General features: G+C 33.1%; 1 protein-coding gene and 1 long non-coding RNA gene across 5 annotated transcripts; one reads left to right on the top strand and one right to left on the bottom strand.

Annotated features, from left to right (window-relative positions):
- Positions 1 to 2,490: 2,490 nt before the first annotated feature.
- Positions 2,491 to 26,185, bottom strand: LOC141534614 (uncharacterized). Of its 4 annotated transcripts, none has more exons than XM_074254054.1 (6): positions 26,073 to 26,183; positions 25,442 to 25,637; positions 24,781 to 25,073; positions 23,031 to 23,465; positions 7,550 to 7,748; positions 2,491 to 2,802 (listed from the first exon to the last, which is right to left on the bottom strand). In XM_074254054.1, exons 2-6 carry the CDS (start codon positions 25,635 to 25,637, stop codon positions 2,654 to 2,656), a joined length of 1,272 nt encoding a protein of 423 aa, XP_074110155.1. In that variant the 5' UTR covers positions 26,073 to 26,183; the 3' UTR covers positions 2,491 to 2,653. The 4 variants fall into 4 exon arrangements, with proteins under 4 accessions (XP_074110155.1, XP_074110154.1, XP_074110153.1 ...); XM_074254053.1 differs by having other exon boundaries at positions 26,052 to 26,162; XM_074254052.1 differs by lacking the exon at positions 26,073 to 26,183 and adding an exon at positions 25,760 to 25,912.
- A 13,089-nt stretch (positions 26,186 to 39,274) lies between these two features.
- Positions 39,275 to 40,575, top strand: LOC141534144 (uncharacterized). The gene is made up of 3 exons (XR_012480378.1): positions 39,275 to 39,413; positions 39,614 to 39,897; positions 40,449 to 40,575. It is a non-coding gene; the product is annotated as an uncharacterized LOC141534144 (long non-coding RNA).
- Positions 40,576 to 72,089: the final 31,514 nt, after the last annotated feature.

Consider the following 72,089-nt stretch of genomic DNA (forward strand, 5'->3'; position numbering starts at 1 on the left):
AATTATGTAATTTAATGACTAAAATATTTTAATATTTTCAGAGTTGTCATTTAGTGAAGAGGAAAAGGAACTTTTACATCTGCTGGAGGATCAGCATATAAGTGATTATCAAAAAAACAGTAAAGAAAAAAAAGGTTTGCATTTTCTAGGAAATTCAATATTTATAGAGGTATCAAACGACAAAATTTTATTAATATATGGAGTATTTTGGTATTTTTCTCTACTCTATTAAAAACAACTTTCAGAATTTTTTTACCCAACCAAAAAAAAGTTACGAGTTATTTAAAAAAAACAGCATTTTTTTTTAATAACCATAACTTTTTTGAAAATTAACTTATTGGGATGTTTTTTTTTAATTTTTATTTTTAAATGTACTTTTTAGGAAAAAAATAAAAATGAAAATTCGAATTAATATTCAACGTTTGTTTTTGAAAATTTTGAAAAAAAAACGAAAATTTCTGGATGATTGACATTTTTGATTTTCAATTTTTTTTTTTTAAAAAAAACATTAGTATTTCAGCGAAATTCCTGAAATTTTCAGGTTGGTGATTTTTTTCTTTATATTTTTTTTTAAATGAAAAAAAATTTTTTTTTAAATGTTTGTTTTTCGTTATACCACTCTGAAAATTTTTCAGCAGATTTTGAAAACTTAAAAATCCGAGAAAAAAAAAATAAAAACAAAAATTAAAAGTGACAATCATCGATGAGATTTAATTATTTTTCGTTAAAGTTAGATCAAAAATTTTAAAAACTATTTAATTATTTTTTCGTATTTTTTTTCCTAAATTACATGCAAAAACACAAAAATGAAGTTGTTATTCGATCTATTTTTGAGCAACGCATTAACTTTCAAAAATTTTGGGGCAATTAATTTAAAAAAAAATTTGTTTAAATTTTTTTTTGGTTGGGTGAAAGATTTTGAAAAAATTCTGAAAATTATTTTTAATAGAGTAGAGAGATACCAAAATTTCAGAAAAATCGAAAAGGGTTGGATTGAAAAGTGGTCGATTTGGCATGGAATGCCGCATATATATATATATATATATATATATATATATATATATATATATATATATATATATATATATATATATATATATATATATATATATATATATATATATATATATATATATATATATATATATATATATAATATATATAATTATACATATATTAAAATGGGGAGATATTCATGACAATGAAACCCGAAAGGTCGGTTGCTTGCAAGTGTTTCTAGCTACCTGCTCTCAAATGCCACGTAGCACCCGAGTGTTCTTTGGTCATTGTTAAATAACTCCAAAAGAATTTGTCGGATTCACTTCAAATTTTCACACAATATTTTTAAAATATTATACTTTAAGAAAATGCAAAAAAAATCGATTTTTTGAAAATTCTGACTACCCCTAACCCCTTAATTCTGTTAACCTGAGACTGTAAACTTTTTTTTTTACTAATTAATTCAACACTTAACTCACGAAATGCACTAATATATAAATATAAACGCCCTCGCGGTATTGAATCCACACGTGATCCACGGTGGATTAACGGAAGATCCTCTGGAAATCCACATTGGAACCACCGTGGATCCACGGTAGATTTTTGCCATTTTGACACCGTGATTTAACGGTGGCTATACGGTGGTTCGATGATGGTATGACGGTGGTTCCACCGTGGTTAGGAAATGTCTTTTTAGTGGATCGAGTGTGGATCCACTATGGTTCAAGGATGTTTTTGTCGTGGTTTTAGAATGGTTCCATTGTGGTTATTGAATTATTTCACTGTAGTTTAACAGTGGGTTGACAGTGGTTCAATTGCGGTTACTTAGTGGTTTTACTGTGGTTCAACTGTGAGTCAACGGTGATTTGATAATGGTTCCATTGTGGTTGGATGGTTGTTCGGCTGTGGTTCTATTGTGGCTACACAGTGATTCGAATATTACTGTGGTTACACAGTAAAATCGAAGATTCTCAAAAAAAATAGGAAGTCACTGATTTTATCCCGATTTTTTAAAATTGAGTTTTCGTTGATGTTTTGAAATACTAGGAAAATAATCTGACTTTTGAAACGGCGATATATGTGTGTGTACTTATCTTATCTTCTCATAATTTTCGAACGGGTTGACTGATTGAGATTCAATTAGTAGCATCTAAAAAGACTTATCTGAACTTAGATTTTGGGGTCGTTCGAAACGATTTGGCTCAGTATATTTTGAGGAATCTCAAAAATAATATTTCCGAAAATTCGTTTTTTTTATATTTATAAAACTACTTGAATAATCAATTCTAAAATGGAATCAACTCTTTCTAAAATGAATTGCGTTTTATCGTGCTTCAAAGATTTTAATAATGACATTTCTTTCTACCTCCGATTTTTGAAGCTTTAATAGTGCAAAATGAAACAACATCAATCTACAGTAAACCGGTGAACTAATATTTTGATTTTGAAGCGCTAAAAATATTGTAACTATATAGGAATATTTTTGAGTGATTCGGGTTCGAAAATAGCAGAAAGTTCGAGACATCGCTTGCAAGGTCAACTTTTTTTCTGTTTAACATGAAATATTTATTTATTAAGTTTTGAAAATCCAAGCATATTCAGCATAACTGATAGAGTAAAAGTAAAGGTAATAAAATTTTTTAAATAAATAAATTCAGTTCTGTCGAGGACGTGCACATTTCGGGCCTCTCTTCTTTTCCTTCAACTTATTACTGATCCAATTTTTAATGTTTTTATTAATATCATCTGTTGAACCTGGCCTAACCGGAATGAAATGCTTTTTTTGTAAATGCCTGCATATACCTGCAAATTATTAAAAGAAAATTATTATCAGGTCCACTACGTAATTGTGCTTCTGAGAATGTTTGTATGTGTGGGTCTGTGAACTTTTCATGACTGTTTGACAAATTGGCTAATTGATAAGTAGTTTGTGACATATTTTTCAAAAGGTTCATTAAGCTTCGATTACACCGGCACACAAAAAAAAAAAAGTTGTCTGTACTTGGGACGCACCACATATATTCCCATGTAATTTGACCCGCTGAACCCGAATTTGAGGTCCGTTTGGCCCCTACACCCTAGGATTTTGAGAAAACTGTAAAAAACCGAAAAAAAACGGGAAAATTGGGGGTTTTGGTGATTGAAAAATTTTTTTAGATTCTAACTATGCATGATTTTCATGTATTTCGATCTGCTTTATACTTATCTGAAGTGTACTCAGACCAGCAGCCATTAAAAGTCTAAGTAAATCCCGAAAAACCCATGAAAATTGCGAAAAAAACAAAAATTCCCAATATTGTGATAAAAAAATGTATTGAGCTAAATATATGATGATTTTCATGTAGGTTTATCGACGACATATAAATCTCCAACTTTTATAACTCAGACGTCTCGAAAACATCAAACAAATGTGCAAAAACCCCGAAAATTGGAAAAAAATCAAATGTAATATAATAAAAATCGAGTTATTATTCAAAATAAATAAAAAAATCATATCATTCGATCTGTGGTGCATAAAAAAAAAAGTATTTCGTCCTAAGACTTAAAAAATTAATTTTTTCGGAAAATATCATCAAAACCCTTTGGATTTGAATTTTAATTCGTTCTCCGCTTATATCTCACCCTTTTATCTTCAAACGTCCTGCATAAAGGGTTTCTCTTTCGTTTCCTCTCTTCTTCGGGTAAATCTCTCTTCAGAGTCCAACAATGATCTGCCATCATATTTACATCCCACGTTCCTTGATATCGTTTTTCCATCACACTAATGTCTTGATGGAATCTCTCACCTTGCTCTTCACTAAAATCACCAAGATTTTCAGGAAAGTGTGAAAGATGAGAATGTAAATAGTGCAATTTTGTATTCATTAAGCAACCTAAAGTATTATAGTTGTATAACAACTCGTCAACTAAAGTTGCGTAGTTATCACTTTTCGTATTCCCTAAAAATTGCTGTGATACTTCCTTAAAACTTCCCCAAGCTGCTCTCTCAATCTCGTTCATCTCATATTCAAGATTAGCATCCTGGAATAGAGTCCGAATTTGGGGTCCATCAAAAATTCCTTCTTTTAATTTAGCGTCACTTATAGCTGGAAATTTTTCGCCCAAGTACTTAAAACAGTTTCCATCTTTATCCAGAGCTTTGACAAATTGCTTCATAAGGCCAAGCTTGATATGAAGTGGGGGCAGCAAATACTTGGAAGGATCAATTAGAGATTGTCGCGTAACATTGTGAGAACCAGGATTCAAATTTGTTCTTGTTGGCCATTCTTTTTGAATGTAATGATTCTTTCGGTCTCGGCTATCCCACAAACATAAGAAGCAGGGGTACTTTGTGAACCCTGATTGTTGGCCTAGCAATATTGTTGCAATTTTCAGATCACCACAAACCTTCCATTGATGTTCTGAATAGTTTATTTTATCTAATACAACCTGTAAATTGTCATAAGTCTCCTTTAGTTTAGTCGAATGAGCTACTGGAATCGGTGCCAATAAGTTTCCATTATGAAGAAGCACAGCTTTAAGACTTCGCCTAGAGGAGTCAAATAAAAAGCCTCCATTCTTCGTCTTTGTAAGTGTTTGGCTTCAACTCATCGATCAGTCCTTTTACATCTGAACAGTACACAAATTAATTTTCGCTGTCTTTTGTAAAATACTTCCGGAACTCTTTTTCCCTATCACGATAAAAATAAGCTGTTGTATTTTTAGCTAATAAATTTTTTTCCTTAAAGCTGAGGCTAAATGTTCAGCTTTTACCTTAGATAGTCCTAAGTCTCGTACAAGGTCATTCAATTCAAGTTGATCGAAGACTTCAGGGTCTTTACTTCTAGGAACACCACTCGGGATGTATTCTTCATCCTCAGAATGGATCTCTTCGGGTTCAGGATCGATTTCTTCAAAGTTATCTTCAACTTCCATCTCTTCATGTTCATTCACTGGTTCAGGAGCTGCAGGTTCTTCGACATTCAAAACTTTTTCTGCTGGCACAACTGATGTTACGTTGGCATATTGAATTTTATGTTTGGTTGTCGAAGAAAAACCTGAAACTTCCGTCGTGCAAAAATAGCAGTTTTTTTGACTCGTTGGTGCAGACCAAATCACAGGTTTTGAAAATTTCAAGCACTGTTTACTTTTCGTCTGCTCCCAACGAGTAAGCATCGTGTGACACCGATTGCCAAGTGAATGTGGTACCCAAGTTGCTTCCCAGTTCGTAATCTGGATACCGAAGCAGGTTTCGTAGACATTTTTCAATTTGTTTGAAAAAGATCTACGACTTTTCGTTACTTCAAATTCTCCACATATGTAACAGAAGCAATTGGAGTTTTTGTTACATATGTGAGAGACACTTCTTGTCATATTAAACGCTTCAGAAGCCAAGTCACCCACTAATGAAGAGCTGCAGTCACTTGATGACGACGCCTGCGAGCCTGCTTTCTCACTCTGACCAGACGCCGATACTGGGATTCCGGGTCCCTGCATCGTAAAACACTTATTACTTGTGCCTGCCATGACGGCATTCAAGCCGTTAACCCAGGGACTATGCCAGACGGTCCTGTTGCCCGCCGTCACCACGTGGAGGTGCCCTGGTTACAGGCACAAGCATTTAAGCAAGAAATCGATTCTGAGCCCAAAAAGTTCCTAGAAGTGAAAACCCTGAAACATCAGCTTAAAAAAAAAAATTTATTAACTAAAAATACAACAGCTTATTTTTATCGTGATAGGGAAAAAAATCTGATAACATTTTTAAAACGGCGAAAATTCATTAGTGGACTGTTCAGATGTAAGAAGTTTGATTGATGAGTTAAAGCCGAACACTTTCAGGACGAGGAGTGAAAGTTTTTCATTGCTTTGTCTAAGCGAAGTCTCAAAGCACCGACTCCAGTAGCTCATTTGACCAAAAATCATTGAAAAGTTTGTGGTGATCTGAAAATTGCTACACTAGTTAAGCCAACAATCTGGTTCACAATATATCCCTTCTTGTATGTTTGTAGGATAGTCACGATCGGAAAATTCCCTACAGTAGAAAAGAACGGCCAACAAGAAAGAATTTGAATCATGGTTCTCACAACGTTATGCGAGAATCTCTCATTAATCCTTACAAGTACTTGCTGCCACCACTTTATATCAAGCTTGACCTTATGAAGCATTTTGTCAAAGCTCTCGATAAAAATGGCAACTGTGTTAAGTACTTGGACGAAAAATTTCCAGCTATAAGTGACAATAAATTGAAAGAAGGAATTTTTATGTACCCCAAATTCGGACTCAATTCCAGGATGCTAATCTTGAGTATGAGATGCACAAGATTGAGAGAGCAGCTTGGGGAAGTTTTAAGGAAGTATCTCGAAATTTTTAGGGAATGTGAATACAAAATTGCACTATTTACAATCTCATCTTTCACACTTTCCTGAAAATCTTGGTAATTTCAGTGAAGAAAGAGAAGAAACATTCCATCAAAACATGAGTGGATGTCAATATGATGGTAGATCATTGTTGGACTCTGAAGAGAGATTTACCCGAAGAAGAGAGGAACGAAAGAGAAACCCTTTATGCAGGACGTTTGAAGATAAAAGGGTGAGATATAAGCGGAGAACGAATTAAAATTCAAATCCAAAGGGTTTTGATGATATTTTCCGAAAAAATTAATTTTTTTAAGTCTTAGGACGAAATACTTTTTTTTTATGCACCACAGATCGAATGATATGATTTTTTTATTTATTTTGAATAATAACTCGATTTTTATTATATTACATTTGATTTTTTCCAATTTTCGGGGTTTTTGCACATTTGTTTGATGTTTTCGAGACGTCTGAGTTATAAAAGTTGGAGATTTATATGTCGTCGATAAACCTACATGAAAATCATCATATATTTAGCTCAATACATTTTTTTTTATCACAATATTGGGAATTTTTTGTTTTTTTCGCAATTTTCATGGGTTTTTCGGGATTTACTTAGACTTTTAATGGCTGCTGGTCTGAGTACACTTCAGATAAGTATAAAGCAGATCGAAATACATGAAAATCATGCATAGTTAGAATCTAAAAAATTTTTCAATCACCAAAACCCCCAATTTTCCCGTTTTTTTTCGGTTTTTTACAGTTTTCTCAAAATCCTAGGGTGTAGGGGCCAAACGGACCTCAAATTCGGGTTCAGCGGGTCAAATTACATGGGAATATATGTGGCGCGTCCCAAGTACAGACAACTTTTTTTTTTTTGTGTGCCGGTGTTATCAGAAAATTTAAATCGATTGAATCCACTAAATTTTGAGAAATCCGAAGGATTGGTACAAATAAAATCATTCACAATAGAATATTAACAATAGAACAGAACATACTCAGAAAATGATCATCTCGTACTCATAAAAAACGACATCGGTTACCGAAAAGCAAATCAAAACCAATTAATTCGGTTAAGCAGTATAATTGGAAAAAAGTAATACCAAAAAGTTTTTTAACTAATCAGGATTTCTGTATAAACACAGCCAAACACACAGACACACACAAGTAGGTATCATTTTAAATCAATCAAAAATATTTTTAGATACAATATTTACCTTTAATTTTGCTAATGTCACGTGTAGTCACTTTAGAAAATTCTCCTTTGGCTTTTAGCTCAGAGATGTACAATTTTTTCATCTGATCATTAGTCCACATGACGTTCATAACCCGGCCAGCTCTCATTTTCATTGTGGAGGCCATGAGTACGTTAGTATACTGTTCTGCGTCAAAACTCACGCCACCAATCGTTGTTATCTATATAGAAAATTCAAACTATTAGATATATTCATTCTGAGAAGAAAAAGTCCTATAATTATAATAACAACAACAGTTACTTAAGTCATTGAGTTTACAAATATGAGCGGCAATTTAATATGTACGTTTGTGTGATACAACGTGAGTAGTTTTATTTCATTGCTATATGCACTAAGAACCAGTTTTTCAATCTGAGATAAAAACAAAATTAGTATTGTGAATACATCGATATATATAAAAATATAGATATATTTTATCATTAGATTTAGATTTATCTCAGATTGAAAAACTGGCCGTAAATAAATAAATTCAAAGATAATTAATAGAACTACAAAAAAATTAATTGAACTGTGGAATTTATTGTAGAATAAAATTTTTTTGTAATAATAATGATGATAATAATAATATTAACGACAATAATAATATTAATAATTATGAATAATATTTAATAATATTACTGATATATAACAATATTAATAATAATAATCTGAAATAAAAACAGTTTCACTGTAAAAAAAATTGCGCCAAGTCCACGTTCATAAGACTCTTATCTTAATAACTTTTGCCCTATATAAAAAAATAAGATTAATTTCAATACCTATCGTTTTTTAAAAAAGATTTAAAATACAATAGAACACCTATTAAACGATATAGTTTTTAAAAAATTAAAAAAATTTTGTTGAAAATTTAAAAATTAAAAAAATTTATTGAGCATACTTGCTGTGCGTTTTTAATACACTAAATTTTATTAATTCCACAAAAGGTAAAAATTCTATGAGTACGCACAAAAAATTTTTTTAAATTTTTAAATTTTCAACAAAATTTTTTTAATTTTTTAAAAACTATATTGTTCATTAGGTGTTCTATTGTATTTTAAATCTTTTTGTGAAGAACGATAGGTATTGAAATTAATCTTATTTTTTTTATAAAGGGCAAACGTCATTAAGATGAATCTTATGAACGTGGACTTAGCGCAATTTCTTGCAGTAAAACTGTTTTGGTTGGGTATTTATCACGGGTAGAATTACAGAAAGAATTGGTGGGAAAGCAGAGTAGGGTTAAGAGCATGGAACTATAAACAGAGGATAGAAAAGGGAGGAGGAAGGCTGTTGGCATAGAGATGAAGAACAGAATAAGGGCAGGTGTGGGATTATGAAGAGAAGAGAATGAGAGGAAGGAATTTTTTGAGCAGAGAAGCTGGAGTCTAGAAGAAGAAGTAGAGGAGATGGTAAAAAGGATTGATAAGGGGGACGGATTTAGAGAAACTTGAGAAGAAAAAGCAGGAAAGGCAAAGATGGGAGAATATATGGGAATCTAAAAGTAATAAGGAATATAAGACCGTGAAAGAGATTTAAGGGGAAGAGGGGATTGTCAGGTTACGTGAAAGGTGGCCAGAGTGAGGAAAGTTGAAGAAAAATTGCGAAGTTCAGACTGGGAGATGGGTTGAAGGGGGGCAGATACGGGAAAAATAAGGAAAGTAAGAAATTCAAGTATTGTGGTTTGAATAAAACGTGGGAGCACTTATGGGAAGTACGTTCAGATATAGAGTTAAAGAAAGGGTGAAAAGAGATGAGGCGGGAGGAAGGCAGGGAGAAAGGTTGCTGGTTAACATTGAGAAGTTATCAGAGAAATTTAAGGGGAGGGAGTGACTTTGAGCTCGATAATAGCAGGAAATTTCAAGGATGGCTTGCAGGGTCAACCTTTATTTCTACTTTTTTAAATATCTGAACTGCAATATCTCTGAAACAAAATAGTGAATTTTTTTGGGATTTGCGGCGATCGATGTCGTTTTTAAGCAATACGAGAGTTTATTTTTACAAAAAAAAATTGATCTGACAAAAATTTTGTAAGATAATTGAGAAAAACAATTTTTGGAAATTTTTCGACAAAGATAATTCATAAACAAATCAACCGATTAATCGGTTATGCTTGCGCAAACCTGTTTTTCAGCTCGATAGTGGCTAACGTCTTTTTTTACTTATGGGTCTTGCTGGAGATACTTATGGCAGATTTTCGTGGCAAATCTTATGCTAGTCTTATCTAAGAATTTTGGTAAAGTTATCAATAGAATTTTAATGGAAGATTGGGACCAGAAGCGTATTGAATGTAACTTGTGTAACATTTAATTGAACGTAGAGAGTAAAACGTAGAAAGAACGTAGAGTTTAAAAAAACACTTTGAGAAGTTGAAAAAAAAATTTTTTGGTGGCATTCGATCCAATTTCTCAAGAGCGACAATTGTTATACAGTGTCAAAAATTGATTGGACGAAGAATTTTCAAGATATTGGAAACAAAAACATTAGAAAAGAAGCTTGATGCTGCAAGCAATCTGTGGAACTTCTCGCTATTTTCAAGCTCAGAGCGCCCGAAAATATCCCTAGATGATACTAAAATTTACAGCTCTTCGAGGTCAAAAAATTATTTTATTACATTTTCTGCGCTCTACGAGCTAAAAAATTTATTTTAAAATCATTGTTTATTTATAAGGAAAAATTAGATTGGCCTTTAGGTCAATCTAATTAAAAACTTCAAAATTTTAGAAGTAACATTGTCAAATTGTAAGAATTAGTTTACTGAACCGATACATTCCACGTTTGAAAGTTTGAAATGTGTGAGAAATTATATTTTGAGCTCGAAGAACTCGATAATTTATAGAGGACTATTTTTGAGAATTTAAGCTTGAAAATAGCGGGAATAGTTGCAGGGTTGACCCATAGATCCAACTGCTTTTCAGGTTTTTATCAAATAAATGTAACGCAACAGTCTTTTCGATATTATAAAAAAGGAATTTTACAAAAATTCTAGCCTAACTTCTTGAAAATTGAACTCGCGGATGATTAAATTTACTTCCTAAAATAATACATTTTTCAACAAATTTCAAAAGTGAATGATCTTGGTGTCAATCAATAAAACTTTTCGTTATTTTTAAGCTCAGAAAATGTGTGTCCATTCATTTTGGACTGCTTAGGCTTCGAAATTTTGGGATTATTTAAGATGATGTTATTGTTAAAATTTTTAAAGTGAGTTATTTTTCAAACACGGCGTCCGATTTTAATTTGGTGGGTGGCCTTTGATTAAGAATTTTATGTGGAAATTTTTATTTATTTTAAAAGAATTGATTTGAATGAAATTCAAGAAGATATCGTTAAAATTGCCTTTTTAACTTCCCGCTAAGAAAATTGACAATTTTCAAAAATCGGAAAATTATTGGTTTCACCCCGTTTTTCGAAAATCGAGTTCTCATCAGATCTTGACGTTTTGAGGTCCTAGAAAGCTTCCCAGACTATTCCCGCGATGATGCCCGTATCATGTGTGTGTGTGTGTGTGTGTGTGTGTGTGTGTGTGTGTGTGTGTGTGTGTGTGTGACCCTTTTATAATTTTTAAGCGGCTCCACCGATCAACTCCAAAAACTAATCAGATCTTAACATCAAAAAACCTCGTCGAACGCCGCCAGTCCGGTCAAAATCGGTTAATTCGTACGTGGGTTATCGTGAACGAAAGAAAACCGAAAAAAGTGTTTTTTCGTGATTACTCTGAAATTTTGGATTTGATCAATAGACACCTGAAAATCACTTATGGGGATGATAAAACTGCTTCGAATGTCGCCAACCGCGTAAAAATCGGTTGATCCATTCAAAAGTTATTGCGATTTGAAAAATCCAAAAATAGTGTTCTATGAAACTTCTATCAGACTTTTGAGCTGGGAGAGCTCAAACGCATCAAAATATTATCTCTTCAAACTCAGTGAGCTTAAAGTATCACATAAATTATATTTTGAGCTCAAAAATCTCAATAATATCATAAGTATTATTTTAAGCGCTCAGGTATGGAATTCGCGGGAAGTTACAGGGATGGTTTTTAGGGTGAACCGTTTTCCTAATTTTTTTATTATTCTGACAGCGACATCTCTTGAACAAGAAGAACTGATTTAATTTTAGAATCTATCGGTTTGGTAGTTTAGAAAATATTGCTAAAAATATTCTTTTAACGATATTTTAGTACAGATTTGTCAACATCTATAATATTGAATCTTTTCAAATTGTGACGAAATCTAGATAGTCTACTGTCCCTACTACGAAGTGTTTGGCAACAAAATTATAAACCGGGCAAACTTAATTGATTTTTATGTAAAAAAATGTGAGGAATTCAATGGTGCTATTTGCCAAACTGCATGAATAACAGCAAATTAGTTATTAGCAAAAAAGTGTGCAAATCGATGCTAGGTCATACTTTAATCCCTATTTATATTATAGTTAATAAAGATGATTGCCTAAAATATTTTTTTTTGGCAAGCCCCATTATTGGTTCATACGAACCAATCATTTTTTTTATAAAAATCAATTAATTATTAGTCCAAAATAATTAATAAACTTTTACTAGCGAATGCTAACAGCTGAGTGAGTTACCGACGCAGTGCGCGCAGCTCCGAGTGACTGGCGGCGATGCGCGCGCAACTGTTTCGTTCAAATCACCCTTCTAGGTGATGTCTCTGATAAAAATAATTTAACGTGATAATTATTTAAGTATAAAAATAACTACGAAAAAACCATTTATACTAACTTATACCATAATTAGCTATTTGCAATATTATAATTAGTTTTTAATGTCGTCATTAAAAAAAAATTAAAATATATTCTAGCCTTTTGTCAAATTAAAATCAGAAATTTACTTAGAATTTTTGAATATATATTATACATTGATGTGAAAATAAAATCACTTAGTCATACAGCTCAGGTATAGAACCCAACGTTCCGGTTAACAATAGATTAGATTGTCAGGCAAGGGTCCTAAGCTGACCTTCGAAAATTTCAACATCTGCTTTACTTCTTCTTCTTATACTATCGTGTGTTTAACATTTGTCTATACTACTGATGTTTTAGAAAATATACTACTCGACCTGATGAGACTACGCCATTCTGACTCAGATATTCTGTACGTATAGACGTTTTACATACGATCTTGTATTTTAAAACTTTTCCTTCATTCACAGTGCGATAAAATAACATTTAAATTATTCAGTTAATTTTAAATTTAACATTTAAATATATATATATATATATATATATATATATATATATATATATATATATATATATATATATATATATATATATATGTTTAATACGGGCTTTGGGGACTTCAAGATGGCGGACGAGATTTATGTATACATAGATTCTAATTAATGTTCTGATGTGTATATTCCTAATTAAATTCTAATTATTAAAATATTTATTTAGATATTGCAACTTTTATATATATCTCTGATTATGGGAACCTTTCACTATATATTTCTGGTTCTGAGGACCTTCTACTATATATTTCTAATTTTGAGGACATTTCGAAAAAAATTATTCAAATCTAATGAATTAAAGTCTCTATAGAAATGACTTTGTTTTTATTTAGGTTATCCTTAGACATTCATAATAACTGATTGAAAAACTTTGTACTATTAAAGTAATATCTCTACGCAATGAAAAAAATATTTGAATCCGAATTATGTACAGAGTGCATTTATTGCAATACGTATGATGTATGAAATTGTTAAATTCGGAAATTTCAATCCGTATAATTTATGATTAAAGCTTCAGATAAAAATCGTTTCGATTTTATGCTCATATTTATTCAGGAATAAGGGCGTATAAGAGACATAAATATATAATTTGAAAGACCTTACGTATACATGCCTCAGATTGAGATCCTATACAGTCAAATAGATATGATTTTTGAAAAAGATTCACTAATTAATTAATGAAGGATTATTAAATAACTTTTAACTTAAAAGTTTTAAGTTGAAATGATTAGTTCTGAGCATAATGCTCGAAATTTTCTCATATTCTTGGTCGAAAGTTAGTAGAATAATGAGCAATATATATCTAATTTTAAAGACCTCCGCTGATATATAATTAAGTTCGAGGACCAATGCATTCATATTTATCTAGGTTCTGGGACAAGTTTTTCTCGATATGAGGTCTGAGTCTAAAAAGATGCATACTTGGGCTCGACAGATAATTCTCACATTGATACAATTATCAGGTAGATCACGTAATCGGGATATTCGTTGAAAAATGTGTTTTTTCACTCAATCTAGGTAAACATATAATCAAATCCGTAAACGTAAACTCTTGTAAAATTTTACCAATCGAATTATAAATAGTGTACTCAGGAAATTATCTAGTAATGTTTAGAAGTGGATGATTGAATGACTTTCAATTTGAAATGATTAGTTCTAAGCTTGAGAATTTGAAATTTCCACGTTTTTTCAGTCGGTAATTATTAGTTAGTTGAGCGATATATATCTGATGTCAGAGACCTCCGCTGATAAATAGTTGAGTTCGAGGACCAATACATTTATATATATCTAGGTTCGGGGACGATTCGTTAATCTATATATATTCACTATCAGGGACCTGATTCCAGATGGTAATGTCAACGTGCACGAAATTGGCAACGCTATTTCTGAGAAATTCCCATTTGAATAACTAATACAAAATGAACAATACATTTGTACGAAATTGTTTTAAGTTTTTTGACCAGTTTTATATTTTTCATAAGTTTTTTCGAGTTTACTAGATATAAGGTCTGAGTGTAAAAAGATGCATACTTGGGCTTGACAGATAATTCTCACTTTGATACAATTATCAGGTAGATCACGTAATCGGGATATTCGTTGAAAAATGTGTTTTTTCACTCAATCTAGGTAAACATATAATCAAATCCGTAAACGTAAACTCTTGTAAAATTTTACCAATCGAATTATAAATAGAGTACTCAGGAAGTTATCTAGTAATGTTTAGAAGTGGATGATTGAATGACTTTTAATTTGAAATGATTAGTTCTAAGCTTGAAAATTTGAAATTGATACGTTTTCTCAGTCGGTAATTATTAGTCTCTTGCGCGATATATATCTGATTTCAGAGACCTTCGCTGATATATAATTAAGTTCGAGGACCATAACATTCATATATATATCTGGGTTCGGGGACGATTTGTAAATCGAAATATATTCACTATCAGGGACCTGATTCGAGATGGTAATGTCCACGTTCACAAAATTAGCAAGGATTTTACTGAGAAATTACCTTTTAAAAGTTTATATAAAATATACGATACATCTGTACGGAATTGTATTCATTTTTTTACCGGTTTCATATTATTTATAAGTTTTTAGCAAGTTTTCTAGTTATAAGGTCAAAGTGTAAAAAGATGCGTAGTGTGACTTGCCAGATAATTCTCAGGTTGATACAATTATTAGATAGATCACATAATCGGGATATTTGTTAAGAAATAAGTGTGTTGACTCAATCTAGATAAACATTCAATTGAATTCTTCAACGTAAACTCTCGATCAATTTAACAACCCGAATCGTAGACAGTGTACTCAGATAATTATCTGGTATTGTTTAGAAAAGAATGATTAAATGACTTTTGATTTGAAATGATTAGTTCGAGATTAAGAATTTGAAATTAACACGTTCTCTCAGTCGGTAACTATAAGTTTCTTGCACGATATATCTCTGATTTCAGAGACCTCCGCTGATATATAGTGGAGTTCAAGGACCATTAGTTTTATATATATCTGGGTTCAGGGATGATTTGTGAATCAATATACATTCACTATCAGGGTCCTGATTCCAGATGCTTATGTCCACGTGCATAATATTGGTAATATTTTTTCTGAGGAATTTCCTTTTAAATAATTAATACAACATAAATATATTGCATATGAACGAAATTGATAAAAATATTTTTTTTTCCGGTTTTATAATTTTTATAAGTTTTTTTCAAATTTTCTAGATAAAGGTCAAAGTATAAAAAGATGCATATTTGGATTCGACAGATAGTTTTCAGGTTGATACAACTATCAGATAGATCACGTAATCGGGATATTTGTTAAAAAATGAGTGTGTTTACTCAATCTGGGTAATCTTATAATTGAATTTTTCATCGCGTAAACTCTCGTAAAATTTTACCACTCGAATCGCAAACAGTGTACTCAGGAAATTATCTAGTATTGTTTAGAAGTGGATAATTGAATGACTTTTAATTTGAAATGATTAGTTCTAAGCTTGAAAATTTGAAATTGATACGTTTTCTCAGTCGGTAATTATTAGTCTCTTGCGCGATATATATCTGATTTCAGAGACCTTCGCTGATATATAATTAAGTTCGAGGACCATAACATTCATATATATATCTGGGTTCGGGGACGATTTGTAAATCGAAATATATTCACTATCAGGGACCTGATTCGAGATGGTAATGTCCACGTTCACAAAATTAGCAAGGATTTTACTGAGAAATTACCTTTTAAAAGTTTATATAAAATATACGATACATCTGTACGGAATTGTATTCATTTTTTTACCGGTTTCATATTATTTATAAGTTTTTAGCAAGTTTTCTAGTTATAAGGTCAAAGTGTAAAAAGATGCGTAGTGTGACTTGCCAGATAGTTCTCAGGTTGATACAATTATTAGATAGATCACATAATCGGGATATTTGTTAAGAAATAAGTGTGTTGACTCAATCTAGATAAACATTCAATTGAATTTTTCAACGTAAACTCTCGATCAATTAAGCAACCGAATCGTATACAATGTACTTAGGGAATTATCTGGTATTGTTTTGGAAAGAATGATTAAATAACTTTTGATTTGAAATGATTAGTTCGAGATTAAAAATTTGAAATTAACACGTTTTCTCAGTCGGTAACTATAAGTTTCTTGCACGATATATCTCTGATTTCAGAGACCTCCGCTGATATATAGTGGAGTTCAAGGACCATTATTTTTATATATATCTGGGTTTAGGGACGATTTGTGAATCAATATACATTCACTATCAGGGCCCTGATTCCAGATGCTTATGTCCACGTGCATAATATTGGTAATATTTTTTCTGAGGAATTTCCTTTCAAATAATTCATACAACATAAATAATGCATATGAACAAAATTGATTAAATTCATAACTTCCTGCTAAGGAAATCGAAGATTTTCAAAAATCGGGAAGTTATTGTTCTCACCCCGTTTTGCAAAAATTGAGTTTTCATCAGATCTCGACGTTTAAAGGTCACAGGAAGCTTCCCTGACTATCCCCGCGAGGTCGTCACTATGTCTATATGTATGTGTGTTTGTTTAAGTATGTCAATCGCTTATAACTTTTGAACGGTTGAACCGATTGCATCGCGGTTGGTGCCATTCGAAAGGGCCATTCGAAAGGGATAGATTTTGAGAAATTTTGAAAAATCTCAAAAAAATTCAAAAAGAAATCACATTTGAAAGTGGTATTTTTGGAATATCTTTTAAACGGTTCGATCGATCAATTTCAAAAACTAATCCGCCTTTAAGCTTGAAAAATCACGCTGATCGACGCTGATCCGGCCAAAATCAGTTGATTCGTTCGAGAGATAGCGTGAATGAAAGAAAACCGAAAGAAACCGAAAAAAGTGTTTTTATCACTTAACTTCGATGGCCGCTTTCTTTGGAAAAAAATTTTTTTTGCGCATGCGCAGAACGCACATGCGCAAAGGTTCTGCGCATGTAGTTTAGGCGGAAAAATTTAAAAACTTAAAAAAAATTTTTTTTTATTATAGCTTAATTTTTTTGCACTATGTGTCCTGCGCATATAATTTTAGCGCAAAGATTTAAAATCTTCAAAAAAAATTTTCTTTAAAGGTGTATACCAGGGAAAATAGAGTACTTTTTATCGTGAAAACAATTATTTTTCTTGCGAAAAGTCCAGCTTGTCCAGCTTGTGACCAAATAAAAATTTTTATTATCTGAAAATTTTAATTTAATAATTAGAAAATATGAAACTTTTTGACCTACCAATAGTCTAGTCAACAAGTGTCTTTTTGGTCGACTTTTTCCGGCAGTCTCCGAAAATTATGATTCAGATGTCATTCGATTCGGAATGGCATCTAGATGATTTCTAAAAAGAATGAAGTTTCGCTTGAAAAAATTGCAAATGTAATAAAGATTTTGAATATTTAAAAAAAGATTCAAAATAGGAGGAAATTTCCTGAAATATTTCTCGACTTCCGGAACTGTAGGACCAATATTTATAATTTTTCCAGAGAAATAAAAATACGGCTGAAAAGGGTGCTCTAGCTTGCGTCCCTGATTCAGAAAGATGATTTGAAATGATTACCTTCATGTTAATTGTATATCTATATAGTATTCAAATCCGACACATTTAAATCATTCCAAATCATTTTTAATAATTTCAAATTAGATTTCTTAATCAGGGGTAAACCACATCTACTTTGGAGTACTCATCCGCGAGCTCAAAATATTACATAAATTCTATTTTAGGCTTAAAAATCTAAAAAATGTCATAAGTACAATTTTAAGCGCTCAGGAATGGAATTAGCGGGAAGTTGCACGGATGGCTTTTAGGGTGAACCTTTTTCCTAATTTTTTGTTACCGGTTTTATATTTTTTATATTTTAAGCTTTTTTCAAATTTCCTAAATAAAGGTCAAAGTGTGGAAAGATGCATACTTGGGTTCGACAGATTGTTCTCAGGTTGATACAATTATTAGATAGATGACGTAATCAAGATATTTTTTAAGAAATGACTGTGTTGACTCAATCTAGGTGAACATTTAATTTAATCCTTTAACGTAAACTCTCGATTAATTTACCAACCTGAGTCGTAGACAGTGTACTCAGGAAATTAATTTGGTATTGTTTAGGAATAAATGATTGAATGACTTTTGATTTGAAATGATTAGTTCTGAGATTAAGAATTAAAAATTTACACGTTTTCTCAGTCAGTAACTATTAGTTTTTTGCGCGATAAATCTCTGATTTCAGAGACCTCCGCTGATATATAGTTGAATTCGAGGACCATTACTTTTATATATATCTACGTTCGGGGACGAACATCGGTCTTGACAGATAATTCTAACATTGATAAAATTATCAGATAGATAACGTAATCAGGATATTTGTAAAAAATTGAGTGTGTTCACTCAATCTAAATAAACATATAATTGAATCCTCAAACGTAAACTCTTGTAAAATTTTACCTCTCGAATCGTAGACAGTGTACTTAGGAAATTATTTGGTATTGTTTAGAAATAAATTATTGAATGACTTTTTATTTGAAATTATTAGTTTTTAGATTAAGAATTTAAAATCTACCCGTTATCTCAGTCGGTAACGATGATTTTCTTGCACGATATATATCTGATTTCAGAGACCTCCGCTGATATATTATTGAGTTCGAGGACTATTACATTCATATATATATATATATCGGAGTTTTGGGGCGATTCGTAAATCGATATATATTCACTATCAGGCACTTGATTCTAGATGATAATGTCCACGTGCACAAAATTGGCAACGTTCTTACTGAGAAATTTCCTCTCAAATAATTCATACAATTATTTTCTATTTGTCGATGAGTTTCTCTTATTTCCGCAAATTCTAAAATTTTGATTGTACGATTAAATTTTGTATGATTTTTGGTTTTAAAATATATTTCTATCTTACATTCTTTACGACTAGGACTGTTACTATTTTATCAATTTTCACAACTGAGCCTGTTACTTACTTATTTATTATTTTTTATCAATTTTTTTCAAGTTTTAAATTTCAAAATCCTTTATTCCAAATACAAATGAAATTCAACAACTAAGTTTTTAAATATCACAATTTTTTCTAAATTACTTAGGATCTGTATCAAAAAAAAAAAAAAAAAAAGGAATGAAATAGCGAAGCATAAAATTTTCTATGAAAACATGAACATTTTATAAAAATTATAATAATTGAACGTCGTAAAATTAGAGATCCATTTTCAAAGAGTTTTTCTTAATGAAAGAAAATCAAATCTTCAAAGAAACAAACAACTTAATTTATCGATAATTTGAGAAAATTCGAAAGAATTTGAGAAAAATTCTACTGAGTTCAAACCATATCATAAGTTAATAATTTTTAAAATATTTTTAGGAATTACTCTGAAATTGTTCATAATCTTTTGATAAAATAAAAGCTCGTAGATTTTAATTTTTATAAGACTATGTAATGAGACTCGATAAGTCTGAACCGATAATAATCACCTCAATTCACAAGTAAACGGATTTGTCTTAAGTAAATATTGAAGCCCTCAAAGTCCGTATTAAACATATTTTCCTAATTCGGCTTCGGGTACGGTCCTCGAAGCCCGTGATAATCGTGATCGTCTTTGGGTACCGTCCTCGTAGCCGAAAAATGTCCCCGAAGACCGATATATATATGCGAAATCGTCCTCGTTTACCGTATTAAACATATATATATATATATATATATATATATATATATATATATATATATATATATATATATATATATATAAGTACAAACTATTAATAAAATATTAATATAGTGTAGTGAGTGAATCACGAGGTAGTAATTATTCGCTATACACGTGTTTTCATCAATTTTAAACTCAGTATTGAAAAATGGCCAATCAAAACTCAAATGATATTTGCCTTATTTGTCATTCTGAAATTGTGAATGATAGAACTAGGGTTCTTTCAAAAGGTGCAGTGAAATTGATTGAAGCAAGTAAAACATTTGATGATGATCTGTGGCTGCAGTGGAAAGATTTAGAAGTTGTACATTTACACGATAAATGCAGAAAAGCATATTTAAGTAGAGCAAGTTCAAAATCTGCATTACAGAAAGCTGAGACTTCGAGAAAAAGAGCAGCAGAGGTGATAAGAGTTGCTGATGATGATTCTCCAAGCAAATCAGATGCATTTGACTATTCTCGCTATTGTTTTATTTGCAATGAAGTGTGTAGTGAAGATCGGGAACGATTCAGGCCGAAAAGTAAAAGAAGAAAAGTGTGTGTATACTCAGGAAAAACGGACTTGCTTCAAAAAATACGAGTTGCTGCTGCTGTTAAAGATGATCATCTCGGGGTCGCTATGACGAGTCCATTACCAGAAGATATTGATTTGTTTGAAAGAAACGCAGTTTATCATAAGCCATGTGTTTCTAAATTTTTATTAAGAAAGCCGACTGTTCAGGAACATCAAGGATGCCCTGCTGATCTAGAAACGCAGGAAACTTTTAAAAAAGTTTGCTCTTTTATTGAAAATTCGTCCGATTGCCAATTTTACCTTGATAAATTATATGATCAAATGGGAATGCAGCGGCCAACCAAAAATCATTTTATCAGACTCTTGAAAGATCATTTTGGAGATCGAATTTATTTTTCACGTACTGGCTCAAGTAAGTGTGTGTTAACTTTCACCGGGAAGGTAGATAAACTTCTGGTTCGACATTTGAAATTGATGCAGAATTCCAATACAGAAGATCGGCGTCTGCAAGTAGTTCAAGTAGTTAAAGCTGCTGCCATAATATTGCGAGAAGATATTGGGAAGCAGATATACAGAAACGACGTTTATCCACCACCCAATAACTTCTTGGAAGATGCTGAAGATAATATCCCTTCTTCTTTGTTAACATTTTTTAATTATCTGACTATGGATCCTAATAAAAGCAAATTTCGAAAAAGTGATGCACCCAGCCATGATTGATTTTAATGAGGTTTAAAATACACCCACACATACACGGATGTTAGAATATCTTCGAGGAAATCGTCAAATAGTTTTTTACGACCTCAAAATGTCGAGATCGAATGAAAAGTCGAGCTGCGAAAATCGGGCTGAATCAGATATACTACTTTAAAAGTTAGGAAAAATAGTTTTTGAAAGTGAAGTGTTGTGACTTCACAATGAAAATTAATAATTAAAACGCCATTTGAAACTAATTTTTTGTGTTAACAATAAATCTCAATTTTAATTTCTTCCTTTGAGTTACATTTCTTATGAAATAAAATAATTTCATCAATTTGTGAGAATACCCTAGTAACACGTGTTTCAGCAAGATTCAGGTGGAGTGCCATGAACGAGACATCCACGTGTTACTGTCTTAGTATACTAATGGTTCTTGCGTTTGGTCGTGTAACAGGAAACCAATAAGTTTTCATGTCAATGTCACTGTATTATGTTGTACCAAAAAATCTTTATCTCATTATCTAATCTATTAAATATTCATAACAAAATAATGAACGTGATAAAAGGAAGTTATGAGCATTTTGCTCACGCAATGAAGCTGAAGCTAGTGACTAAAATTAGGCGCTTCAGATAAGCGGCTTCAGGGATGAGAATGAGTTGGGCCTGGAGGGGGTCAAAAATTTTTCTTCATTGCTTAAAAAATTTTTCAACATTGGAATTTTTTTTTCTTTAATTCCTGTTGTAACAGTGATAAAGAAGATAAAAATAAGTAAACTGCTTGCAAATTGATAGCAAATCCGAGAACCGCGAGTGCAAAGGGTTAAAACTACGTGAGTGCTGAAGGGTTAAGATTGTTAAGTGATATTAAAGCTGTTGAATTGGTTATTGAGAGTACATTTATGTGAAAATTTTGATGGAGACTATAGTTTTGCCAATATTTTGGACCAATCGGTTTTCATTACGTCAATAACTAATTTTTTAACATCTTTTTTTCCGTATAAAAGATTTTCGATAGAACCTACAATATTAATCACAAAATATTTTTTACTTATTGAAGATAGAAGCAAAGAATAAAAAAAAATATCTAATGAAAAAAATTATAACTTTTACTATTGACCGAAAACTGTAATATGTCACAAAAAGTAAAAAGATAACAATATTGTTTTAAGAGAAAACATTATAAAATATTATATTTTTATTTCAGTATCAATATTTTAATTTTCGGATCTTTTAGTCAAAAATTTTTCGGATCAGTAGTTATCACAAAATCCTAATAAATATTATGTACATAAAAAATTCGAAACAATATGCCGATCTTATTTTCGGTCGAGAGCTATGAAAAATTATGTTACAGCTTTGCCTCTACATGTACCTAATTGTATGTTTATTTATCTTCTATTTAGTAATGGCCGATTTCTCGCGAAAACATCCGATTTGTATAAAAAAATAATTTTATTTTTCTTCAACTAAGATTATCTCCGTTACCAATAATCAAACAGGCAATTTGTGGGCAGTCTAAGAAACTGGAATAAATTTCTATTAAAAAATAAATTCAATACATAGAATCAATAGATTCTATATATGAATTGATAGATTATAGATATTATAGACACGATATTGATAGAAAGTCACACGCTATAAAAATTGTCGATTGGTATTATTAAAAAATCTTGTTCTCATTTTACAACTTTCAAATATTGAAGTTTTTAAATTTTACTCATAAAAAAACTACATTATAAAATTTAATGTGTAAGTTCTAAATACTTACTTCTACGTCGTCTACAACTTCTATTTTTTCTTCTATCTGTGAACAGTTTGTTGAAGATCCTTCGTTTTCTGGCTCTCCAGAAGTTTGATGAAAGTTATGCAAATTATTAACTTGTGAACATTTTCGTATATCTTTTTTAATGGATGTTAGAGTGTTTTCAATTTGTCGACGCCATGTTATCGAACGAAGACCCTTTGACTGATTCCGTTTGATAATTTTTTCGGCTCCTGACGACGTATCTGTTATATTGGTGATATCTGACAAAGTTTTTCGAGGCGTATCCTCAAAGTCATCATCAAGTCCATCATTATTTTCCGCGTGGTCACTTTCAATGTTTTCATTTTGATCTACTTCACATTCATTGTCGTCGTCTTCGATATCATTCTCTGCATTGACACTTTCAGTCTCATTTAGTCTATATTGTGGTGGTTCAACCTGCAAATGATAATAGTTCATTCAAACATATGTGTATTGCCATTATAAATTGTATAAGCAGTTTGATAACTATAGGTATTAGAAAGTTAAAAAATATAACCGATTTTTTTCATCTTAGAAGATTCGTATCTCAACTACTAATGTTTGTATGGAAAAGAATTTAATAACTTTTTTAAAAAAAAAATATACCCTCAAGAAAAATCAGCCTGACTAAAGATTTTCCCAACCCTAACAATTTCAATGTTATTAAACTTCAAAAAATGTAGTTATTGAAATATATATATTATTCAAGTTTTCATGCAGCTGAATTGTAAAATTTTCGTTAATCATTTCAATATAATCATTTCATATAATCATCATTTCAATTTAATCATTTCAATATAATCATTTTAATATAATCAAAGTTATAAGCTTCAAAGCAAATATTTAAATAAAAATCAATCGTTTTTAAATTCGTAAATATTTGCTTTTATGTTTAGAGGGATGAATGTTGCAATGATATATATTGATTTTGTCACTACACGTTTGATTACAAATAATATGACCATATAATGTTAGGTTACAGTTAGAAAGTTAATAACATTCAAACGGTTCGACTTAAGAAAATTTTCAATATGACTTTTTGTTGTAAAGCATTTCATTTGTGAAAAAATTATGATAAGCTTCTTTTCATATATCGATTCATTATCGAGCAATAATATTTTGAAATTAAAAAAAATTAACTTTTTTATTTAAATAGGAAATAGTACCTATTACGATAAATGTTCAAAGGTCATGTTTAATTGTCTTGACTTTGAATACAAAGAGCCCGATGGATGCATGTTTTTATTTTGACCTATGAAAAATCAAGGATTATCATTTTAACTTCGATCTTTCTATGTTCATTATTATGAATTCATCGATGTCAACTTATAGAACCTTAAAAGACTGTTTTAAATATTTCAGATGAATTAACAGAATGATTAATTAAAATTATATATACTTGTCAATGTATTAGAATTTATCGCAATGCTTCTACATTTAGTTCAAAATTTTTCAGAAAACAGTAAGTTAAAATAGTGATATTTTTGTTTTTTTTTAAATATCTCTTCTAATCAATGGAAAAGTATTTTTAATTGATTTGGTATCTATTTTCTTTTATAGAAGTGTGTTCTTTGTATTAATAATATAAATTTAATATCTTTAAGATGAAATTTTTTGGGACAAAAAAAAACGAACTTGATTTTTAAACCCCACGAAAATATTCCCACGTTCTTCATGCTAAAGGCATATGATAATTAAAGCAATTATAGATTATGTCGATTATATAACTTACATCGTCCTCATTATTCTTGCTATTACTTGGTGGGAAGAAAGAGCGATAATATCCTCCTGACGCGACGGACTTATCAATTTTTGAATCTTTAGCTGAAGCACGAGAAGGTACAGTTTTTCGAGGGACAGAAATATGCGCAGCTGGATTCTTAACATAAGTTTTTTTTTCAATTTCTGTAGTAATTTTCTTCTGTGTACTTTGAATTCTGTTTCCAGGACTGAATGGTGTATGTTTGAAAACCCGAACCCGTTTTTCCTTACCAGGATACCGGGTTTTAAGTGGTGCGATTTCATCTATTATAAGAAATATTAAAAAATATTTGACTGAGAGATTAAATTTATTTTTTAAAAATATAATATCCTCTACTAATAAAGAACATATGATAATTATTTGAATGTTCAAAATTTTTTAATTTAAAACCGTCTAAATTTATTAAAAAATGTATTCTTAAATGTTTTGATGATCTATATAATGCAATCAATAGAAATTGAATAATTTAATTTAATACAATATGAACTTTAAATAATTTAAGTGAAATTAATAAATGAATAAATTCAGAGAAATACCATTGTTTTTTATTTTGATTGACAAAAAACTAATATTAAGTACGTTATGACCGAATTTTCGAAAAACAATTTTATTTTTATTTAACAAAATTTACCATCACTGTCGACCATTTCTAATCCACTCTGGATATATTCACCATGCACTAGAAAAAGCGAACCATTATATTTGTCAATATTGATGTCATCAGTGACAGGTACCATCAATTTTTCATCGTTCAAGTAGCTCAGTCTTTTTTTTTCAATAATAACAAACTCTTTATGATCTCGAGTAATTACACAATAGCGGCCCATCTGTAAATTGAACAAGATTTTTTAGTAATTACATCGATACCCGCATTTTTATAAATCTTATTCCACACTGTTTGATCAGACTCTTTAAAAAAAATAACTTATACAAATTTTATGTAGCTTACATTTAAGTTTTATCAAATAAATAATTCAACTGCTACTTTTAAATGAATATCATGATTGCAAAAATTGTAATAATTGTCTTTTATCATCTGGTAAATTTCGAAAAAATTTTGTAAAACTAAGATTTAACTTGTTATAATGCGAGTATCAGTAATTTTATTTAGATAAAGTATTTAAATAAGTGATTTTGAAATATTGCTTTACCGCTAATGAATTAAATTAAATTGAATATATAAATTAGTCACTTAAACAGAACCACTTTTTAAAAAAACTGCTAGAAAAAATTATGATAACCTTGGTATTGGTTGTACATACAAAATGAATTTTTTTTATCTGCCGGCTAAATCACAACGGAATGAAAGAATACACTGTTAGTAGTGTGGCCCAGTGCAGCCAGATCGTAGGATTTTTTTACACTGTAGAGCGCAACACGTGGATGCCCCGTGCCGGCACGTCACGTGATGGTGTACGTGACAAAAACCTCGTAAAGTACAAAGGGACTGTACTGTTGACGTCATCGGGTTGTACTACTGAAAGGGACTTTCGGAATACGAAATCAATCGATGATTTCCGAAATAGTTCGAAACAGTTTTACGATTGAATTTATAGTTGCAAAGCCGTTACATATTTTATGTTTTTTTAACTATGTTCATGGAGAGTTCAGAGAGTTAAAAAAATTTAAAAATAACCTTTAATATCGCTACTACGACCACAAATTAGTGAGAATATAAACGGTTTTATTTTTAATACACAACTGAAAAGGTAAGTAATCGAAAAGATATATATTATTATTTAACCTAAGAAAATCCACGTGGCAATGATGGTGTAATATAATTAAATAGCGTGAAATATAAAATTATTAATTTAAAAAAGTGATTTTAATTTTCCGTGAATTTCGGACTTAAAATTATTCAATAATTTTTTAGGATTAAATTATTTGCAGCAAACTATTTTGGACAACTTTTGAAAAAATCAACAACATCATAGTTATTATAACGAGAATGTAAAAAATTAAGAAAGATTTTTTTTTCCTTTTTTTTTTTCATTTTAGTGTAATATTAAAATATTATTTAATTTTTAAGGGATTGTTTTTTTATCTGTGTTTAAGATTAAAATACCATTGTGAATATATCTATATACATGATATTTATAGATATATTTAGAATGATAATTGTGAATAAAACATTGATTTAAAAACTGGCCCTATATTTAACCGAAATAATTGACAAACTCCTGCATACGTGGTCATAAATTATGCGGATTTGTTGTAGTGGATCTTTTTAATTCTGTTTTTTTTTTTTTTTTTACAATATTAATAATTTATTTATTAGTTTAGGTAATAAATAATGAAAAGATCATTGAGTGACACAACAAATGCAGTTTTCAAAAGGAATAAAAGAAAGTTATTAAACTTTTTGTCCGCATTTCCACCTGGAGAACGACCACCCATACCAAACAGATTTTTGGATTTATCGGTAAGTTTGAACCTTTTGAATTATTATAACAAAAAAGATTATAAGGCTTTTATTTCGGTAATTAAAACAAATTATGAATAAACAAACTCCGTGGTTCAAAAGAAATAAAATCTAAGAAATTGCACATAAAAAGTTCTTTGAAAATTCCAATTAGATTGTGGTATCAGTTTTGTAATATTAACATTTTCTATGATTTTTTTTATAACCGAACGGCAGCTACTGTCATATTCATAATTTGAGCAAAACTATGGTAAGCACAGAGAAATTGAAATGAAACGGAAAAACTCGCAAACTAATTTTTTTTTAAATGCATTTTCTTATATTCGCTTTTTTTTTTAAAATAAAATGTATATAATAATTAAATCGGTACTCGTCACAGACATAATGACAACTCAAAGTAAATGGTAATGGTCTTTTGTTGAAAACATTAATTTTTATGACTTTAAAATAAAATTTTTTTATAAAAATTTGAATTTCTTTTAACTATTTCATTGGTTTTTACTTACTTCTAAAATTAACTTTCTTTTTCATAATTTTCAACCAACTTAAAATTACAACAAGATCAACAGTAATCCTTGATAAAATTCAATATCGATAATCTATATTGAAGTACATGAAAAATGTAATCTATTTTTTTTCTCGCTTCTTGCATTTCAAAATATTTAAACTATTTTATTGGACTCAACCGAAAAACCGTAGACAACAGTATAATAAAGTAAAATAAACTTATAAAATGTTACTGTAAATAAAATTTGTATTTTTGTACGCACATACTTTCAAAAATTACTTCTTGTAACGACAATTGTTTTGTTGTACCCTGGGCATTAACTTCTAATTATAATTTTTTCATTATTGTTATCAGTTCATTAAAAATTTAACAAGTGATTGTGAAGCTGAACCACATGTTAAATATCAAATTTTCTCCGTACACGTGTCAGGTTTTCAATCTTTTGTTTTCTGACTCGTATTTTTAAAAATTTGGAAAATAATTCAAAAAATTTTAAGATTATGAAACTTTTTCAATTTTCAAATATCTTCATTTTTCGAAATCTAATATATTTTATTTGTTGGTTTCTTTTTTTTACTAATTATAGCTTATCATTAATTACAAATTTTTTTTCGGTTTGTCTATCGTCCCAATAGGACCACGTGCCTAAATTTAACAAGTTTTGATATATCAATTATATTTATTTTTAGTGAAGAAAATTCCTTTTTTTCTTTTAACCAAACGCTCTTCGGTTCAGAAATTTGATTTTTTTTTCTGTAATTGGCAAAATACATTGAAAATTCTTGTTTCACATTTTTTAACTTCCCGCTAAGAAAATCGAAGATTTTCCAAAATCGGGAAATTATTGGTTTTACCCCGTTTTTCGAAAATCTAGTTCTCATCAGATCTTGACGTTTTGAGATCCTAGGAAGCTTCCCGAACGTTTTCGCGATGATGTCCGTATGCATGTACGTATGTATGCGCGCGCGCGCGCGCATGTGTGTGTGTGTGTGTGTGTGTGTGTTAGTATGTAACCCTTTTATAACTTTTGAACGCCTTGGCCGATTTCATCGCGATTGGTGCCATTCGAAAGGGCTAGACTAAACTTAGATTTTGAATACACTTTGAACCGATTCGGACCGGTAAATTTTGAGAAATCAAAAAAACTACAAAAAAATTTTCTTTCAAATGTAGTTTTTTTGGAATTACATTCATACGGCTTTACCGATCGATTCCAAAAACTAATCAGCTTTTAACATAAAAAAAACCACGTCGATCGCCACCAGCTTGGTTAAAATTAGTTAATTCGTTCGTGAGTTATCGTTGTCGAAAGAAAACCGAAAAAAGTGTTTTTTCGGAATAACTTCGAAATTCTGAGTTCAATCAATTTGAACTTAAAGAGTCCTCATGAGACTTGAAAAACTGCGTCGAATGCCGTCAACCGCGTGAAAATCGGTTCATTAATTCAAAAGTTATTGAGGTTTGAAAATTTCAAAAATAGTTTTTTATTAAAGTCCTATCAGACTTTTGACCTCGGATTGCTCAAAATTACATTAAAATTTTATTTTTGAGCTCGCAGAGCTCAAAAACATAACAAATGGAATGTTGAGGGCTTAGGTATAGAGATAGCGAGAAGTCGCAGGGATGGCCTTTAGAGTCAACCGTTTTCCTAATTTTTTTTATTTCTTTGATTAAAGATTTATTTCTCGTGATAAATTTTATAATCTTCGAGAGTTCTTGGTGAATAAGAATTAATTTTTCTAAATTTGTTACTTTTCAGCTTAGATTCTTATGCTGGCTCAGAAAACGCCATGTGTTCAAACGTTGATGTATATAAGACTTATAGGGCCCAATTTCTGCCCCTTAAAGTGTGACAGTTGGTGTTGTATTAAATTGTTGTTATAAAACTCAACTTAAAATACTTTTATAGTTTTTTCATCCCCTTTTACGTATTTTGAAGAAAATCAAATAATTATTGAATTAAATGCAATACCGTTATTAATTCAAGTAAATATTTGAAAAATTGATGCTCAAGAACTCAAAAATTCTCGTGTCGTAGTTTCTGATACTCAAATTTTAATTATCGTTCTACCTTTGATATTAATTATTACATACTTTAAGAATAATTGCCTTTATAAAAATAAAACGAAAATTAAAAAAACTAATCTGGAAAGCGGTTGGACCCGCGGACTAACCCTAGAACTTTCCCCTATTTTTGAGCTGAAACTGCTCGAAAATATACCTTTATAAATATTTTCGAGCTCCAAATATATTTTATACACATCTCAACCCCTACGAATTTGAAAAGTATCTATTCATCTTACTAATTCTACCAATTACAAAATATGACTTTGACGGTGTAAAAATTATAATTTGGTTAACTGGAAGTAATTTTAAAATTTCTCCTTATGAACAACGTATGATTTGAATAATAAATTTCGAGCTCTTCGAGATCAAAATATATTTTACGCTACCGAAGTGCCTCGAGCTTGAAATAGATCTTTTTTTTAAAGTGCGATATCTTTGAAACGCGTCTTTCGATTTTTATAGAAATGGTGGCATTCGACGCAGTTTTTTAAGAGCAAAAAATTATGTTGAAAGTCAAAAATCGATTGGATGAGTATTTTTGAAGTTATTTGAAAAAAAAAAATTTTTTTTTGTTCTAATGATATGAATTACTTTGAAACTGCTTGTTCAATTGACTTTAAAATCTAATCAGATGTAAGTCTTGATGAAACCTGTCAAATGACACCTCACACATCTCAATCGGTTGGTTCGTTCTCGAGATATCGCACGGCAAAAATTAATTTATACACATACCCAGCGGGACTCCCGGCCGGGAATAGTCAGAATGGCTTCCTAGGACCTCAAAACGTGGAAATCTGATAAAACTCGATTTTTGACTATCAACATGAAAACTATCTTCCAAATTTTTTGTTTGAAATTCTTAGATTTTCCAAAACAAGCGGGCAGTAAAAAAATTCTCTATAAAAACAAAAAAAGTTCAAATCAATTTCTGTTTGCTTTTAAGCTATAAGTGAAATTATGAAACTTTTTTTTACTTATTTAGTAGTAAAAGTGAATTCATTTATGTTAAGTATATTTGATCAATGCATTTTAGTGATTTATACACCAGTAATTTTTTACATTTTAACAAGAATAATTCAGAAAAAAATGTTCAGAAGTAAATATAACAGAATAAATATTTAACTTCGACATTTTGTCGATATACTAACAAATGATTGACCTTATTAAATAGTATATTACACCCCTTGGGAAGGAAAATAAGAAAAGTCTCACGTCACATGTAATTGTTGGCCGAGGCGTAGCCAAGGTCGAAAAACATGTGATCTGAGGTTTTCTTTTTTTACTTTCCAACGGCTGTAAGCAATTTTTTTGTCCGACGAAAAACTTCAAGTACATCGTCGATGTACTTGAAGTTTCGAACGTTCAACTGAACGAATTATCTAGATAACAAAAAAAATTATCTGGACACAAATCGAGTCGGACTGACCTTCAGACTGACTTAAAGATATTCATCATAAATCATGAAATGATGTAAGAAATATTTCACCCCTCTTTTAGGATATCTGACCAATAAAAACTTAAAACCAAAAAAACCAATAAAACCAATAAAAACCAATCTTCTCGATGTGTTTTTTAGTCAATCGAAGATCTTGTATAGCGTCAATTAAATTTCGAATTATATTAAATATCTCAGAAGACGTAAATTATATGTTAAGTTCATAAAACTCAAAAAATGATTTGTTGAATCATACTTCATTTATAAGGAAAAATTGTAGAGTTTCTGTCGGTCAACCAAATTAGAAATTTGACATTTTTAAAGTTATATTTACAAATTGAAACAATTATAAAAACTAACAAATCTATTTTATTTATATAAACCTTTAAATGTGTATAAAATTATATGTTGATCTCGAATATAGTGGGATTTCCAGGGTTTGCCCGTTAGTCCAATTACTTTTTCAATTTTTTTGATAATAAAAGTTAATGAATTGTCTAGTTTTTATTATTATCGTACTGTGCGACTCCTATTGCGAAGTATTAGACAGTGCTTAACGATCGAACGATTTTTATTTTTTTTCTGCCACTATTTTTTTCCCAATTAAATGAGCATTATGAGTCGTACACGATAGATTTTCGAAACTATTTATAGATTTTAACAGACAACCAAAAATTACGCTTAACATTTTTTTTACAAAATATTGGAGAATCCATTATTTAAGTCTAAAAATTGCAACCGTATTATTAAACATTTAATAATTTTCGCTATATCTTTTCAGAGTAAAAACGATGCTGACCAAATGGAGATGAACAGTAATGATCGTCAAGGTGAAAATACAACCGGTTGTTCCAGCCAAGAAGAAGGGAAGAATAAGAAACAGAGTGCAACTGAAAACTTACATTTTGATATCAATACTGGACTCTTGGAATTAGAAAACAGAAACGATGATGACGTTGTTCATGAAGATGATAATAATGTGCGCGACAATAATGATGAGAATTATGATAGTCTTGATAGTGATGACGATGTTAATGATGATGATGATGATTATGAAGACGATGATGATGATGATGAAGAAGATGAAGAAGATGAAGATGATGAAGATGAAGAAAAAGAAGAAGAAGAAGAAGCATATGGAATCGATGATAATGATGGTGTCCAGAATCGCGATGATAACAGTGTACTCCAAAATACTCGGTTTTTGACTATTAATAATAAACCAAGTCAACAAGTTCCTTTAATTGCAAAGCGCAATATTACTGTAAGAGATCACGTACTCGCTGCAGTTGCTACATCAGTTAGGCATAAGTTAACTTTCGAAGCAACTGTAGATCAATTGCAGTGGATTAAATCCACGTATCATACTAATGCTATACCAAAAACAAAAGAAAAGTTGTGGGAATTCTTGGGCCGGAATGACCATATTTTAACGCATCACTATTATTGTCGTAATTGTCACGATTATTTAGGGGAAAAAGACAAAGAAACGAATGAGTTACAAACAAAATGCATTTGTGATGAAAATGATGATTCTGAATCAAGGTTGCGCTCCTTTATAAATATAAATTTAACTTCACAAATCGAAGAACTACTATCAATACCAAACATTAGTGAGTCATTAAAATATAGATTTCGAAGAACGAAAATAGAGCCAAATGCATATGAAGATATTTATGACGGAGAAGAATATAAATCGTTATGTTTACCAGGAAAATTATTAGAAAAATGGTATAACTTTTCGTTTACATTTAATACAGATGGATGTAATGTTGCCAAGTCATCAAATTCAAGTGCATGGCCGATATATGTACAAATAAACGAGCTACCTCCACATATGAGAAAGAAGCATATGCTTCTTGCAGCAATTTATGTCGACGACGAACATCCAGTAATGAATCATTTTCTTAGGCCATTGACTGACGAAATACGGAAACTTTACACGGAAGGTGTTAAGTGGAAGCCATCTAATTCATCAGAGGTAATATCAAAGTTCATCGTTACTACGTGTAGCCTTGATTCTCCAGCTAGAGCAGCAGTAACTTGCTTAAATCAATTCAACGGGTATTATGGATGTTTGTACTGCTATGCAAAAGGACAAAGTCTAGGACGTGGTAAATTTGTTTATCCTCTACGTCAGTGTTACAAAAAACAACGATCTGACGCAGAATTACGTGATGATATGGTTTACGCTTTTGATAAGAATAAAATTCGGCACGGAGTTAAAAATATCTCATCGTTGATAGCTTTACCGCAATTTAACATTTCAAAGGGGGTTGTTGTCGAAGCTATGCATGCAGTTTACCTTGGAGTTGTCCGGCAGCATACACGGATATTTCTAACAAACACTAAAAAGCCTTATTATGTAGGAAACCCTGATTGTATTAGCTCAATAGATAAATGTTTGCTAGCAATAAAACCTCCATCATGCAGATCACGTAAACCAAGATCTATATTGACCTATAAAAAATGGAAAGCTTCGGAATGGCGTAATTGGTTAGACTACGGCCCAGTTTGCTTGAAAGATATATTACCTGCAAAGTATGTTGATCACTTTGCGCTTTTATCAGAAGCTATCCATTATTTAAATAGTGATTCTATTACTTTAGCTGATTTGAATCGTTGTGAAGTACAATTGAAATTATACGTCCAACTTTTCCAAGAATACTTTGGTGTTACAAATATGACCTCCAACATACACTTGATGACACACTTAGTAAATTCTGTAAGAAATTGGGGCCCTATATGGGTACATGAGGCATTTACATTTGAATCTTGGAACCGAAAGATTATGGACTTTGTTACAAGTTCTTATGCTCAAAGTACTCAAGTTGCGACGCGTTTTCTGCTGCAAAAGTTTTTAATTAATACATTGTACGAAGAAACATTATCTTTTGAAACTAAAAAGTTTATAGCAAAGCAGCTGAAAATTCCAATTAACAAAAGCACCATAAATCAAATGGATTGTTTAGTTGGCTTAGGAAAGTGTATATCACGATCACCAACACATGAAGAACGCACTGTATTAAATCAATTAGGTTATGATCCTATCAGTATGAAATGCTTTAAAAAAATGAAATTAAATGGAGTTAGATATATATCTGACAATAACGATAATTTTAAATTTCGTAATTCTATAATTTATGACGGTAATGGGACATTCGGTACTATAATCACAATAGTTAAATTTCAAAATAATAACAAAGTTATTAGTGGTATGTTTATGAAATGTATGCAACATGTCAAAGGTTCATTTAATACGCAATACATCCATCAAGTAACACATTCTAACAGCTTATTATTCGTTAAAGAATCTAGGTTGATAAAACCAGCCGTCTTAATTGCTTTATCACAAGATTTGTATGTAATTAAACAAACTAATTGTTGGGAGACAGATTGAAAAAAACTTTTTTCTTCATACCTCGGTCGAAAGTACATACTTTCGTCCCTAATAGCAGGGATGAAAGTTTAACATTTACTCTCGGCGAGAAATACACGTGCGCTCTCTACAACGACGGGAGGAAAAAATTTCTCATGCATAGTTACACTCGTAACTTGGGACTATTTATTCCGTCGCTATAGCAAATTGTTAACCGCTGTCATTTCTGTTGCTACCTCTAACCTTTAAAATAATTATCAATGTTGTTTAGTCGTCTGTTAATTTAATATTAAAGTATTATTAATGTCAATTCAATACCCCAGTAAAAATGAATAATACGTTGTCATCTTAATGATACTGAAGTTAGCTGTCAGCTGTCAATTTTGAAAATTTTTATAGCAAATCAATTATAATAAAAAATGCTTCTAAAAATTTACACTTGTAATTTTTATTAATTTTCACATGTGGAATTTTTTTACTAAATTTTTTTATGATAATTTAATTGCCATAAAATTCTAAAAAAATTTTTAATGTCTGTCAACTTCAGTGTCATGTGATCTGATGAATCCACCAATATCAAAACTGTATATTTAGTGGAGATATAATTTTTAACTGCTCTAATATCAAGTTTGAAAATTGTGTTTTTTATGGAAAGATTATTAATAACTGTGATCATTCGAGAAAAAATGAAAACGATAAAAAAAAACGCAATCAGAGTTTTTAGCTTATAATATGTTTTGTTTTATAAATTTATAATCACTAATATAATTTGTTAAACTAATGAACGTAAATTTATCTTTGATAAAATGGAATCCATTTATTTTTAAAAAATATGACCAGGCTAGACTCTTCGAATGTATTTGATGCCTGCCCCCACGACCAGCAGCACTCGCTTCGCTCGTGCCGCAAATGTCGGGTCAGGCATCAAGACATACTTATCTGCACTTGAAGTTAAAAAAAGTAAAATTGATAACGTACTTTCGACCAGCTATGAAGAAAAATCGTATACACTACACAGGCCAAAAGTTGAAATCTCGGTCATGCGCGTCATGGTGCCCTCGGCTTCGCCTTGGGCATCATGATGCGCAGGGCCGAAAATTCAACTTACGACTCTAGTAGTGTAATATACTATTATGTTTAATTCTTGTTGTAGGTTATTAAATCACAATTCCTAATTGTTATTTCTCTAAGACTCAATTTCAATATATTTCATGTAATTTTTCTAAATATTTTAGGTTTTCTAAGACACAAGTAGCTTTTGCCGGAATACCAATTTTTTCATCGATAGATTATCAGCTTATTAGTTTTCTTAGAGTTAAGCTTTATGAACATTCTTTGTAAATGTAGGATAAAAAATGTTATTTTTTAAAAAAAACTTAATGTTATTAATTCTATTATGTATATAAAAACGTACGATGTTCAAATATAAATTATCTAACTTCATTTTACACATGATGAAACTCTTGTTGAAAATAAAATTTGTTGGTACCTAAAGTGATAGTGAGTTTTTTAATTATTTCTTCATCATTTAATTGATTAAACTAAAATTTTTTATTTCCTTTCAAATATCGTATCCTGTAATGTAAGTTGTAAATTGTATGTCATTGACTGCAAACATATAATTTTTCCATGAAAATGGTAATATTTTATCAATTGTCTAATAGAAATATTTTATAATTTTACTGTTTATTTTTAGGTGCACTCACTCTTCTTTACGGCAATATTTGCTTATTGAGAAAAGTTGTAAGTTTTAGATCTGGTTAAATGTATTGTTTGCTGAATATATTTTTGATGTTATAAAATATGTCAACTTTATAAAATATAACTTGTTTAATCTACTACTGAAAATTAATCAATTAGAAAGTAGTAAAAACGGTTGATTCTGCAGCCTACCTGGACTCCTTCATACTACTTTCAAGCTAAAATCACTCAATAATCACCTCAACTGAAAATTTTGCTCTTTAACATGAAAATGTCAAGTTTAATGTTTTTTTTAACGCTTTCAACAAAGTTTTGTTCCAATAAATTATCTGCTGCTCTAGAATGCCGATCAATTCGAAAATGTAATCAACTCTATTTATCGAAATCAATGTCGATCGCAGCAAACCGCTTGTAATTCAGCTAATTTAATCAAATGATGTTATGAACGAAAATTTCTCAAAAAATATTTTGTTCTAAAAATCTTCAAAAATTTTTGTCTGATTGATTTCTTCGCAAAAAATTGAAACATCGCTCTTAAAAAATTGCGTCAAATGCTACCAGAGTAATAAAAATCGAACGTAGCGTTCAAATAATATGGTGTTTTTAAAAAATAGGAGCGATAACGTTTTCTCTAAGTAACTCCTGAATTTGTAAGTATCAATGTCTAAAACGATGCGACTATTACTTTTTGAGCTCAAGAATAACGAAAAGTTTCAGAAATGGTCTGCAGGATCAACCTTGTTCTCTAATTTTTTTTATTTTTCGTTTATGATATCTCTTAACGATGCCAAGTAATTGTTGTTGGCTTTACCCCACTCGATATATTTTTTTCTTGGTCGAAGAGCTAAATAGTTTTTAGAATTATTCGATGCAAGAAGTATATATATTATTTTAGGAATTTAATTTTTAAATATTCTTAAAAATCTAGCAGATTGAATAGAAATCACAATAATACTACAGCGGAATCACAGTAGCACCAAAGTTGAAGCACGTTAAATCCACCATTAACCTACGATCGAACTTCAGTGGAACCACGGTGGATCCACCGTGGAACCATTTTTAAACCACAATTAACCCACGGTTAAGCATTAGTGGAACCACGGTAAAACCGTTACGGAATCACGGTAGATCCACGATAAAACCACAATTAACCCACTGTTAAACCTCAGTGAAGTCACTGTAGAACCTCGGCGAAACCATGACAAATCCACAATAAACCCGTAGGTGGAGCCACTATAAATCAACAATGGATCCACTGTCAAATGACGGTTATGTCACGGCAGAACCACGGTGACAAAATGGCTGAAAACCACCGTTCATCCACCGTCGTTTTACCGTGGATGCATAGTGATTACACGGTAGATCCACGCTAACCGTGGATCCACTGTGGCCCCCTAACTGCGAGGGCGTTAAAAATGTCACATAAATGATTTTTTGGTCTTTCTTATAATAAATTTATTTTATATTTTGTAAAATTTATAAATTTTTATAAGAGGAAAATGTAAAGTTCCTTATTACACAAACTCACCAAACACTCATCATTGCATATTATTCAAAATAATATGAAAATTCTGTAAATACGTTAAATCAATTAAATCTACTATAAAACTTGATCAAATGTTTTTTATTTGAAAAATATCAACAGAACTTTATTTAGCTCTGTCGGTACAGAGTATTATACTCATTTAATTTGAGTGTTGTAGCTAATAAGCTCTGTGTTGGTAAGCCTGGTTGTTCGGTACTAACTTCATTTAGTTGCTTTGCTCTCAACGCTTTACTATATCTTCTCGTCATTGGCTTTGTTCATTGATACTGACTGTTTTTTCAATCCGTTATATTATTAATTTAATTAGTTGAAATGTATTAGTTATAAATTTTGTGACCATAATGGTGAAAACAGTGTACTTGATTGGTGATGTGTTAAGCGATTAGTTGGAAAAAAATTACCCTCTCTGAAAGAGGTTATGTCGCTTTTATTTTATTATCTTGATACGAAAAATTTTTCAGTTAAAGAATGTATATCAATCACTATCAACAAAGTTTTTGAAATTTGGTGTGCGGCACAAATCCCGACAAGAGAGAAAAGATCTGCTTTTTTGAAACTAATCTCAAATCACAATCGATGGAAGAATTTACAAAAAAACCGTAAAATGAAAAAGTCAACGTCTCAAAAAAAAAAAAGGAATCCGTTTTTCAGGATGAATTAAATAAACTATTTGATGTAGCTCATGCGGATGTTTTAAATATACTGGACAAAGAAAAAGATTATTTTATTTGGGACAAAAATCTTCCAGTCGACGTGGTTTTATTTCATATAATTCTCAACCAATTTTAGAAGATGTCGAAGACATGGATGTTGATATCAGCAATTATGATAATAATAACAATAATAGTGATAATAATAGTGAAGAGAACATTGATAGCAATGATAAAAACTATAATAATAATGGTAATGATAGTAATAATAATGTCGGAGAGTTTGATAACGACAATGTCAACTATTATTGTGCAGTTGAGACTGATGATGTTGCTAATCATAAAATATCAAGTCATCCATCTCAATTATCCCAGAAATCTTTGGAAAGTAATACTTCTCATATAATCTCTGATTATGAAGATGAAATGCCAAAACAACAAGTTCCAAAAATTGATATAATGACACCAGAACTTGCTGCGGCTTTGGATAGAGCTAACGTGACTAGTAGGATGGCGACTTACATTATTGCTGCTTTATTATCTAGCTTGAACATTGATTGTGCAAGCGTAAACTTTAGTCATGTGACTATTCACCAAGTAAGGGAAAATTTCCGGAAAGAAGCAGCGTTAAATCTGAAGACTAATCTGGAAACTGACAATTATGTACTACATTTTGATGGAAAACTGTTATCAGATATTACAGGTACAGAACAAGTTGACCGGCTTCCGATTATTTTATCAACATCAGGTAAATTTCAACTGTTAGGAGTTCCTAAACTAGAATCTGGGACTGGACAAAACCAAGCTTCGGCTATTATTAAAACAGTAAAACAATGGGATATTAATACTGACAACATCAAAGCATTGTGTTCTGATACTACGGCGTCAAATACGGGTAAATAATTTATTAATAAAAAAAAATATAACATGGTTGATTACCGTAATGTTTAAATGCTAAATCAAATCAGATTTTTAGTATTAACTATTAATTTCCAAGTTATGAGTTATTTTTTTTTTTTTTCAAATTGAAAAGATTTCTCCGTATTACTCTAAAAAATCGATACTTCACTAGCAATTCTGATTTTATTTTTTCAGGAATCAGAAATGGTGCGTGTGTATTAGTAGAAAAGGCTCTTAGTAGAAAACTGTTGTACTTGCCATGCCGACACCATATTTTTGAAATTGTTCTTCGAAGTGCATTTGAAGTATACTGACCTGCTTCGTCTGGCCTAAACGTTCCAATTTATCAGAGATTTAAAAAGAAGTGGGATGAAATTTACCAATCAAACTTTACGGCTGGTATTTGTGACAAAAAAGTTTTGGAAGTAATAACACCAATCAAAGATGAGATTTTGAAATTCGTTAATAATCAAATAGAAGTAAAATTTTTTAATCCAGCGCTGAAGAATTATTAACTGACGTTAAAGTGGAAAAGAAAAATGTATAAATTTCAGTATAATTGAGGAGCTGATTTTCAAAAGGGTATCTTTTCATATTTTAAAATACCAGTTTTCTGAACTTTTAAATACTAATTACTTTGAGAATTATGAACATTTATAAATGAAAATCGAATTGCAGCTTCATAACCGATTGCACTTTATAGCTAAATTAAAAAAAGTTCAATATAAATATTTATAATTGAAGATAACTAGTTTTTTGTCTCGATTAATCAAAAATCAAAAGATACCCTGTTGAAAATAAGCTCCTCAATTATCAATTTTACTCTGATTAATTAACTTGCCGTCGTGATTAAAAATATTGAAAATCAGTTTCACATGACTGTTATAATTTCAATCATCTTTAACGATTAAAATTGCGTTTGTAAAATATTTTACAACTTTCACCTCACATCAGTTAATAATAATTAGTCTTCTCAACTTTGAAATTGCGATATAATCAATTTCATTTTGACTTATAACTTTTTTTGTAGATGGATCATTGTCGAGACGATTACCTTGAACTTCTGGAATTATCATTAATATTTTTGGGTACTACTACCACAAATATTACATTTAAGCATCCTGGACCGGTCCATCATGCAAGGTGGATGGCTAAAGCAATATATACACTAGTCACAAAAATTAAGGGATATAAAAAATTCCAAATTTTTTGGTGATTTTCAGCGAGCTGTAACTCCGAGGAAAATGATCGCACAGAAAAAAAAAAAAGCAAATTGTAGCTCCGAGTGTCTAGTTTTTAGATATGACCATGAAAATTTTTTGTCATCGTCAGGTCTGGAGAAATCCTAAGAAAACTACTGAAAAAAAATTTTTCGAAATTTTTTTTCGTCTTAAAAAAGTCTACGGGCTTCAAAAAAATTTTTTCGATTGTTTCGTTTAAAAGCTCTTTTAGTAAATTAAATACCCTTTAATTTGACGTAATCAAAAAGCCTGTACGATAATTTGCCGCGGAGTTATCGTCAATCAAAGCAAAAAAGTTTTTTTGACTTTGGAAATCAATAACTCTGGAAATAATGACCGAGTAGGAAATCGAAGGAGGGTTTTGAAAACTACACAATATTCTCTATAAGAAAACGTAAACCGCTTTTGAAGAAAAAATTTTTTTGAATTGAAAACTCGGACTGAAAAAGACAAAAATTCGCATAATTAAGGATATTTGGATAACTTGGTATAACTTTGGATAAAATGGATGAACGAAGGATATCGTTGGTAATTTTTAACTTCAAAGTGTCCCCTAAAATCCCTAAGAAATTCAAAGCGCTGCGATTTTTTGTTCATAGTGCCCAGAAGCTTCAAATTCTGTGTTTTCGCAAAAATCACCATTATGAGCAATTTTGTGATTTTTATTCATTTTTCCATTGAAAAAAATTTTTTTTTTCAAAATTCTTTATTTTTTCGATCAAAGAGATTGATTTTTCAAGAAATTTGAAAAAAAAAAATTTCAATTTTTTTCGAAAATTTTATTCGAAATTTTCTCAATTTTTTTCGACTGTTGTTTTACCGCCGGCATTAGCGTTACCCAAAGCGTACCACGTGGAGGTTGCTCGGTCGGATTTACGCTTCTCACACACACACACACACACACGTGTGTGTGTGTGTGTGTGTGTGTGTGTGTGTGTGTGTGTGTGTGTGTGTGTGTGTGTGTCTTTGTCTGCGTGTTTGTCTGTTTGCAGCTGCCGAATGACCTCTGTACGCACGGCAGTAACTGCTCAGTACCGTGTATTGCCACCTCTGTTCCGAATCACAGCTCGTAAACGCTCTTGCATGTTGATGCATCGTCGAATATCACGTTGCGAAATTCCTTGCCAACAACGTAACAACGCTTGAGTCAACTGATGAAGATTGTGCAGTTGCGGATAGTCTCGCCGCAATCGACGCCCAAGCATGTCCCAAACATGCTCAATTGGGTTCAAATCAGGACTCATCGCTGGATGATTAAGCGTTGTTACGTTGTTGGCGCGGAGAAAAGTTCGCGTACGAACTGCAGTGTGAGGACGAGCATTATCCTGCATCAAAATGAACGGTCTTGCCCCCATGCATGTGCGCATAGGCAGGACGTGTGGCTCCAGAATTTCGTCGACGTACCTATCGGCAGTCAACGTCCCACGAACGATGACCAACGGGGTTCTGGTATTGAAGGACACGCCTGCCCACACCATGACTGATCCACCATTGAAAGCTGTAACTGGTCTCGTAAAACCATCCCGATCTCGTTCTCCACGACGGCGCCAAACGAGAGATCGTCTATCGCTGCCATGAAGACAAAATCGAGATTCGTCAGTCCATAATACACTGGTCCACTGTCTACGACCCCAATGGTGATGATCATGAGCATAGGCCAATCGGGCTCGGCGATGTCGTGGAGTGAGCATAGGCACGCGATTTGCGCGTCTAGCGCGTAGTCCTTGCTCTCGAAAGCGATTTCGAACCGTCGATGCCGATATGTGTTGTTGGGGAGGACGTTGTCGACAATTGCGAAATTGATGAGCGATCGTGTGGGCATGCGCAGTAGGGTTTCGACGAGCTTCTCGAATGATAGCTCGATCATCACGCTCGGTAGTGATTCGTAGTCTACCTTGACCCGGACGACGATCGTAACTTTGAGTCGCGTTAAATCGGGCATAGGCCCGACTGATAACGGACTGGCTCACTCCCATAGAAGCTGCTACTTCCACCTGACTGTAGCCCTCTTGAAGGAGAGTAACAATGCGAGCCACATCTGTGGCAGCTAAATGTCGACGAGGCATATCAAAAGGTGCTTATCAAAGAAAAGCTTACATAAAATTCACGTCAGGAATTTAGGCTAAAAAGAAAACGTAAAATTCAAGTTTTGTGTGAGGAAAAGCCGAACTCCGCGGGGGTATATCAATTTGTTTTTATTGAATTTTTAAAATGAGATTTAAAACTAAGGCAGTTGTAGCGGACAGAAAAAATTGAGTTAATTTTTTTGACAATAGTGAAGCATTCTGAAGACGATAAAAAAAAAAATTTAAAAAAATTTTTGATAAAAAAATTTCGAATAAAATTTTCGAAAAAAATTGAAATTTTTTTTTCAAATTTCTTGAAAAATCAATCTCTTTGATCGAAAAATAAAGAATTTTGAAAAAAAAATTTTTTCAATGGAAAAATGAATAAAAATCACAAAATTGCTCATAATGGTGATTTTTGCGAAAACACAGAATTTGAAGCTTCTGGGCACTATGATCAAAAAATCGCAGCGCTTTGAATTTCTTAGGGATTTTAGGGGACACTTTGAAGTTAAAAATTACCAACGATATCCTTCGTTCATCCATTTTATCCAAAGTTATACCAAGTTATCCAAATATCCTTAATTATGCGAATTTTTGTCTTTTTTCAGTCCGAGTTTTCAATTCAAAAAAATTTTTTCTTCAAAAGCGGTTTACGTTTTCTTATAGAGAATATTGTGTAGTTTTCAAAACCCTCCTTCGATTTCCTTCACGGTCATTATTTCCAGAGTTATTGATTTCCAAAGTCAAAAAAACTTTTTGCTTTGATTGACGATAACTCCGCGGCAAATTATCATACAGGCTTTTTCATTACGTCAAATTAAAGGGTATTAAATTTACTAAAAGAGCTTTTAAACGAAACAATCGAAAAACTTTTTTGAAGCCCGTAGACCTTTTTAAGACGAAAAAAAATTTCGAAAAATTTTTTTTCAGTAGTTTTCTTAGGATTTCTCCAGACCTGACGATGACAAAAAATTTTCATGGTCATATCTAAAAACTAGATACTTGGAGCTACAATTTGCTTTTTTTTTTTTTCCTGTGCGATCATTTTCCTTGGAGTTACAGCTCGCTGAAAATCACCAAAAAATTTGGAATTTCTTTTATATCCCTTAATTTTTGTGACTAGTGTAGTTTAAAAATTTTTTTATTCAGAAATGAATTTCATCTTACTAAATCGGAAATAGATGGATTACGAGAACATTGTTTATTTATCATAATATTCTATTTAAAAGCTTGGTTCACTGCGCCGTGTGCTATAACAGCACCTAATAATGATTTAACTTTGATTAAAGAATTAATTTCATTTGAAAGATTTAATAATAGTCTTTCACAGACATGCTGACAAAAATTAGCCGATCACTTGTGGTATTTAAACAACGAGCTGTCTGTTTTATCTCTCTTTGATAAAAATGTTTCAGTTGGAACAAAAAAAAAGAATAGTTCATGCTCTTAAAAACTGTAAAGCCAATGAAACTACAACAAATCGCTTTATAATAGATAAGAAAAATTTAGTGTCATTATTAAATAAAGATCTTAGTCAATTTGTGTCTATGAGATCGATTAATATATTTGAATCGTTTGATTTGTCGTATGAGTTCATTGATGAGGATGTTACTTTGTGGCCTCAGAATCCGAATTTCTTAGAAAACTTGGAGTATTTCGGGAAACTTCAAGTTGTGAATGATGTAGCAGAACGCGGCGTGGCATTGATAGAGCAGTATAATCGATGCTTAACGAAAGATGAAGAACAGCTTCAATATTTGTTGCAAGTAGTGACAGAACATAGAAAACAATATCCTAATTGCAATAAAAGTAATTTTATAAAACTGTAATATTTTCAAGTTGAAAAATTGTTGTAACAAGTTGTAAATATAGTTTTTTGTTATAAAGAATTAATTGTTCAATTAAATTTCTTAATATTTAGTAAAAAAAAAAAAGTTTACAGTCTCAGCTTAACGGAATTAAAGTAATTTAACATAAAAAATAATAAAAATAGAGCATGTGTATTTTTTTTTGTAATTTTATTGGAAAATATTTGAAATTTTTTATTAGTGTTATCTTTGACCGCGGATATCTTTGAAGCCGTTAATCTGAGAAACTTTGGAACGGTTCGTCGTAACAACAATCTGAAAAATGATATTTGTAGGAAATTTTACGCTCTACAAAAAACGTCTAAAGACCAAAGTTTCTCAGATTAACGGCTTCAAAGATATCCTTTGGAACGGTTCATTGTAACAACAATCTGAAAAATGATATTAGTAGGAAATTTTACGCTCTACAAAAAACGTCTGAAGACCAAAGTAATAAAAATTAAAAAATTAAAAAAAAGTTTTCCCGTGTTATTTAAATGGAAAATAAAGAAATGGCGCCAAAATTTTTGTTTTTAGGTATACTATCAATTTTTAGACACCAAAAGAAAAAAAAAATTCGTCTTTTTTTGAAACACCCTAATATATTGTTACGTTCTAACGTAGTAATTATTAATTTGTTTTTAATCCAAGTTTCTTACAAAACCTATAGATTGGGATCTGGAGAAGTTTAATTGGTTTATATTGAAATGATAAGTTGATAGTTGTATTTAATACATATATTGCAAAACTGTCAAAATTTTACAGCAAATTGTCTACAATTAATCGTTTAACAAAAAAAAGATTTCGATACGCTACGGAACCAATAAAATCTTTGAGATGGAATGGTAAACGAAAATGTACAGTACCTGGTTTAAATTCTGGTGTATGATTTCACTTGAACTAAGTTTAAATTCTCCTTGCACTTGGAAATTACTTTCAAATTTGTTTTAAAGTGTAACTTGTTTTAAATTGTGAATTTATTTGTATTTTGAATTTGAAGAATTTTTTTTTTTGAAATACACTGCGCTGAATGGGGAGGCCTGCACTAGCGGTGTATGAAATTTGAAAAGAAAAAAAAAATGAAATTTGCTTGACTATAAGAGTCGGTACCTCTGAGTCTGGCTCAGGATGAGAACTAACTTTTTTTTTTTTTTAAAAAAAGGAAAAAACCAAGTAGTATCCAGTTTCGTTTTCGGGGTCCTGTGATAGGGCCTTAGGTGGGGAGAAAAATCGTTGTCCAATTGGAAAAGGACTTTTCCTTCTTCGATCCTTTTCTCAATGAAAAATACTTAGGGCACGCCCTTATGCAGCTGGATGGGTATACGCACCTACGCATCCATCTACATGCGCGGCTATTTGTTTAAACTTTATTATTTGATTATTTACTAAAATTATTTATTCATATAAGTTTTTATTTTTGTAAATTGGAATTCTGTTAGAGTTTATTTTTATTAATTTGTGCATTAAAATTTTGTTTATTAATATTATTTAAATTCCTAGAACTTATTCTAAATTAGTTGTTTTTGATACTTTCTTATCTTTTGTTTAGAGATTTGTTTTTGTTATTACTGGTTCGGTTGCTTGTTTAACATTATTTTATTTTGTTGTTCGATTATTTATTTTAAAATTATTCGAAATTATGTTTTCAAGATTGTTATTTTATTGTTATTTGTTTGATTATTTTATTGTTAATAATTATTATTTGCTTTTAAAAATTTTATTTTACTATTTAAAATTTATTTTATTTTATTTTTGAAAGTTTTATTTTATCATTTAAAAATTATTTTATCTTATTTGCTCGGTTGTTGTAAAATTCTAGTATATTATTTAAAAATTATCTTAATCCTAGTCGTAACTTATTTTATTATGGGTTCTAAAAGAAGTTTCTCTTTTAGTCTCTATGCAGTCTAAGTACACGTGCAGTCGAAGATATTTTTCCGTTTTCTATATTTGTTTAGGTCTTCCTAATTTTTTATTTGAACAACTAAAAGTCTTATTTTATCTTCTAAATATATTTCGGGAAAAATATCTTCTGTATGTCTATACTCTAATGACTCAGGCATCATTGAGGCAAGACGAGTGTACAATAATTTTTTTTATATTGTTATTATTTAATGTATTTTTAATGGCCGCATGAACAGAGCTATGCACGTTTACCGATGACTTGCATCTCCCAAATACAACGAACTTAATTACTAAAGCGATCGCGACGTAACACCCCCACCGTTAGACGGAGGCACGAGCGGATTGGGAAGGCAATCCATCGAGTACGACACATAGTTATGTTCAACGAGCCTTGTATACCTATATTTAATTACTTAATTTTGAATGAATGTTCTTGGAGCTGGGGCTGCAGTTGTTGGTGTTGATGATGATGATGATTGAGTCATAGCGGACTGAGATACGGTAGATTGAGGTGTAGGCGACTGAGATGAGACATATTTCGGTGCTGTAGGTTGAGGTGTAGCGTGTGCGGACAGTAGTGGATAAAGCTCCTGGGCGTTGGAAGGTGGTATTTCTCCCAACTCGATATCCTTAATTGCAGGCCCGGATGATGGAGGCGGCGTAGTATGATCTCGACGTTTTCCAAGATGTAATAGTAAGTTCGTCATTGAGTCCCAAAAAGCTCCGATGAGGCATAAGGACCATCCATAGACAGTATGTAGTGCATATCCGTGGATGATCGTATCTGCAACCATCTTGACGAGTCGCAGACAGATTACAACGCCTATTATTCCAGCACAGTACGTGCCAAAGCCGGTGAATCGTCCCCAAGTCCGTGACCAAGCACTTTCTGCCAAATGTTCCAATACTTGTTCGTTGAGAACGTTGGTGATGGATGGATTCCCTCCTGAGTAATTAGTGAACTGCTGGGCCAGAGTGTCGAGGGTAGCGCTCTGTTTTATAGTGAACATGATCCTACCCCTCATCGCGTCCAGGTCCTCTTTGGAGTAAATACCTCCAGTTGCTAGGTTGACCGGGTTTTGGTACTTCCAGGTCATTTTGGTACTGGGCTTCAATGTCTTCGGAGGAAGTGTTTCAACAGGTTTGGGCAGAAATTTATACCATATTGAACCCACCTTGTAGGACTGCAACAACGGAGAGTTACAGGGCAGCTCCGCTGCATAATCGGTAAGGATGTGTGTTCGGGGAGTGAGGAACAACGTTCGATTGGCCCGTTGAACAGGCATCCTGTTATAACATTTCTCGGCGTGTTGAATTTTCACCTCGACTGCCACACACTGTACGATATGTACTACCTCACCTGCAACAACGGCCATGTATCCCGGTCCCTCCATGTAACGATAGGCGAACTCATCTGGTTGGGTTGACGCTATCGAAAGAGTATTCTTCAAGACTTCCTTCTCCAAGAGACATCGCTTTTTAATTACATCTAGATACAGCGACTGGACCTGAGACCTCATGTACCTCTCTACGTAAATGAACTTGGCATTCACGTAAAGAAAAATATCTAAATTATCTGGATGAGAGATTGCAATGCTCCCTTTCTCAAGAGTTTCTAAATCCTTTTGGTCAATAATGTATAATTTTGGATGCTCAGTCCTAGTGATTGAGACACCACATGAGGTTTCAACTCCATTCGTGCTTAAGGAGAAACTCGTATCTCTTACATTGAGTGAGTATACGGTTTCCGACTTAGACCTAAGGCGAGTGGCTGCGCCGCGGTACAAAACAGTGTACGTTTCAGTGGTACAGTATTTGCGGGGCAGTGATTGCCAGTAAGTGTATCCATCCTCTGGATCGATGCACTTACCTTTGCTTAATTTACATGAAGTCCCTGATGGCAAGTGTATCTTGTCGTCAGTGACTTTAACGCGAGCTTGTTGGGTGCGAATTGTGATGGCGGCAGTGCCGGTCACGAAAACACTGTCCCAACTACCATACGCATCGCTATATTGGACGTTGGTACAATCCGCGTTGTTATTCACGCCTCCGGCGAGAGTGATACTTTTAGTTATGGTAACATTAGGGGTTATTCCATCTATAAAAGTATTACCAATGCGCAATGTGCCATGGTCGTGCGCAACCTGGCACATTTCGCGGGTTATAGGATAGACGTAGTCCATAATTCCGTTGCTAACAAGGGAATTATAGGACTGCCAGCCGCAGTGCTGGATAACCCGGTGAATCTTTATTTTACATTGTGCTACTGATAGATGCTCATATTCGTTTAATTGAAGCATCGCAATGTTTGGCAGTGTCGTCTCCAATCTTTCTTCTTCCAGTTCACACTCGTCTATGTCCACGAGTGATAGCGTTGTCATGTTGAGGACCTGGTTACCGCAATCGTAGCCGATTATGGCGTCCATCAGTCCCCAGTAAGACATGAGTACAAAAAGGAAGTATTGAACAGTTCTCATTCTGAAAAAGAAAAGAAAGAACATTTATGGTCTAAAATCGGGGCCTAGGTCTCCGACTTTAAACTTTTTGTTTTTGATTGGGTTTGAGACCTGAATTGATGTCTTTTTTAATCTATTCGGGTGTACAATTTTTGTTTGTTTCCCGACTTTGATGCGCGCGTTACCATCAGGAAGAAGTTCGATCACCTCATGGGGTCCATCGTAATGGTCGCCAAACTTGTGAGGTTTAGGCCCCTTCTGGAGGAAAACATTATCTCCAATGTTTATCTCTAAGGGTTTTACCTTCTTATCGTAGATTTCTTTCGATTTAAGCTTCGCGCCTATCAGGTTGTCTCGAGCTAATTGTCGGATTTGAGTCAAACGTTCCACTAATTTGATAATGTAATCATTATAGGTAGGAAGTTTATCCAAATCATGCAACGGTTCACTCGAGGGTACCCGCGCTATCTTACCAAAGACTAGCTCAAACGGAGTATAACGTGTTCCTTCATGAACACACGTATTGTATGAGAACATAGCGAGTTCCAGCCAATCATCCCACTCAGTCTCTTTGTTGATGTATTGTTTTAAATACTCGCCCAACACATGATGTGAGCGTTAAAGAGACCCGTTAGATTGGGGCCTGAATGCTGTGGTTTGAATTTTTTTGATTTTGAAACGTTTGCAGATACGCTGCATAAACGTACTGACGAAATTACGACCTTGGTCAGTCAACAGTGCTTTGGGAGCACCAAATGTACTCACGTAGCGTTTGATGAACGCGTCAGCGACTGTTGAGGCCAACATATTTGGAAGAGGAATTGCTACACAGAATTTTGAAAATACGTCTTGGATAGTAAGGACATACTCGTTTCCGTCCTCAGTGCGAGGCAATGGACCTACAATGTCCATTGCGATCTTCTCGAAGACTGTGCCTGGGGTATCAGTTATTAACATAGGTTGCCTGGTCTTTACCCGGACCAACTTCCTTAACTGGCACTCCAGACACTGTTGGATACGGACCTGTATGTCCTGTTTCAAATTTTCCCAAAAGTGATGTGTTCGTATACGATTATACGTTTTTGAAACCCCCTTGTGTCCTCCAAGTGGGGACTTATGGGCTTCGAAGAAAACGCGGTCACGGTCTTCCGGGGAAACGTAGCGCAACGTGTTTAAACAAATTATTACCTTTATCGGTGTATTGTCGTAAATGTCGTGGATTATAGAGAGAATTTCCGTCCACGGGATATTTTCTACAAACTCTGAATAAGCTATCGAGAAAGTTTTCAAAGCTTTATCTCGTAGTATTCCTTTTAGTTTAACCAGACATTTCGCGATGTTACTTTTGATTATTAGAGAGGACTCGCCGTTACTACGAATTATCAAACCGAAATGATTTTTATTTCCTCGTCGAGTCCAAAACACTTGACCAGTGTCCATCATCCCAACCTTAGGCAATTTTTGGAGTTTTTGAAGGGCTCGAGATCCTTCATCACAGGGATCTCCAGTTCCATTCAAAAAGTATACCAAATTGTCATTTCGGTACTCGAGAGCGTCTTTTACGCGAATTATGTTACTATTAGATTTCTTGGTGGGAAGGCCTGCACCGGTTGTTTCGTTTTGCTTAAAATTACTGTCTTCCACATCGGAGTCGTCCGAGGATTCCGACTCATCAGAATCCTCCGAGGACGATGCGTCAGGACCCAATCGAAGTGCTGGATCTACTGGATCCACTCCTTCTTTGGTCAGGTTCCCCTGGTTTTTCCGTGGCCTGCCCCTTTTTCTCAGGACCGCCGGACCTCTTTGTGGGATTAAATTAGAAGTGAACTTATGGTTACCATCCACCTTGGGTCTATTCGGAGTTTCTGACTCATTAGAATTCTCCGATGAAATAGACAACGTATCAGGGCCTAACCGAGGTGTCGAATCCTCTAGATTCAACCTTTCCTCGATCGGTTCCTCCGGACACTTCCGCGGCCTGCCCCTTTTTCTCGGGACTACCGGGTTACTTGGTGGGATTGAATTGTTCATCTCGACGGGAAGGCCTGCGTCGAGGTTTGTCCTATTGTTCGTGTATTCAGTGAAAGGTTCTTCACTGAGGGTTAACTTAGAATCTAATTGAGCTTGTTGTGCTCGTGTAGTGACATTGACGGATTCAGGAACGTTACGAGACACAGCATCGGCGTTTGTGTTTACCTTGCCAGGTTTATAGACCACCTTGTAGTCGAAATCAGCCAGACGGAGGCGCCATTTAAGGACGTGAGTATTTCCTTCTGTAGCCGATTTAAACCAAACAAGAGGTTGGTGGTCGGTGACGATGGTAAACGAACGTAAATACACATACGGGCGGAAGTGTTTCACGGCCTGAACTATAGCCAGAGCTTCCTTCTGATACGTGTCGTAATTAAGCTCGGGTCCTCTCAGGACTCGAGAATAATATGCCACCGGCCGGTCTTTACCGATTTCCCCCTGGGACAGTACCGCTCCGATAGCATACCCAGATGCATCGGTAGTGATAATGAAAGGTTTTGAGAAATCGGGGTACTGTAAGACCGGGGCTGTACATAGTTTTTCTTTTAATATATTAAATGCCTTCTGAGCTGCATCCGACCATTTGAATTCAGAAATTTTTTGAAGTAGTTTGGTTAATGGTTTAGCGATGTGCGAGTATTTTTCTATAAATCTGCGATAATAGCCTGTCAACCCTAAAAATTCTCGCACGTTCCTCTGTGTTTTAGGAACTGGAAAGTCTTTTACAGCCGTTAATTTAGCAGGATCAGGTTTCAAACCTTCCCTGCTGATGATATGGCCCAAGTAATTGACCTCTGGGCGCAAGAATGCACATTTATCAGGTTGCAGCTGCAGGTTCGCCTCTCGTAGTCGAGTCATAAGCTGGTCGATTTTTCGACCATGCTCTTCAAGATCAGGAGCAAAAACAATTATGTCATCTAGATATACAAATAAGGCGGTGCCTTGCAGTCCGGTGAGAACGGAATCCATCAAACGTTGGAAAGTCGCTGGAGCATTTTTCAACCCGAAGGGCATTCGGAGATATTCCCAATGTCCCTGGGGTGTAGAAAATGCTGTTTTATGACGATCCCTGGGATCCATCTCGATCTGGTTGTAACCAGAAGCCAAATCGAATACTGAAAAATATCTCGACTCTCCCAGCTGGTCCAAAATATCTGTAATATTTGGTAGTGGGTACGCGTCAGTGATAGTTTCATCATTCAGAAGTCTGAAATCTATCACTACACGCCAGCGTTTGTTGCCTTGAGAGTCGGCCTTCTTCGGGACTATCCATACAGGACTGTTGTATGGAGATTCCGAAGGTGTCAAAATTCCCGTGTTCAAACCCTCTTTCACCTGTCTATCCAATTCCTCCTTCAATGCTTGAGGAATTCGATATTGCTTGACCGTGATAGGGCGATCACTAGTGGTAGGTATCCGGTGTTGATATTTGCTGGAGGAACTCAGAGGTTCCCCGGGTATATAAAATCTGTCAGCATATTTTCTTACAAGATCCTCAACGTGGGTGTTTTCCTTCTCACTCAGATAATCTAGACGCAGTAGAAGTTTGATTCTTTCGAATCTGTCAAAATCGGGGATGTTTTGATTGATATTGTAGATGGGTTTGGTAATGCCTAGCCTAGTGTAGAAATTCTTTGGAGACAAGTCTTGTGTCTCGACTTTGCGAACCGCTAAATTGGGGATTTTTACAGCTACCTCTTTTTCGGTAGTGTTATAAATTTGCAGGTATGCGCGGTTCATGTTGTTTATTCTCACTAAACAATTACCGGCAAATACACCTTTACAAATTCGTAACTTAGGGATGAACCCTTCCCGAACCTCTGGATTCTGAACCTCTATGAAAAAGGTGGACTCACTTCGGGGTGGAATATACATCACCCCATTCTCTACCCGATTGGCCTGGCGAAAAGGGAACTTTTCACCATCCATCTTCAAAAGTTTATTTTTGTAATCAATTTTTGCCCCATGGGTCGCGAAGAACTGCGATCCAACTAGGCCGGCATGGGGTATTACCATGTCGTCCGGGACTATATGACATAAAGTCGTTTTACCAAATAATCTTAACATAACACTTCCTAGGGTACTAATCGGGACATTAGCTATCCCGTGTAGTTCTATTATATCATTACTATCTATTCTACTACTATTCTTAACAAATCTAGCCTTAATTAAATTAGGGGATGCCCCGGAGTCAAGCATCATGACAATGTCATCTCCATTGGTTGTTTTACCCGCTACTGCATAGGGCAGGTTGTCGGTGTCTAATTTCACATCGACCCGACTTACTCGGAGTCCTCTTCGGGGACAGGCTCTACCGAGAGGTGTACCGAGTGTTGGGGTCGGTTGTTCTTCCCTGCATCCAGAGGAAAAGAAGCATTGTTTTGAGTGAGTCCCAGAGGGCGGTTAGGATTATAAGAATAATTACCAGAACTAGCGGCATTATTGTTGAAGGAAGGAGTTTGGTTGTTAGAGTACGCCGCGTTTTGGGTCTGTGCGTTTGATGCAGCACGTTGAGCCGTGCGACATTCGCTAGTGTTGTGAGAAATTGAATGATGGTATTCGCAATACTTGCGTATTTGGCCTGGATTTTGACCGAACGACGGGTTTGGAATTTGCTGCGGATAATTTTGACTCCGATTTTGTTGGACTTGAATCGGAATCGTTCTTTTATTAGGATTGGTGGGACAGTACCTGGCGGTATGCCCATAGTTTTTGCACAATTGACATTTACACTGTGCGTACGCATTATTTGGGTTAGCCGTATTCAACTGAGGACACTCTTTGGCTGAGTGTCCCTTCTCAAAACAAAGTTGACAGGTTAATACCGGGCAGTTCTTTGCGTAATGTCCCGGTTGTTTACAATTACGGCACCGGTCTGGATAGACCGTTACATTTAAGTTGCTGAAGTTTTGTTCCAAGTTTTGATCCTGGGTTCGTTTGTTGTTTTGGTTCTTCTTTATTTTGTTCTTCTTTGTATCCGGTGTAGAAGTGAGAGACTCAGTTGAAGATGGTACCACATGGTTCACAGGTTGGGCATCGCTCTTCTTCCCCTCTTCTTTCTTCTGGCTTCCCTTATTGGGATCACGGCGCATCTCCTTGCGTGCGTTTAACTTTTTCTCAATCGTGATCGCCTTGGAGAGCGCCTCCGTTACCGTTGCACTTGGGGTCATACGCTGATCAATTTCGTTTATTAAATTTTGGGTGAAGCACTCCGCAATGGTAGCTTCAACCTTATTTTCGAAGTCCGTGTTTACCCGTAGTGCCGCATCGGGATTCTCGGCTTTGTAGCACTCCACGATCTCGCGTCCCTTCTTCCGTAGTCTGTTTACAAATTCCACTACAGATTCGGTGTCCTTTTGATACATCCTCCCCAGTTCACCCTGGAGTTGGAAAAGCGTTTTGTTTGGGACGTAGATTTTCTTCAGCTCCGACGTCAAACCTGCGATCGTCTCTGGGACAGCAATGTTTAAAGAAGTTTTAACCTTGGCTCAAAGTTTCGACCCGTATATGAGCTTCGTGAGGTTTCTCTCAGCTGCCTCTGGCAGGACAGACTTAGCTTCCTTACAACAGTTCAGGAAATCGATGAGCTCGCTAGGGTTCCCTTCAAACTTGGGGACAAAGGACAGTGCGTCCGTCAGTGAGATATTCTGATTTGGGGTTAAAGCCATGTTGTTAGGTCTGGGATTAATAAACGGACGAGCTATCGGCTCCAAATCCAAACTTTGATCGATTAATCGTTGAGCGACAAGCAGAGGATCGACCGGCTCGACTGATTGATCTATGAATTGTTTTACGGCGTTTTGTCGAGGCCGCTGAAGATTTGCAGCTCTTGTTTGTATTTCGAGGGCGTCGTGAGGAATTTGAACTGTTGAGACCTCTGGTTGAACTTCAGGAGTGTTTTGAGGGTTTTGAGTTTCTGGAGGGGAGTCGACACGAATCTCCGGCAAACCAGGCGCAGGAGGTCGCAGTGCTGAGTTTGCCTCCTTAGAACTACCGGTTGAGCTTCCCGGACGTACGGAATCGTCCTCGTCGTCCGATATCTCAGGTAGAGGCAGGGTGTTACCCAAGCCAGAATCCACAGTAGAATCAATAAACTTAAATTTCCGAGTTCTGGTTGCTGCTGGTAACCCCTCAGAAAAGGGTGCAGGTCCCTGACCTCTCAGATGATATGGTTTATTGGCTTTGTCATCGGACATAGAGATTAAATCCTTTTATCCTCGAACGTTCGTAAAAAAAAAAACACAACGAAACAAGCTAACACTTCGATGAATGTGTTTGATAAGATTTGAAGTGGTACGGTGTGACAAAAGGAGCAAGCGAGGTCAATTGAAAATTCAACATATCAATACATTATAAAATGATTTAACGTTTTGAAGGTGTACAAAAATTGATATCAATTGATAATTAAAACCTTAGAAAGACTATACTCGCCGCCAAAATCGCTATTTCAACTGCAAAATCCAGAACGAAATTACGACAAGACGCAAACGAGAATAAAAAGTGTAGTCAACAGAAGAACGGATCTAATAAGCCCCCTGACATCCCAAGTCTTCAAACCCAAAACAATCCATAATAGTCCAATCTCAATTATATATGTATCAGTAATTATATAAATATACAATTCGTTAGGTGGATTAACAAGATAATTTCAAACCTATAGTTAGATAATCTCAAAGTGTTTTATTGGTTTGCACCACGGGGTACGAAGAGACCCAGTGGATCCGACCGCGGAAAGTAAACACGCGGCACGCAAAAACCTTTTTGAAACTCTTCCTTGTTAGTGTGTAAATAAACTATATAAATTCTTTTATTAAATTTTTGTACTTTGCTTATTCGCGGTTTTCTACTTTTGATTTTTTTTAGCTTCTTCTTTTAATTCCTCTGAAATCTTTTCTAATTTCGATTTTAGTTCAAATTTTTTTTTTTTTTTTTTTTTTTTTTTTTCAAAAACGGAGCCCGTTGCCCCCTCGTTTGCTTCTACCGGGCATGCGGGAGCCCGTACGTGTAAAAGAAACAATACCAGAAAAGGAAAGAACAAAAGCGGAGCGCTGTTTCAATGCGGAGCAAATGCGCGCCAACTTTTTGGAAGGAAGAGCCGTTACCGTTTGTAACAGGAAAGAAGAGAATAGGTTATTGGGACACACAAGCGGAACGCTGTTTCAATGCAAAGCAAATGCGCGCCGGCTTGTGTTCACCGAAAATATTGAAACCAATCAAACTGCTCGTGTCCCTGTTCGAGCGCCAAAATTTGTTACGTCCTAACGTAGTAATTATTAATTTGTTTTTAATCCAAGTTTCTTACAAAACCTATAGATTGGGATCTGGAGAAGTTTAATTGGTTTATATTGAAATGATAAGTTGATAGTTGTATTTAATACATATATTGCAAAACTGTCAAAATTTTACAGCAAATTGTCTACAATTAATCGTTTAACAAAAAAAAGATTTCGATACGCTACGGAACCAATAAAATCTTTGAGATGGAATGGTAAACGAAAATGTACAGTACCTGGTTTAAATTCTGGTGTATGATTTCACTTGAACTAAGATTAAATTCTCCTTGCACTTGGAAATTACTTTCAAATTTGTTTTAAAGTGTAACTTGTTTTAAATTGTGAATTTATTTGTATTTTGAATTTGAAGAATTTTTTTTTTTTTGAAATACACTGCGCTGAATGGGGAGGCCTGCACTAGCGGTGTATGAAATTTGAAAAGAAAAAAAAATGAAATTTGCTTGACTATAAGAGTCGGTACCTCTGAGTCTGGCTCAGGATGAGAACTAACTTTTTTTTTTTTTTTTTTTAAAAAAAGGAAAAAACCAAGTAGTATCCAGTTTCGTTTTCGGGGTCCTGTGATAGGGCCTTAGGTGGGGAGGAAAAATCGTTGTCCAATTGGAAAAGGACTTTTCCTTCTTCGATCCTTTTTCTCAACGAAAAATACTTAGGGCACGCCCTTATGCAGCTGGATGAGTATGCGCACCTACGCATCCATCTACATGCGCGGCTATTTGTTTAAACTTTATTATTTGATTATTTACTAAAATTATTTATTCATATAAGTTTTTATTTTTGTAAATTGGAATTCTGTTAGAGTTTATTTTTATTAATTTGTGCATTAAAATTTTGTTTATTAATATTATTTAAATTCCTAGAACTTATTCTAAATTAGTTGTTTTTGATACTTTCTTATCTTTTGTTTAGAGATTTGTTTTTGTTATTACTGGTTCGGTTGCTTGTTTAACATTATTTTATTTTGTTGTTCGATTATTTATTTTAAAATTATTCGAAATTATGTTTTCAAGATTGTTATTTTATTGTTATTTGTTTGATTATTTTATTGTTAATAATTATTATTTGCTTTTAAAAATTTTATTTTACTATTTAAAATTTATTTTATTTTATTTTTGAAAGTTTTATTTTATCATTTAAAAATTATTTTATCTTATTTGCTCGGTTGTTGAAAAATTCTAGTATATTATTTAAAAATTATCTTAATCCTAGTCGTAACTTATTTTATTATGGGTTCTAAAAGCAGTTTCTCTTTTAGTCTCTATGCAGTCTAAGTACACGTGCAGTCGAAGATATTTTTCCGTTTTCTATATTTGTTTAGGTCTTCCTAATTTTTTATTTGAACAACTAAAAGTCTTATTTTATCTTCTAAATATATTTCGGGAAAAATATCTTCTGTACGTCTATACTCTAATGACTCAGGCATCATTGAGGCAAGACGAGTGTACAATAATTTTTTTTATATTGTTATTATTTAATGTATTTTTAATGGCCGCATGAACAGAGCTATGCACGTTTACCGATGACTTGCATCTCCCAAATACAACGAACTTAATTACTAAAGCGATCGCGACGTAACAATATATATGTCGGAGGAAGAGTGGTTCGGGCATCGTTAGGGTCCTTTGGATCATTATCAGCCATCTTTATTTATTTTTACAATAATCAAATATAATAAAAACTTTGATTTAAAATATAACGTACTAGGGTGGGTCAAAAAAATCGAATAATTTATTTTTGACTTTATACTCTGAAAAATAGGTTCGTAGACACCTAAAAAGAATTCTCTCCAAGTATAAGCTCTTAATTATAACGGGAAGGTCCTCCGCTTTGCGGGTTTCTATTTTTTTCGAATAATCAGATAAAAAAATTTATATCTCGCTTCCAACTGCTTGGAAAAATATTCCGTGGCATAGATTTTGTGAGAAATTGAATGCTTTACAAAAAAGGTCTCTTATGACTTTTTCAAAAACTCAACCGATTAAAAGATATTCATAGTTGAAGTTTGGCTATTTTAAGGAAAATATTCGTTTTTATTATGAATTTTATAAGTCGATGAAAAAAAATTATTTCGGATTGCGGAACTCATGATTTTGTAGTAAATTTACTGCTCTACAAAAATGGTCTCTTATGATTTTTTGATTAAGTGAAGCCGTTACGAGATATTCATCGTCAAACATTAACGAATATCAATATTTCCAGTTTTTGATCAATAATTCGATAAATTTTAATTTAAACTATGAGTTTCAGGAAAATTTACATAAATTTGAGTTTCGATCGATAAAGAAATGTTATAAACAATTTTTTTAATATTGTTTTCAGTCTTGAGCTTGTTTGATTGCATTAAAACAAGAAATTAGAGCATTTTTTCGACATATAGCCAACGATTAGTTTAATTTGAAGTGAATGACATATTTCTTTGTCAAATTTAATATGAAAAGTATTGAATCAAGTGAGAAACAACCAGTATTTAACTTTTTTATAGATAAATTTTTTATTGAATTATCAATTGCAATATAATTGTCTATATTTTTAACATAACAGTACGCTATTACTATAAATAATTTCTTTTATTACAATTTGGGAATGTTTTTGATGTTCTTTGACAACTTGCAATAAGTACTGGAATTGTTCTTCATTTTTGTCAAGCATTGATTATATTCACTGACTAATGCAACAGCTCGCTCTGCTGAATCATTGACAACTTTTAGTTGTTGAAAGTATTCTTTATTTTCGAGATAACTCTCATTAGTAGGCCATAATTCAACATCGACATCAAGAAAGTCATACGGTAGATCGAAGATTTTGAATAGATTTAATGACTTTTTAGACACAAAGTCACTCAGAGTTCTCTGCGCCTATGAATTCAAATCTTTTTAGCAATTACAAATCTTTTAGCTTTAGAATCTGTACCTTCACGAGTATTAACAGCTTCAACAATACTTTTTTACTTCTAATGGAACGCCATCGTCAAACAGTGATAAAATGGCAAGTTCATCGCTCAAATACCATAAGTGCGAAATCATTTTTTCACACGTAGCTGAAGAAATCAAAGGATTGATATGTTTGTACTCCAATAAATTTTTCATAAACTGCAAGTCATGATAAGCAGCAGTTGTTGCAGAAGTTGATGAAAACCAAGCTTTTAAATACAATGTGACTATAAAAATACAGAAATGACGAAGACCATGCAATTCTTTCTGAGAGAGTTTGAATTCATCTCTGAATAGATACATTTTCAAACTATAAATGGCCTTAGCCATCCATCTAGCATGATGAACAGCACCAGGACGTTTGAAAGAAATCTTTTCTTGAGGCATTTCTCCAAGGAAAATCAATGATAATTCCAATAATTCTTTATCTAACTTATTATAACATTTCTTTATCGATCGAAACTCAAATTTATGTAAATTTTCCTGAAACTCATAGTTTAAATTAAAATTTATCGAATTATTGATCAAAAACTGGAAATATTGATATTCGTTAATGTTTGACGATGAATATCTCGTAACGGCTTCACTTAATCAAAAATCATAAGAGACCATTTTTGTAGAGCAGTAAATTTCCTACAAAATCATGAGTTCCGCAATCCGAAATAGTTTTTTTCATCGACTTATAAAATTCATAATAAAAACGAATATTTTCCTTAAAATAGCCAAACTTCAACTATGAATATCTTTTAATCGGTTGAGTTTTTGAAAAAGTCATAAGAGACCTTTTTTGTAAAGCATTCAATTTCTCACAAAATCTATGCCACGGAATATTTTTCCAAGCAGTTGGAAGCGAGATATAAATTTTTTTATCTGATTATTCGAAAAAAATAGAAACCCGCAAAGCGGAGGACCTTCCCGTTATAATTAAGAGCTTATACTTGGAGAGAATTCTTTTTAGGTGTCTACGAACCTATTTTTCAGAGTATAAAATCAAAAATAAATTATTCGATTTTTTTGACCCACCCTAATAACGTACACTAACTCGTACAAATAATAAATTTAATTACAAATATTCTACTGCGATTGATATAACAGTTAAAGACGTTTTGGGAATAAGACCGAGAGCGAATCCCGGGTCAGCAGGATGTATGCGATCCTTACTTGATCAATGCTCAACGAGAACTACCCTCCCAAGTACCCTAAGTACTTATTCGCTCAAAAATTATTTCGACAGCCCTCATTGTCTGTCGATATTTCTAACTATATACTTTTTACTTCTATCCTGTGACCTCGGCTACGTTTGGTGACCATTGTCACTCCGGACTTAAGCCCATCGTTATAACCATAAAAAAAATATAACTAGCTTAAATCATAAATAATATCTAAATATTCTATGCTTTACGATTTTGCTTAAAATTAACAGACAAACTAAAATATTGGGAATTTCCAATCTCTGGGAAAACCCAGCTCGATATTATCTCCGACATATACACTACTGGAAAAAATTAAGGGATCAAAAAAAAATTCCAAATTTTTCGGTAGTTTTCAACAGGCCGTAACTTTGAGAGAAATGGTCGTACAGGAAATAAAAAAAAAGGAAATTGTAGCTCCAAGTGTCTAATTTTTGGATTAGAACTTCAAAATTTTGTAGCCTCCGCGGTTTCTGAGTAATCGTAGAAAAACCAGCAACAAAAAAATTCTCAAAATTTTTTTAGTTTTTTTTTTTGGTCTACGGGCGTGGAAAAAAATTTTTTAGCTTAACCACCATAAGGATCGGATACTTTGTTCATTTAGCTTTAATTTCTTTCTTTGAACACCCTGATACGTCCATTCCTCGCTGAGATATCGGTCTTCAAATGGAAAAGGATCTTTTTGTCTTTGATTATTGATATCTCAGCAACCAATGATCGCACAGAAAGTTAAAGGAGGGTTTCAAGAACTTGAATGAATTCCCCTTAACGACTGTCCATTGTTTTTTCGAAAAAAAATTTTTTCTTTCCGTCACATGAATTTGAAAATGCAACAAAAAAGGGCTTTTAGTGGTTTTTGGAAAATCAAGCGCTGGATCGAAAATATTGAGGAAACCACTAATGTTAAGTGTGCCTTTTACAGTTCAATATGTCCACAAAAACCCTACAAAGAATCAAATTAATCCAGCCAGCCGTTTTTTTGTTTCACTTGATCGAATTTTTGAAAAAATTAAAGGATCACGTTTTTTGCTCTGAAAAGCTCATAATTTTTAAAAATGAGAAAAAAAATTGTTTTTTCGAGCTTTTTCCACATTTTTGTTCCAGAAAGTGCTTAAATTGAAAAAAAAAAAAAAAATTCAAAAAAAAAAATTTTCAAAAAAAAAAATTTTTTCGAAAAAAAAATTTAAAAAAAAAAATTTTTTTTGGAAAAATTTTTTTTTTAACAAGTTAAGGAAACTCAAAAAACCATCGCCCAATGATTTTTATCACCTTTCCACCGCTGCATTCCTTGATTCTACTGATCTCCTTTTAATTAAATTAATAAAAAAAGTTAATACCCCCAATCGAATTTCGATTTTTTTCATACGCTTTTCGGAGTTTTTTTTTTCTTTTCTTTTTGTGAATCCTTAGCAAATCGCTTCATTCAACAGTTTTCTTCAAAACTAATCCCTCTGCGCTAAAAAAAATTTTTTTTAATTTTTTGGTCAAAATTGAAAATTTCTGACTTTTGATTCTTAATCATGGTTAGACGACATTTATCGGAGGTGGAAGTCGCTCGGTTAGTGACTCTTATCGACGAAGATTACACTCAACTTGCAGTTGCTATCCGGATGGGTGTAAGTCAATCTGTCGTATCTCGAGCTTATACCAGATACCAAGAGACGAATCAATATCATCGTCGCCCCGGACAAGGTCGCCATCGAGTCACTAATGCCCGCGATGATCGAACAATTGTTAGAGAAGTTCGACGACAACCTTTCGTCAATGCGAATATTGTCGCTCGAAACTTCCCCAATCGCAGACAACAGCAACAACAACAGCAACAGCGACGACGGCATCAAGTGCGAAACATTTGCTCTCGAACAATCATCAACCGTCTTCGTGAAACTGGGTTACACGCACGACATCCTAATCGTGTACCCCTGTTGACAGCAAGACATCGTCGAGCTCGTCTAGCGTATGCTTACGATCATCGAAATTGGAACTTGAGGGAATGGACAAATGTTTTATTCACTGATGAGTCTCGTTTTTATCTGTATGGCAACGATCGACGTCCTCTCGTTTGGCGCCGTCGTGGAGAACGTTTTCGCCAGAACTTTGTCCGTCCAGTCGTTGCCTACGGCGGTGGATCAGTTATGGTGTGGGGCGGCGTTTCACGAAATTGGAGAACACCTTTGGTAATTGTACGCGAAAATTTGACAGCTAGACGTTACATCGACCAAATTTTAAGGCCCATTGTTCTGTGCAGACGACAACATCTGAGGTCGTTCATATTGATGCAAGATAATGCACGTCCACACACAGCCAACATTACCCGGCGCTTCTTTGAGCGGCATGACATCACATTGTTGCGACACCCAGCAATGAGTCCAGATCTCAACCCCATAGAGCACGTTTGGGACATAATGGGCCGTCGGTTGCGCAAAGAGTATCCAAATTTGCAGAACTTAGCTGCTTTGGAGCGCGCGCTTCAGCACATTTGGAATACCATTCCGCAGCCTCAAATTACCTCAAAAAACAGGGGTGGTAATACCCGGTATTGAACCAACAAAAACCTTCAGAGAATGAGTTTGGAGTCATTAAATACGGTGGAACTGACGAGCCACCGGGTCTCAATTCTCCTGAAATACCTTACACACACACACACGCGCGCGCACGCACACACACAGAAGCGTAAATCCGACCGCGCGACCTCCACGTGGTACGCTTTGGATAACGCTAATGCCGGCGGTAATTGTTTTCTTAAACTTTTCGAGAGAAAAAATTTCAAAAAAAATTTTTTTTTTTTTTTTCAATTTAAGCACTTTCTGGAACAAAAATGTGGAAAAAGCTCGAAAAAACCATTTTTTTTCTCATTTTTAAAAATTATGAGCTTTTCAGAGCAAAAAACGTGATCCTTTAATTTTTCAAAAATTCGATCAAGTGAAACAAAAAAACGGCTGGCTGGATTAATTTGATTCTTTGTAGGGTTTTTGTGGACATATTGAACTGTAAAAGGCACACTTAACATTAGTGGTTTCCTCAATATTTTCGATCCAGCGCTTGATTTTCCAAAAAACCACTAAAAGCCCTTTTTTTGTTGCATTTTCAAATTCATGTGACGGAAAGAAAAAATTTTTTTTCGAAAAAACAATGGACAGTCGTTAAGGGGAATTCATTCAAGTTCTTGAAACCCACCTTTAACTTTCTGTGCGATCATTGGTTGCTGAGATATCGATAATCAAAGACAAAAAGATCCTTTTCCATTTGAAGACCGATATCTCAGCGAGGAGTGGACGTATCAGGGTGTTTAAAAAAAGAAATTAAAGCTAAATGAACAAAGTATCCGATCCTTATGGTGGTTAAGCTAAAAAAATTTTTTCCACGCCCGTAGACCAAAAAAAAAAACTAAAAAAATTTTGAGAATTTTTTTGTTGCTGGTTTTTCTACGATTACTCAGAAACCGCGGAGGCTACAAAATTTTGAAGTTCTAATCCAAAAACTAGACACTTGGAGCTACAATTTCCTTTTTTTTTATTTCCTGTACGACCATTTCTCTCAATGTTACGGCCTGTTGAAAACTACCGAAAAATTTGGAATTTTTTTTTGATCCCTTAATTTTTTCCAGTAGTGTATATTCACAATTTGTAGGTAGTACAAGAACTGAAAAATAATTTTTGGTTGCTAGTATACCTGTAGTCGTTGCACTGATCAGTCGATAGTTTTGTGATAAATTATTTCTCAAGTGAATTAAATTATTATCCATGGGACATGATTATAGAAACGTTTCAAGAGAACTCCGGAGTTCTGAAACAATTAATAAGTCGCGTTCAGTCAAAAGAAAGAATGTTTTTAATCCGAAAACAGCCGAACGTGATGAAAGTATTCAGAGTACATCTTCTAAAAAATTAAAACAAAACACTGAAGATGATGTACCTGAAGGCAGCAGTACTGAATTTCGAATAATAAATTTTATTCAGGTATTCACTGCAATTTCTGCTCTTATAAAATATAAAAAATGTGATGGAAATGTAGTGTTTCAAACAGCAAGTACACGTGGGCTGGGATTCAAAATTGTAGTTGCATGTAATAACTGTGGAAATGAATATATTCCTTCCTGTTCTTTCGTTGGGCATTCTTATGAAATAAACAGACGTTTCATTTTTGTAATGAGAATACTAGGAACAGGATACGAAGGATTGTGCAAGTTTTGCGGCCTGATGGACATGCCGTCTTTTTTAGATAAATCTACGCATACAATTTTACTGAAACAGATTTTGAATTGTAGTAAAACCGTCGCAGAAACCTTCATGACGAAAGCTGTGAATGAAAAAAAGCAAGCAATGCCAACAACTGAAAATGAAGATATAAATCATCTAACTGTATCGGGAGATGGAACCTGGCAAAAACGGGGATATACATCGTCATTTGGAGTTTCTTCTATAATTGGCTATTTTACTGGAAAGATTCTTGACATAAACATTAAAAGTGCATATTGTAAGCTATGTGAGTATTGGAAAAAAAACCAAATACTGTTGAGTTCCAGGAATGATATCAATCGCATGAAGATGTGTGTTCTGCTAATCATAAAGGGTCTTCTGGGAAAATGGAGTTGGATGCGATGGTCGAAATGTTTTCGTATTTTGAAACTAAATATGGAGTTAAGTATGCCAACTATATTGGTGATGGTGACTCCAAGACCTATTCAGGAATTATAAAATCAGATCCTTACAAAAATACAACTGTAAATAAAAAGGAATGTATAGGGCATGTCCAAAAGCGGATGGGGAGTCGATAACGTACGCTGAAGAGTACCAAAAAAGGTCTTGGTGGTCGAGGTAAGCTCACAGGAAAAGTAATAGACAAACTAACTGTGTACTATGGTTTAGCAATACGCCGGCATTGTGATTCTATTGAAAATATGAAATCTGCTATAATGGCAACCTTTTATCACTACGGCTCGAGTGATGACAAAGCGAATCATGATATGTGTCCAAAAGGCGAAGAATCTTGGTGCTCTTACCAGCGCGCTGAAGCAAGAGGAGAGCTTGATACCTATTCTCACGATTATTCTCCCTTACCTTCTGATGTTTTAAAAGCTATCAAGCCTATATACGAAGATCTTAGTAATGAAAATTTACTTTCAAGATGTGTAGGTGGATTCAATCAGAATAATAATGAAAGCTTTAACTAACTAGTATGGAAAATATGCCCAAAAACGGTAAATACTAGTTATACTATCGTACAAATAGCTGCATACGTTGCTATGTGTATATTTAATGAGGGTATAAATTCATTATTAGTCTTGATGAATACACTAGGACTTAATTGTGGGCCTAATTCTCATCGGTATGCAGAAAGAATGGATGCTGCACTTATGAAAGTAGCAGATAAGCGCGCTAATGATAACACCCGAGAAGGTCGATTGCAACGTAGGCACCAGCAAATCGATATTTTGGAAGCTGCTATGACGGCTGAAGAGCTATTATATGGTCCAGGAATAGATGACTCAGTGTAAGTTATTAAATAATTCTTATAATTCGACATAAATCGATAGCAAAACTTTAAATGCGTTTTTCTCAAAACTATATTTTCTGAACTGGTAATCACTGTAACTTAAAATCTGCTGGGTAGATTTCAATAAAATTTATTGTACTTTTGAAAAACATTAAAAACTCGTGCCTGATCGAAGAATTTTTTTTTTTCAAAAATTTCGATTTTTTTTTAACAATGAACTGTTGATTTTTTCCCGAAAATCTAAAAAAAAATTTCCTGAAGCCGCCATTTTGTTAATTTGGAAAAAAAAAAAGCTTCGATCAGGCACAAGATTATCTACTAATAAAACTAATTTTTCTTATCCGATTGATTTTAGATGAATCTCCAAGGACTTATGATGATCACCGCAAAGGACTTCGGGAGGAACGGGCTTTACAAAAACAGCGATAACTTTTTGAATTATTAATTTTTTTTTTGAAATTTTCGTGAAGTCAAATCGAAACGTGTTCTAATAAAGCTATGTTTTTATTTTTGTCAAATAAAGTAATTAACTACAAAAAAAAAAATTATTGAAAATCATCATTTTTTCAGGCCTCTGAGTACCCCTAACCCCTTAAAGTAATTTAACATAAAAAATAATAAAAATATAGCATGTGATATTTTTTTTTGTAATTTTATTGGAAAATATTTGAATTTTTTTATTAGTGTTATCTTTGACCGCGGATATCTTTGAAGCCGTTAATCTGAGGAACTTGGGTCTTTAGACGTTTTTTGTAGAGCGTAAAATTTCCTACTAATATCATTTTTCAGATTGTTGTTACGATGAACCGTTCCAAAGTAATAAAAATTAAAAAATTAAAAAAAATTTTTCCCGTATATATATATATATACTAGCTGTTGCCCGCCCGCTCCGCTAGGCACTTTATAGAATTGTAGTTTTAGATCTAGACTTGAAATTCAATTGGAGTATTATTTTGACTTGCACAGGTTCCACATTCCATCGAATCGGAAGTAGAATTTATTGAAATCCGTATTGAGATGATCTCTGCATGACAAATAAAAGATCCGTACCAAATTTGCAGCTTTTTAAAGCTATATTTTAAAAATTATGATTTTTTATTGTTAAACCCACCCCCGCGATCTTTATTGGAGGTGATTCGGTATAAAATCCATTCTTAGATCATTTTTGGATCACATGTAGACGACTTCTATTAAATTTGGAGTCTATAGAAGCTATAGCTTGGAAATTAAAAATTTTCATTGTTAATACCTACCCCCGCAACCCTCTGTGGGGTGAGATATCGTAAAATTCATTGATAGATTATTTCTACATCTCTTACAGAAGATTCCTACCAAGTTTGAAGTCGATAGGAGCTATAGTTTAAAAACGGGAATTGTTCATTGTTAACGCCCCCGCAATCCCCTTTGGGGGATGAATTTCTTAAAATCCGTTTTTAGTTGACCTCTACATAACGAAAGTAATATTCCTACCAAGTTTCATATTTCTAAGTCCTATAGTTCCCGAGATTTCGTGATGAGTAACTATAGAAATTGGAATACTTCGATTATCATCGAAATTTTTAACGTTTTAGCAGATTTTTTAAAAATTTTCTTACCTATAAACATTCTCCTGACAATTCTGAAGACAACAAAAGAAAATTAACCCAATCGGTCCAGCCGTTCTCAAGTGATATTCGATCATAGATACGGCATTTTATTTTTATCAAAAAATGAGAGTGGGTGTGTAGGGGTGCGTGGGAGTTGGTGGGTGGATGCGTGAAAGTTTGTAAGTAGATTCTTAGCTGAATGTAAAAGAACATTATCCGTTTAGTAAACTCCGTTGAAATCCATGAAAACAAAAGAATCAAGAGAAAACGCTTGTCTTTTGTTTTTATTAGCGGGATAAATGTTCATAAAAGTAAAAGAGCAATAAAAAAATGAAGGAACGTTAGAATTCTAAAAATAAATAGCCATAAACCATCTAGGAAAAATTTCGCATCGAATGGTGGTAGTTTCATGTTGATACGATCAGTGGTTTAGGCGTGATTGAGCCTCAAACGAAGACCATTTTCATTATATATAAAATTCTCGTGTCACGGTGTTCGAACTTGAACTCCTCCGAAATGGCTCGACCGATTTTTGTGATCCTTAGCGTGATTGTCGGCCAGGGTGGACAATCGGCCAACATTTTATTTTTCATCCCCCTAAATGTTAAGGGTCGTCCACCCCTAAATTTTTGTTTTTATTTTTTAGGCAAAATTTTTTGTTTTTATTTTTTTATGACACAGTATACAAAAATACATACAACCCTAAATTTTCACCGCTCTGAGATCAACCCTTATTTTTATTTGTTAATGAAAAACTTTAATTTTTTGGCAAAATTTTTTTTTTAATTTTTGATGACTTACAATAAAAAATCTCATAATCCTCTCAATTTTTCACCCCTTTACGATCAACCCCTATTTTTTATTTATTAATTCCTATCCAGATATTATAATTTCAAGTTCCTTTAATTATGATTTTTTTTTAAATTCAATTTGATCTTCCGCCCTCACCGTTCGACTACTGATCAACCATCAATCGATCAGTTATCCCCGCCAGGTGTCACACACCACTTATCCAGCAAACATTACGTAGTAGGGATGAGGACGAAGCCGGTCTCCTGTCTTACTCACTATACATTTTTCAGCCATGTTTTTTTTAGTTTTATTTGTGTATCAATCGTAGCAGTGACTGTTATACCTATTATTTTAATTTTCCTTTGCAACTCTCATATTAATTTTACTGTCATCATAAAATTATCATTAATTTCCAGTGCAATAATTTATTTACTATTTATTAATCTGACAGAGACAGTTTTAACTCTCAGTTAATTAAGTGATCTCATGTAAATAAACACGTGTTGTAAGCTCCCGCCAACAACGGCCATTACCGTACCTGTATATATTGTACTTAGCATTTTCTGGAAATTGTTTTAAATCAAAACGAAAACGTGTACGTGGTTAATAAATTAAAACGAAGACGTATACGTGGTTAATAAATATACCTGTTTTATTATTGTGAAAGGTAAGTCAAATAATAAGCAAATGAAAACTGTTTAAATTAAGTCACTGTTTTCTATCAATACACTGATAAAAGGATTTATTAACTATTAATAATTTATTTAATTTCTCAAATTTAAATAATATATTTTAACATTCAGTAAATATTTATTTGAGATGAAAGTACATTTATTAATTGTTAATAAGTCTTTATTAATAATTAACAAATATTTATGTCACAAATATCTATAGTATATTCAAAAAAATTAATAAATATTTCGTTGAGTGAATTTCTTCTGCTTGCAATTTTATATTATCTGAAGATTGCTTACGAACATAAACCATCTTTACAAATTATTTATATTTATATAATTTATTAATATCATTTATATCATTTATTTATAAATATTTTTTTTTATTTATAACCATTGATAAATATTTATTAACTATTTGTAAAATGTACTTAATAAATTACTTACTGACTGTTAATAAATATTCATCAAATCGTATGATGTTAAAAAATCATCTAACAGTTGATAATGCTTATCAAATATAAACAAATTTTTCTATCCGTTTAAGTATTTTAACTTCATTTATTTATATGTTCTATGTACAGTCAGCAATGCCAACAAAACGCAAAGGGGCCAATTTGAGTCGTCGAACGATCAATTCTAGAGCCCGGGTAAATGAAAGAGTACAAAGATTAAGCGAACAAATTCAAGAAGTCAATGCTGATGCGCGTAGGAGAATGTCGCAGTTACGTGAATTACGATCACAAGAGGCACGAGATGAACAAAATCAACAAAGATAACTAGAACGAAGAGAAACTCGCAGATTCATAGTCGATGGACGTAGAGGAATTGACCAACAACGCCAACAAGTTCATCGAGCATTTACGTCAAATTTATTTCTTCGACTAGCGTTCCAGTACGAGCCGGATGTTGAATATTATAATCATTCTAAAGTGGTTATTGGTACTTTGGAAAAGGAATGCCCGCATTGTCATGCACTTAAATTTAAAAATGAGCCAGTTGGGATGTGTTGCTCATCAGGAAAAATACAACTAACGGAAATTGAAACACCACCTGAACCATTACACGATTTACTTATCGGTACAGATCCAGATTCTAGCCTATTCCTGAAGTCAATTCGCACATTCAATTTATGTTTCCAAATGACATCATTTGGAGCAACAGAAATTGTTAACAATACTGCTGCAAACGGCCAACAATTTAATTCCACGTTCAAAATCAAAGGCCAAGTTTATCACAAAGTGGGCTCATTGCTACCAATGCCAAACGAACCTCATAAATTTTTACAAATATACTTCATGGGTGGCGAGGATTCCGAACGTGCACTCGTCAATCGCGTGGATGCACGTTGTGACTACCATAATCTTAATTCACCGTTTGCCGGGCGTATCTTTGATAGGACATTAAAGGATATAAAAAACAACGATAAACTATTTGGCGGCACTTTGTTACTCCTTTCAGGTGATTTCAGACAAACACTTCCCGTTATTCCGCGTTCAACCTACGCTGATGAAATCAACGTGTGCTTAAAATCATCGCGACTATGGCGTAATGTTGAAAAAGTACAACTGACGGTGAACATGCGCATTCTAATGCTTCAGGATCCATCCGCCGAAACTTTCTCTAAACAACTGTTAGATATTGGCGATGGGAAAGTTGCTGTACATGAAAACACTGGATGCATAAAATTACAGACGGACTTCTGCACAATCATCGACTAGCAAAATAGTCTCATCGATCACATATTTCCCGACGTACACACACAATATGTAAATCATAAGTGGCTGGCAGAAAGAGCGATCTTTGCAGCTAAAAATGTGGACGTCAATGCGTTAAATTTAAAGATACAACAGCTGTTGCCTGGGGACTTGGTGTCATATAAATCTATCGATGCAGTTTGCGATACCAACGAGACTGTGAATTATCTAATTGAGTTCTTAAATTCATTGGATTTGCCAGGCATGTCACCACATCATTTACAATTGAAGGTTGGATCTCCGATTATTCTACTTCGAAACTTAAACCCACCACGGCTATGTAATGGCACACGATTAGTCATTAAAAAATTAATGAAAAACGTTATTGAAGCCATCATCTTGAATGGCAAGTTTCAAGGCGAAAATGTGTTGCTGCCATGAATACCTATGATTCCTACAGATGTGCCAATTGAATTCAAACACACTCAATTCCCAATTAGATTGGCATTTGCTATGACAATCAATAAGTCACAAGGACAAACATTGTCTGTATGTGGCTTAGATTTGGAAACACCGTGCTTCTTCCACGGACAACTATATGTGGGATGTTCTCGCGTGGGAAAACCATCCAGTTTGTTTGTGTTGGCTAAAGACGGACTAACCAAAAATATTGTACACTCTATTGCGCTAAGAGATTAATTTTTTTTTTTTCAACTGCCATAATTGATAGTAAAAATATAAATATTTATTTTTGATGTTTAGATAGCTATCAAAGACTGTTATTTAAAATGTATTCGTTACTCTAATAAAGATTTATTTATTAACCTTAATGAAACATACTTTTATTCTTTATAATGCATTCGATTATAAATACTTCCCCGCACACTTATAGTAGATAATTATTTTTATTTAACTATAAAAATGTTTCCTAGAAATAACATGCATAACAAAACAACGTTTGCCGGGTCACCTAGTATATATATATACAGGGTGTCCCAGAAGTCACGCACTTCCTTGCAGGGATCGAAAGAGAAAATTATTCTGAGACGAAAAGTCCTGAGCCATTTTTTAATCATTTCTATCTATTCTGACGCATAGATAATTAATTATAAATTAATGAAAGTGACCAATAAGAAGCGCGCTAGAGAAGAATAAAAATTAAGAGCGAAGGCAGTGGGTAATGCGAGAGTGAGACGCTAGAGATGTTGCCAGCTTAGCACGCAGATGACCGAGAGTGGGGACGGACCGACCGTAGACGGCGGAAGTACGTGATGCTAGATGAATGTGTGTGACTGTACACTAGTGTAGGCAAGCGTTAGTGTGTCAGTAACAATGCGTGTATAAATGTAAGTAAGGATGTCTTTATTAATTTGTTACAGGCACAAAATTTTGTCAAAGAAAACGGCAAAAACAGCAGATATTGTTGGGAATTATTAGAGAGATTTTTATTTAAAAAAATCAGTAGC

Source organism: Cotesia typhae, unplaced genomic scaffold (genome assembly GCF_013202065.1).
Source record: "Cotesia typhae breed Kobodo isofemale line unplaced genomic scaffold, CoteBio_Ctyphae scaffold_13, whole genome shotgun sequence".
NCBI lineage: Eukaryota > Metazoa > Arthropoda > Insecta > Hymenoptera > Braconidae > Cotesia > Cotesia typhae.

Bases quoted from the DNA above. Each gene is read 5' to 3' on its own strand.
- LOC141534614 (XM_074254054.1), bottom strand. From the start codon at position 25,637: ATGGGCCGCTATTGTGTAATTACTCGAGATCATAAAGAGTTTGTTATT. The intron at 25,074-25,441 runs GTAAATTTTGTT...TTCTTATAATAG, and splicing joins AGAAATGGTCGACAGTGATG to ATGAAATCGCACCACTTAAA. The intron at 7,749-23,030 runs GTAAGTATTTAG...TTTTCTATATAG, and splicing joins AAGTTGTAGACGACGTAGAA to ATAACAACGATTGGTGGCGT.